The sequence below is a fragment of the Hemitrygon akajei genome, chromosome 25, assembly GCF_048418815.1.
Source record: "Hemitrygon akajei chromosome 25, sHemAka1.3, whole genome shotgun sequence".
In the NCBI taxonomy this organism is placed as follows: domain Eukaryota; kingdom Metazoa; phylum Chordata; class Chondrichthyes; order Myliobatiformes; family Dasyatidae; genus Hemitrygon; species Hemitrygon akajei.
The window spans coordinates 54,349,755-54,421,843 of record NC_133148.1 but is presented as its reverse complement, the minus strand read 5'-3'; the positions used below and the strand labels follow the sequence as shown (position 1 = coordinate 54,421,843).

General features: G+C 44.1%; 2 gene segments (V, D, J or C); both read left to right on the top strand.

Moving 5' to 3' along the window:
• The first annotated feature begins 40,883 nt into the window (after nt 1–40,883).
• LOC140716308 (immunoglobulin heavy variable 3-33-like) lies at nt 40,884–41,883 on the top strand. The segment is given in 2 exon segments: nt 40,884–40,944; nt 41,600–41,883. Coding segments are annotated over 2 exon segments (345 nt in total).
• A 10,457-nt stretch (nt 41,884–52,340) lies between these two features.
• LOC140716307 (igW heavy chain V region W26-like) lies at nt 52,341–55,485 on the top strand. The segment is given in 2 exon segments: nt 52,341–52,365; nt 55,157–55,485. Coding segments are annotated over 2 exon segments (354 nt in total).
• The last annotated feature ends 16,604 nt before the right edge of the window (nt 55,486–72,089 follow it).

Sequence of the window (72,089 nt, the reverse complement as noted above, 5' to 3'; positions counted from 1 at the left end):
CACAGGCGTAGCTGATTTTCTTTATAATTCACATAATTAGTTAAATGAGGATCTGTTTTTGGAGTCCTGTGTGCAGTCAAGGTGTTTCAATTGATTGTGTTAAAAATACACCTGCATTTGGAAGGTCCAACTGCTGGTGAGATAGAATCCTGACACAAACTACACCATGTAGACAAATAAAAAACGCTAAGTAACTTCACGTAAAGGTTAGTGAAAAGCACAAGTTATGAGATGGTTAGAAAAAGATTTCCAAGTCATTGAATTAAGTCAATCATCAGAAAATATGTCATAGCTGTAAATGTGCCTTGACCGGGCCATTCTCAAAAACTGAGCAACCGCATAGGAAGCGAAACTAGAGAGGCTGGCACCAATAGACCGATGCCAGCTCTGGAGGAGTTACAAGATTCAGTGGCTAAGACGAAGCAGACTGCGCATACAACAAATGTTGCTCGGATGTTTCACCAGTCCCAGCTTTATGAGAGAATGCAAAGAGAGAGCCACTGTTGAATAGAAACTCACATGCAATCTCGGCTAAAGTTTACCACTGCGATTGTGAGAAACCATGAAGTCAGCTGGAAAAAAATTCTATGGTCTAATGAATCCAAATTTGAGTTTTATGGCCATCAGACGAAAGGATATGTTTGGCGTAAGCCAATCACCACACATCACCCCTACCGTGAAGCATAGTGGGGACTCACCATGCTGTGAGGAAACTTCACTTCAGAAGGCTGTGGAAGTTTGTGAAGGTAGAAGGTAAAATTTATGGAACATAATAGAACGAAATAGTTGATACTGTGTGGAAGAGAACTATGCCTTGGAGATTTCTTTTCCAGCAAGACAATGACCAAAATCATAAAGGCAAAGCTACACAGAATTGCATAAAAACAACATATTAATGTCCCGGATAGGACCGGTAAGAGCCCAGACCTCAATCCAATTGAGAACTTATGGCTGGTCTTCATAATGACTGTATACTCACAATCCCCATAGAGTCTGACAGAGTTTAAACAATTTTGTAAAGAAAAATGGGGAAAAATTGCATTGTCCCGATGTCCAAAGCTGTATTTGCCGCCAAATATGCATGCATTAAACACTGACCTGAAGGAGGTAAATACGTATGCAGACAGTTATTTTGTGTTTTATATCTGTATTTACATTACATCACTTTGTAGAGATCTGTTTATAATTTGAGACAAAGAGACATTTTTGTTCATCAGTCTCAAAAAAGCTAAACTCACTCCATTGTGATTCAGTGCTCTAAAACTCTGAAAGACGAGTGGTTCCAAGGAGTATGTATTCGTTTTATTGGCACTGTATATAAGAACCTTTGCATGAAAATATACGGTAGACGATTTGGAGTGCAGCTGGCACACAAATTGCAGAGCTGTGATTAACGATGAAGGTGCTCAAATGGACTCCACTGAACATGGATAACATGGGTGGAGATATTGGAGATGACATTTAATCCGATTAAGAGTGAGGCATCGACTTCTGACAGCAAATGTGAAAGGGAAATCTACGATAAATGGTAGACACATCGGCACCATTGAGGCATTTACGTTTGTCAATAGCGGATGTCGTCTGCTAAAGTTAGTTAATTGCTGTCTGTTACGCTGATGTAGTTTAGGACAACATTGAAGATCCCCTGCATCTGTCTGTCTTTGGTCATCTTATCTATTGTGCCCCAAATGAGTTTCAGTATTCTCATTTCTCTCTCTACTGTACGGCGATCATCCTGAGCCTCCTGGTCTATAAACTCTAAAAGAAAAACATTTCTGTTCCTGATTTTGGAGGTGTTCAAGGCTTCCTTCTTCGCATCATTTACTTCCCCTCGGGTTTCACTCCAGTCAGTAATGCAAATCCCAACAGGAGACGAAGGAATACAATCTGTACGATCCAGTTATAGAAATAAACCTTTTCTATTTCGGAAAAAAAAATAATTTTCACCGTTCAGGGTTCTTAGTCTTGGGCAGAACCCCGTAATCTAGACGGTCAGGGGACCACTCTTAATATGCTTTCTCCCCTTTGACCTGTTTGGCTTAGGTGTCCCGCCATGAGACAAAGCATTATGTCCTGATTCCAGTCAACACACAAGCCTTCAAAGACTACGGAAAATGTATCGTCCTGTTGGAGGAAAGCATAATATTCAGCATTTTGATTCCTGTCATGATGGGGTTGTCATGTGAGCGTTAAAGGTTTGCAAAGTTTTCCACTATCTGTCCGAACATGGGTAACTCAATAAGCATCGCAGTGTGTTTAATCGCTTTATATTTCACTGCTGTTTAAGATAATTTACTTTGTGTAATGTGGATCCCAGCTTCCACCCGTGACAACAGTGATTCTGCTTCAATAAGTAATTAATTGTCTGCAGAAACAGCTCTAATTTTTAAGGTAGTCATGAAACCTGTTCAGTCACTGCAAATCACCTTCGTAGGTCTGAGCGTTGGATCGATTAGCAAGTCCATCAGCGCTGTATATATTTGAGTGACAATGCAAGATTTTGTTCAAGCAGTACTGCCCTCAGCAGGCTTGAACAGCAGGCCGTGCCCAGTGCTTGGTGCTGAATTTCATGCAGTCAGGTCTCTGAATAGGAGACATCTCTTATTAGTCTGCTTTCAACAAAGGACCTGTGCTTCTTGTGCTATAAGTCCGGTCAGAAGATTGTGCGGTAATTCTTTTTGTTGTTTTTTTCTTCCTGCGCAGACAGCACTCTCGTAAACTGTGTTCTTAAGGAGGATATCTCCTCTTTGACTCGTCTGTGTTAGTCCCTATCAATCAGAGGGATATCTGTCCTCTGACTGCTGTCTCCACCCCTTTATATCACAGAGATATCTGTCCAATGATTGCTTTCTTGGTCCCTGTCTCTCAGGTGGACGTTCGACTAACGATTTGTTTCTCGCAGTCCCGTCCCTTCGGGTGATATTTAACTGCTGATCATAAGATAGAGTAGCAGAATTAACTCTTTTAACTCATTGAGTCTGCTGCGCCATTTCATTATGGACTATCTATTTTTCCTCTCTGCCTCATCCACTGCCTTCCTCTGGTATCTCTTCACCTCCTTCCCAATCCCGAATCGATGTACCTCTTCTTTAAACATACATAAAAGACGTCACCTCAACAGTTGCCTAGGGTAACGTATTCCACAGATTCCCAACTCTTCAGCTAAAGTAAATCCTTATCATTTCCGTTCTGAAATGACGCTAATCTGAGGCTGTCTCCGCTGGTGTCAGACATTGCCATAAAAAAAAAACATCCTACGTTGTCATAACTAATCTCCATTCCATAGGTTTCAGTGAGGTTAACCATCAATTTTCTAAATTCCAGTGAATAGAGACCGACAGCCAACCATATTACAAGCCGTTGATTCCTGGTATCATTTACATGAATCTTCTCTGAACCCCCTCCAGTTTAAGCACACACAATCAAAAATAAGGGGGATCACATTACTCCAGGTAGAGCCTTAGCAATGCTTCATAAAGCTTCAGGATAAAATCCGTACTTTTACATCCTAGTCCCCTTGAAAAGAATGCAAAAATCGCATTTTGCTTCCTCACCAAAGACTCAACCAGCAAAGTAACTTTTAGAGAATCGCGTACAAGTCTCCAAATCCCTTTGCGCCTCAGATCTTTGTATTTGCTCTCTATTCAGAAAATAGTCAAGCCTTTCATTTCTTCTTCCCATGTGCTTGTCCATGCACTTCCTGACTCTGTATTCCACCTGCCACTTCTTTGCCCATCCTCATAATCTCTCCAAATCCTTCTGTAGGCTCTCTAATTCCTCAGAATTCCCTGCCCCTCCTTTTACCTTCGTATCATCTACAAACTTTGCGATAAGGCCATCCATGTCATTCGCATTTTACCTGAAAAGTATCGGTCCCAACGCAGACCCCTGTGAAACACTACTAATCACCACAGCGAACCAGAAAAGGCTCCCTTTCTTCCTACTCGTTGCCTCCTGCGAACATGATACTGTTTTGTCCATGCTTGAGCCTTTCCTGTAATAGCATGTGTTTGTACGTTGATAAGCAGCTTATCTGTAGCTCTTTGTCATAGTCCTTCTAAAAGTCTACGTACACAATATCAAAAGGTGTTCCTTTGTCTATCGTGCGTGTTATTTCTTCAGGAATTCCAACAGATTTATCAGGCAAGGATTCCTCTTAAAGAAACGCTACCAACGACCTATTTTAGCATGTGCTTCCAAGTACCCTCAAATCACACCCTGATCATTGGGCTCCAACATTATGGCTTAAATAACCTATAATCTACTTTCTTTTGTCTCTCTCCGCTCTCGGAGAGTGGAGTGACATTTTGAATTTCGTATTCCATCTTTACCTTCTTAATGACTAATTATTTCCCTCTGTTGATGTTTAAAAGCTTCCAAATCTGCAAACTTCCCAAAAGAGATTGCTCGATGATATGCTCTCATTTTGACTTTTATGCCGGCTTTGAAGACTTGCTATTCACGGATGCGTCATCCTGCCTTTGGTAAGCTTCTTCCTGTTTGTGGTGTGCACTTTCTGTGCCGTCCGAATTGCTACCAGTAATTTTTGCCATTGCAGCCCTGCCGTCATCCCTGTTCTTGTTATCTTCCAATCAATTCTCGCCAACTCCTCTCTCACCCCTCTGTATTTTCCTGACTAGTGTTTCTATCCCTGTCTCAGGTGATATCTGTCCATTTACTGGTGCCTGTCATTTGGTTTCCGCAAATACTTTCTGTGTTTCAGTTTAAATAATTTTTTCAACGCTGAAGTTGATATTTGAACAGAGATCGATAGATCTTCAATCCGGTTCTGGTCACTGCCGCAGATCTGTCTCCCATACAGAGGCAAACATTTTAGGGGAATAGATATCTCTGCTGTGGGAGGAGACAGGAAGCTGCCTCTTTGGTTTCAGCTGGTAAGAGCCTGTTCAGCAGCGACACCCTCTCTCACTCGCAGTCAATATCTCTATTTAATCAGCGCTCACTTCGATTCGGGTTACATACAGCCTGAGGCATGCACCGATCTCAAAAGTGTTAAAGTCCGACTCAGGGCTCAGAACGATGGGTGTCGTTCTTTATATCTGTCTCCTCTTGTCCTGTCTTGCAGGTATGTTATCCGCGGCCTGTGGCACACCGGGGCAGACGGCTTTTCAGATCCTTTGGAGCCTATGTCGCTGGAACATTTTATTAATTTCTGCTCTTTATTTCTTGCCAGACGTGCAGTCCGACATCCAGCTGAAACAACCCGACTCAGCCGTGGTACAGCCCGGAGAGTCGCAAACACTGACATGTGATGTCCGTGGTGCCGCTATCAGCAGCTACAACATGTACTGGGTGAAAAAGGTTTCTGGGAAAGGGCTGAAAACGGTGGTATATTATTATAGTGAAGATACTAAGTATTACGCACCTGAAATCGAGAAACGGTTCACCGCTTCCAAGAGCAGCAGCAAATTTTATCTGCAAATGAACAACCTGATACTGGACGACACGGGCACATATTACTGTGCGATAGACACAGTGAGAGAGACTGGGACTGGATCGGGACAAAAACCCACCAAGAACACCTGCCCTTAGATCGCTGAGGAAAAGGCCAAGAAAGATCGCCACAGCTCGATGACTATCCTTCTGGACAGTTTCGGGCGTCCACGCAAGGGAAAGTATGTTGTGAGAGAGGAGGTGCTGAATGGTTCGACAGAGGCTTTCTGAGAATGACGTCACACGGCTGCTCGGAGAGAAGTGTCGATGGGGATGGGATCACCTATATACCCGGTCAGGTCCCGGGCCTTCACCCAAATGCTACGTCACAACAACAATCTTTAAATTGGGCTTTCGAGCGCGTACGCCAGCCTTTAAGCTAGGACACATCAATCAGATTCTGAGTGGGTAATCTGGGACTACGTAAAGGTTGCACTGGAGATCTGTTTGGAAGCGAACCGAACAACCAAAGAACAGTGACTCCCAGTGAGAATCAATGGATGCCCATTGGAAGACCCGGTTTCATTATATCCTCTCCATGTGAGGACTGGGGTGGCCGATATTTATGACTCATTGTGTGAAATACCGGGGCACAGATGTGAGGATTAGGAGAGTTCCTGAGTCCACTGGCTTAATCGAGCATTCAACTGGTTTCCGACTGTATGGGATAAAGCCGGTTTGTGAGCTGTGGTAAAGCACTAGGATATGGACGACGACGTTGGGTGTGGGGTGGTCTGAGCAGAAAGTGATCCCGACAAACCAGTAGTCAATCTATTTGACTTCCGCACTGTTGCTTACCAGAGTCAAATCACAGAAGCCTGACTGGACTGCTATGCTAAGCGATTAAAACTGCATAAGTCTTACTCTCTGTTTCTGTGGTTGGCGGAAACCGGTGTAGTCCGACAGGAAAACTCTGGATATGCCTCTTTAATTCACACGCCAGGAAGAGCCGAACTCAGGTTTTGAGATTAAAATCTAGGAATCGGCTGTTCCCGGTCCGGACAGGAATCATGTTTACAGGTTTTCTGATTACTGGATGTGACTGTGACAACCACGGATTCGGCAATTGCGCACGTGAATATGCATGCGTCAGCAGATTATTTTATTGCAATACTATTTATCTCCATTCATTCCGTCATAGTATTTGTAAAGGCTTGGACACAGGAACGCTTCGGTTCCGGTTTTGCATTCTGCCTTGCCTGAGAAATTGGACTGTCGAGTCAACTGACTCCGAAGACTAACTCTATTTGTTTATTCTCAGTTGTTCTTTTCAGCCACACAGTAAGCTTTGTTTTTCATTTGAGAGTTTTAGTTAACGGCCCTGTTTGGCCGAGCGTGTATTGTTTTAGGGTTATAGGTTAGGGTGCGAGTATGCGGGCAGTGGGCAAAATAACCCTCTAGTGTTTTTTGGATCTCGTACTGGAGATGCTTTTCACTTTACCCTGCCACTTTGTTTTGGCCCACGTTGTCATCATCCCAACCCAACAAGTACTTCAGCAGCACATCACTTCATAGTGGGGACAATTTATTTTTTTAACTCGGTCTGATTGTTTGCACTGATCAGAACCAGTGAACCTCGAGTACCGGTAGATTACTGTCAGCGTTTAGTTTCTGGGAAGGAATGTACCAACAGGCGCCACCAATATATAGCCGTTAATCGTACATATAATTGTGAATAGACTTTGACAAGTAATGTTGATGATGTTTGATTGGAAAATATCACTGGAAGGAATGACAGCAGAGCAGCAGTGGCTGGAATTTCTAAAAGCAATTTGGAATGCAGACGATATTTACCTCCCAAAGAGGAAGTTGTGTTCTAAAGGAAAGACGACACAACTGTAACTAACAAGAGAATTCAATTTCAAAATAAAACCAGGTGAAAGCATTTAAGAACAAAAGTTATTGGGAAGCTACAGGATTTCAAAGCTTTCATATACCAGCAGAAAGCAACTTAAAAGTCATTAAGCAAGTAAAAAATGGAATACGAATGTAAGTAGCCAATAATATGAAAAAGGATACGTTTCTGTAAATATGTAATATGTAATAGAGAGGCAAGAGTGTATATCGGACCGAAGAAATTCTGGAAATAGTAATGGTAAACAACGAAATAACGGAAGAACTGAATAAGCAAGTTGCATCAGTCTTCGCCGTGGAAGATACTAGCAATATGGTGGAAGTTGCAGGAGTCAGCGAGCATGAAGTGTGTTAAATTAACTAGAGAGAATGCCCTAGAGAAGCTGAAAAGTCTGGAGGTAGATATATAATTTGGACCGTATGGCTTACATCCCAGAGTTCTTGAGCAGGTTTCTGAAGAGGTTGTGGAGACATTAGGAAAGATCTTTCAGGAATCATTAGATTCCGAAATTATACCGGGAGACTGGAAAATTGGAACTGGCTTCGAAAAGGGAGAGAGGCAGAAGAAGGAAACTATAGTCTGACCACAGTGGTTCGGAAGAAGCTGGATTCGATTACTATGGATGAATTCTCAGGATTCTTGGAGGCACATGATAAAATAGGTCTTTGTCAGCATGGTTTTCCGAAAGGCAAATCATGCGTGACAAATCTTCTGGAAGTATTTGAAGAATTATCAAGCGGGAGAGAAAAAAGAGAATCATTTGATGTTGTGAACTTGAATTTTCAGAAGTCCTTTGACAAGATGCTACACATGAGGCTGCTACACAAGCGATGGGACTATGATATTACCTGAAGGATTCTTGCATAGATAAAGGGGTGGCTAATTGGCAGGAGGCAAAGTGTGGAAATAAAGTCAGCCTTTTCTTGCTACTTGCCGGTGACTAATGACGTTCTACGGACATCTGAGTTGGAACCGAATCCTTTTACGTTATATACAATGATTTGCAGAAGCAAATAGTTTGAGAAAGTAGCAGGGCTACAGAAGCACTTAGACAGATTAGGATAATTTGCAATGAAATGGCAGATGGAACGTAGTTTTGGGAACTGTATGTTCATGCACTTCGGTAGAAGAAATAAAATGATTGATTATTTTCTAAATGAAAAGAAAAAACAAAACAATGAGTTGCAAAGGGACTTGAGATTCCCTGTGCAGGATTCCTTAACATTTAATTTGTAGGTTGAGTCTGTTCTGAGGAAAACAAATATAATATGGGCATGCATTTCGAGAGCATCAGAATACAAAAGCGAAGATGTAATATTGAAAATTTATATAGCACTGGTGAGGCCACACGTAGAGCATTGTGAGTAGGCTTGCCCTCCTTATCTTCGAAAGGATGTTGCGAAACTGTCGAGGAGTCAAAGGCAACTGAGGAAAATTATTCCGAAATGGAATCGCTTTCCATGTGAAGACAGTTTAATGGCTCTGGAACTGGATTCACTAGAATTCAGAGAATGAAGGGTGATCTTATATCTTATTGAAACCTATAGAATGGTGAGGGTCTTGATAAACTCGTGAAAACGATGCTTCCTCCAGTGGGCAAGTCTAAAACCAGAGTACACAACATCAGAACAGAGGGCCGTCATTTTAAAATGCAGTCGGGGAGGAGTTTCTTCAGCCCTACAGTGATTAGTCTGTGGAAATATTTGTCAGAGGCAGTTGCGGAAGCCGCGTCATTTTTAACTAAATTTAAAGCAAAGGTTGATGGGTTCTTGATTGGTCAGGGCATGAAGTGATACAGGTGATAAGTGATAAAAGCAGCAGATTGGGGCTAAGAGGAAAATAGGATCAGCCATGATGAAACACCGGAACAGATTATTTGCGCCAAATAGCCTAATTCTGCTCTTTTATCTTATGGTCTTATATATAAAATTGTGGCTTGATCGCATTTTGAGAATTGCGTGTCGTTCCCGTCTCATCGTCACATTGTAGGCAGGATGACAGACTTTCGATATGGCCCAGAAAATGTCATTGGTATGTTATCTGGATTGGAATGTATGGTGGGAGTTTAGTCAAACTAAGATTTCTTTATCTTGCGCACTGCAGGCTATTGGCCGACCTGGTAGAAAACATTAAATGAGAGGTAATGATAGGGAAGATATTCAGCGTTTTCTAGCCAAGGCAGAACCGTGAAATCGAAGTTCACATAGACTTATAATGACAGAAAGGATACCAAGGATGTTCCATGGGACAGTAAAAACGCAGAGAAAGCAAAGTGACTGGAAATTTAAGAAAAGTTGTTGAAGTGAATACGATGGCAAGATGTAAAAGACGATCAGAAGTAGGGAGTGGGGGGCAAACACGATTGACCGTAGAAAAAAATGGTTCTCTTGTCACAGAGTAAATATGTACAGTTAAAGTGTAAGAACACAAAAGGCCACAAACAAAGAAAACTTCTTTAAAATAATCTACCGATAACTAAACGCAAAGATGGAAACATGCCAGGTAAGCCAGGGTTGCTATGTTTTCAACTTTCCGAATGGGTGAATAGGGGAAAAAACGCAGGAAAATATCAGAGAGAGAACCTTGTAGAATAGATCGTGCATTCCAGCAAAGAAAACTTTGAATTCCGTATAGCGCTGTGTTTGATCATGATAGTATGATCTGTTAATCGGAATTATTGTGAGTAGTTGTTTTGTTTAGTTCATGATGAATAATCACTAATGAATGGATGTTGTCTATGAATGGCCGAGCGTCACTGGAGATCAGAACAGTAATATTTTAAGGTAGACAATATTCTGCATAGGACAGCATTCTCCTCTGGCTGGGTAATCTCGAAACCGAGCCAGAGTTCGGCCTCCTATTTGCAGGGTTAGAATTGTCAGAAATTCCATTACTGGAAACATTGTTGATTTTGCAAATTCTACCCTCCCATTTGATTACAAGGGTTTTGTAGGTAATTAGATATCCAGGACTCAATTTGTTAACTCTCCGGACATTTAATAAATCGAAAATGTTTCAGAAATGGGGTTTGAATTGACCATGTGTATTGGAGCATTCATGAAGCGCTGTAATGCCTACAGCCATCCGATGCCCGAGCCTCTTAAAGGCCCTGTCACTGACTCTAATTCTGGTCGTGCACTGGTACTGTTCCTTATATGGTTCTCATTTCATTCAGTAACACTCACATAAAGCTCTTCGGGATGTTGTCACTGCCTTGAATGCTTTATGTGTATGGTCATGTGACTGAGAGAAAGATTTTTGTATTGACTTATTTCACTGTGGGAGTACGATATGCACAGTAATTGAAATGCCGTCAGCTGCCGTACATAAAACTCCTGGTTGCAATACATTGACATCCCCACTGCTTAGCTTCAAATGCCGCTCAGATGCGGAAATCTTGTGGTTTTCCCTGTAATCTTGAGCTCATTCTGCACTGTTCTGTGATATCTGCATTTAGCCTGTTCTGTGACCACTGAAAATTGTTCCGTTGAAGCGACGCGGCTCCTATCACTGGTCAAATGCCTTCACAGTTCATGTGATAAGCTTGGTGGAGTTTTTATGAACTCTCTTTTGAATCCGCTGTGCAGTGGAGCATCTCGTCACGAGTCCCTGCGGGTAACATCGAGGAGAGAGTTCTTGTTTTGCCGTATAACACAGTGTGTGGTAGACACTATATATGAAATGCCATCCGCAACCAAACATTAACTTCTCAGCCGCAGGACCTCGTCCTGGCAGCAGATCGGTTAGTATCAAGCGGAAGTGGCAACCAGAACATCTCCGCTGCATTTAATGACCATTTTCTGTTCTTTATTAACCACTGAATGTCCACGCCTTGATCCTATTACTTGGGTCGCTGATTGGTAGAGGCAATCGTGCTTTCCTGACCGCCTTTATCCTTGGAAGACAAGACAGCCAGTTATCGGGGAATGTGGAGGAAATCCCGAAAGATTTTGTAACAAGATATAACTGTAACCCGATTATCCTTGGTATCCTTGGAAATGAGGCTACTCTGATCGTTGAACCAATTAAGTGCCCAAACTTTAACACGCTGCTCTTCGTTTATTTTCCTATCAGAAGAATAACTGATTGGATAATTGACATATATTCAATTGGTTGGGAAAGAGGTAAGAACTGTGATGGTCAGTCGAAAACTGCACTTCAGTCTCCAGTTTTTCAAGTGATGATGGTTCGAGGAATCATATAGAATGTGTTTTACAATTCTACATATATGGAACGGACACTTCTGTATGTTGATGAGCAATGTTCCACTGACCTGTAAGCAGAACCATTCGGAGCAATTTAGCAAAACTTCAACAATTTAACAACGCGTCTGTGAAACATGTTTGTGCCCCTCCAGGCTTCATTGAAATTGGATTCTAGTCACATTGTCATAATGGGGGGTAATGGGAGCGAACCCAGAAACAAGGCACAGACATTGAACTCCCAGGATCAGGGTTAGGTGTGAGAAAGAAGCAAGGGATGTGAGGAAGAAAGGATGCTGGACTTGACACAGGCCCCGGACGAGACAAGGAATCCGGGCCTGGGCTAGGACTTGACAAGGCCAGCGGAACCAGGACATGGAACTGGGAACTTGGAGCCTGGGCTTCGACTCCCAGCCGGAGCCTGGACAAGGACCAAGAACCTGGGTCTTGACTCAGGCTTGGACTCCAGACCCAGGCGAGGACAAGATGTGCCTATAGGACAATGGCAGGCAACAGGACTGGACGTGAGACTCATGGAAAGGACAAGGGAACCCCAGCACCGGGCTGGCCAAGGTAGTCCTGGGCTGGGCGAGGTAAATGAAAAGACAAGAACACAAAACCGTGGCTTGGACAGGACAAGGACCTTGGACGTGACTAGGACAGGACGAGGCCCTGAAGCCTTGGCTAGGTCGAGGAAGAGACAGGAACGCAGAACACTGATCCTAGGACGAGATAGAGCAGGAACGCAGAACACAGAGCCTGGGTCGAGGGAAAGACAGGAACATAGAGCCTCCTTGGGTACATGACGGAGGGCCAGGATTCATAAAACAAACACAGAGCCGGGACCATTTCTTGGGTACAGTACTTTGGGCCGAGACTCATCACACAGAACACTTAACAGCACGAGACAGATCCGAACGTTAGATAGCGGCTAAGCAGCCAGACCTACCTAGCGAAGGCGTGGATAAGTGCAGACAGTTCCCAACGCTAGGCAACAGCAAAACGGCCGGACCTACCTAGCGAAGGCATGGTGAAAGACAGACAGTTCCAAACAGGGCGACGCTCCATACACAGGCAAGGAGCGGCAAGGCTCCAGTCAGAGGCAAGGCGAGGCGAGGCAAAGTTCCAGGCAGAGGCAAGGAGAGGCGAGGCAAGTCTCCAGGCAGAGGCACGGTGAGGCAAGGTTCCAGGCAGAGGCGAGGCGAGGCTAGGCAAGACTTCAGACACAGGTTGCAGGGCAGGGCTTCAGGCGTACGTAGCCGGCTGGGCTTCAAACCTGGGCAGAGAGCAGGACTTCAGAGGGACGGAAGTGAACAGTCCAGCCTCAGGGTAACTGCAATGACAGCCTGACTTACCCCAGGGAGGCGAGGACAAGTTACTAACGGGGCGAACTCACACAGCGACAAGGACAGGATACTGACAAGACAAACCAGCGCCTACACTCGAACCCAGGGCCAATTATATTCCCGGCAGCAAGACGAGAATCAGATGCCGACGATTAAGCCCCAGATGGGTCAAGGGACAGCCGGAAGACCTGAAGTCTTGAGTCCACGGACCGGAGCGTGTGCCAGAACGCGGACTTCACGGCCCGGACCATGACACACATGAACTCTCAAATCTTCATTGCTAAGACTGTTTTTGCTTTCTCTACTTTTCGGCCCTTTGATGGGCTTGGCAAAAGTAAGCTATACCTTATAAGTACAACCCGTGTGCTATTTATGATCATCCTTTGTCATGCATACCTTTGATTACAGTGATACAAAGTTGCTACAATGGCATCCAGCCAATTCATATGAATACAAACCAATGCTTAGAGCATTATTCTAGCTATAAAGTCATACATTTCCGTAATTTACTGGAGAATTTGGAAGAATGATTCCTTGGAAGAGTTTTCAAAATGACTTTCATTCTGCAAACAATGTTTCATTTCTTATTTCAGGCTGGTAAAACCACAGTACGGGCATAGCAGCACGCTAATTTATCAGTTGCTTGAAAGTTTCGGAATATTCCGGTGGCTATTATAATTATTACTGCTGTTACTACTACTGCTACTACTACTGCAAATTTGATGTGGCTCCATTGAAGACTACATTCCAAATTACGCGGATTAGGGTGGGACGGATCTACCAGTAGCGGTTTACCCCCTTTGGGTCAAATTTGCCACTCTGGTTCTCTCTTGAATTAGGATGAAGTGTATTAAAACAATTGTTCACATTGAGGAACTTCTTACGATGTAAAACAGGTATTTGTAAGTTATATTTCATCAAAGATTGAAGGAACCTGTGGGGTGGTATTGGAGGAACTACTTGGGGTATACTAATAAGGAGAGAGTGCTGTAATGTGGCCCTTGGGTATTTTGGTGTAGGTTTTTAAGTGTGGGTTAATGTGGTGTATACACAGAAAATACTGTGTGATTGGACTCAAATGACCGTACAACCGAGTGAGTAAAACAATATAATGTTCAAAGGGGTTATTTTGCATGCACCTGCTGACTTGGTCAAGGTGGATGGGATTGGCAGTGTGAATGCAGCATCATGAATGTTAAAATCCATAATTACAAGAAATTTTGCGCTGAAGGACACTGTCAACAACAATGCAGAGCAATTCATTATAAATCAGTAGTCTAAAATTCATTGCCGAATTTCACAATTGAGGTAATTTGAGTTTTCCTCCAATATTCCTACAATACTACAGAAATCTATTCGGCCAACCAGCTCTAGTGAAATGCAACAGCAGTTCCAGCAATATCAAATGCCCACTCCGTTTCGCACTCAGGTGCCTTTCAAAGCGTGGCTCATGCACTATTTGCCGACACTAGGAGTGATTGACTATGAACAGAGGTATCAAGTCATAGTCGTGTATAGCCTTCGATTGCCGATGTGCATTCCAACACGCTGACCCATCTGCACGAATACTATTTGCCGCAGTAAGGACAGCGTTTTCGCGATGGCTTGCCTAAAGTCCTTGACTGAATGTCCCTGTAAAGAATTTGTTATATCTGACTCCACCACCTGGACTGGGTTCAAGTTCTAAATGACAAACATGCTATTTATATAGTATGTGGTATTTCGGCTAGAAGACATTGCACTTAAGAAGAAGAAGAAGAAGCACATAGTTGCAATACTGAGCAAATAGAACGTAGGTGGCTGAAATTGAGGGATGTCTCAATATCGAATATCTGGCGGGCTGCTAATGTGTTTTTAATTCAAAAAACACAGTAAGCTTCAAATGGTGCTGCTAATACGTGTGGGGAAAGGTTGTGTTTATTGTTGGATGGCTGATATTGTGACTGATCACAGTCACTTTCCCCCCGGGCAGAGTTATCTAAATAGTAAGCATGACATTTTTGTCGGAGGTCATGTCTGAAAAATCATTTTATGTTTTTGAGGATGTGACCAAGTGGAGTAGGAGGACATCGTGAGGCACGGTGCCCACATCCCTATAGTCAGAGCGAAGAATCCAAAGTGAAATAGTAAACTGATAAAATATTTCCTCGTTGGAAGGAAGCAATGGTTGTGATTGGATTTTACATATATTGGGAGTCATATAATCAGTTCTGTTCTGCGCAGTTCAGTATTCGGTTCTCCAATATACCTGTTTGGAAGGAAGTTTGGCACCGTTACGGTTGATGCCCTACATAGTGCGGTAATGAGAAGTGAAGTTTCGCTAAGTTTACCTTAGAGCGGTCCATTGAGAAATTGAGCAAGGAAATGGCAGTTAGTATTTTTTTCAATAAATTGTGAAATGGCGCATTTTTGGAAACTAACAGATATACGAAACGAATATCAGTGCCCTGGAAGGTAATTAGATAACTATATATTGGATGCATAATTCCATAAAAGAGGCGACTCAGGCAAACATTTGGACAGGTACATGAAGTGAAAATGTTTGGAGGGAAATGGGACAAACACAGACAAATTGAATTGGTTTAAAGTACATATGGATCTGTATAAACGAGACGGGCCGAAGAGCCTGTTTCCGCCCTAAACAACCGTGAATTCGTAAGTGTAAAGTTAAAAGGACAAATGGGCTTTTGCGGCAGAATCATATTTCTCTGATTCAATAAGAGTATTATTTATATTGCATTATATTACTAGATAACTATGCCTTGAATGTGCAGGTTTATCTTGAGATGCAAATTATACAGATTTATCATTGTTTTCCTTGAAACTCCTTTGCATAGAGCAATATTTGAGACTCTGAGCCCGAGCATTAACTGTAAGTGCTCCTTAGCTACAGATAGAGAATGCTGGAGGATCTCAGTAGGCCAGGCAGCAGCGATGGTAAAGAGTACAGTCAACGTTGCTGCTGAAGAGAATCGGTGCGTAACCACGACTGCACACTGCTGCCTGGCCTCCGAAGATCCTCGAGCATTTTGTGTGCTCCTTCGATTTCTAGCACATGCAGATCTTCTCTTATTTTTTAATTTTCCTTTGCTTCACTGCGGTGTTCTGGAAGGATGGTTATTCTATGAATTACTTTGACACAACTGTTAAGACCTCATTTGGCACTGATACTACGCTGGCGGACTTGTTTGTAAGTTTCAATTCCGTATGTTTATGTTTGAAGTAATTTTCTGCCACCATCAGAATACAACCGTCCCTCTGGAACAAAATTACAGCATTTCAGCTGACACTTGCTTTATCAGTAAGTGCAAAGATTTAAAATTCACTGACAGATCGCGATGAGAAAATAGAGTAAGAGTCAATTCGCAACTTTTTTACTAATTCATTCTTACTCCACAGGAGGAAGCTGATATTTGGAGACAGCACGCAGCTGTCAGTTGTGCCAAGTGAGTTTTCTTTAAATCGGATGTGTGCCATCTACTGTTGAAAAGTGTTTTATTATGTCGTTAGGTTGTAAAAGGATCCCCTCGAATCCTCACATTAACTTACTTAAAACATAGGTTAGATTCTGTTTTTTGTAGTTCCATGATTTTCCTTTGCAAACCATAGTAAATAAAGCACAGAGTTTGCCATCCGTCACTGTACCCGCTGATATTGGTGATGCAAGTGTCTCACGTCGGGCTCCAGCAATTTCTTCTCCAGACTCCAGTGATACGCTTAGATATGAGTTCCTTATCAAGCCCTGGCGTTCTATATACCTGCATAGATGTTGAGACCTAGAGATCCTCTTCTATTGTAATACAGACTGTCATCATGAACTTCCACCTTACATTAACTGGGTCTGAAGCCAAGTCTTTCTGTGCGGTAAAATTCGGAAAAAAAAAAACACTTATTTAGGTCCTTGTATATTTACAATAGGACCATGTAAATATACCTCTAATCGTCTTCGAGGAGCCCTACTCTCCCATTTGTTTTGTCTTGATATGCCTTCAAAAGACTTAAATTTGCTTTGAGATCTCCTTAAGTTACTCTACCAAGGCTGGCTCATTTCGCAATGATTATTGCTACCTCCCTACATTGTGGCGTCCCCAATATTGTTCCAGCTAATCAATCTAACCCAGCTACATCTAACTGACCGATATTTCCTCCTTTTTCCACGCCAGAGCATCAATATCCACATCATATGGTGTATCCTCCCCCTACCATTCTTGCCCGTCACTACTACAGGAACATGAATACCTTGAATATCTCACTTTTAAGGCCTTCTACTTTCTGTGGTCCTTTTAGACACCACCAGACTGCTTCAAGCATTACTCCAATCAATCTTTGCAAGCATCTTTCTCTGGCGTCTAAATTCGCCTTACTCCAATTTAAAACTTGAAAGTGTGGATTGGTTCTGAGACCTTCCAGCGTTATGTTAAAACTAATAGACCTATGGTCAGTGGTCCCAAAGTGCTTCCGCAATAATACATCAGTCATCATCCGGGCACCACTACCTCAGAGCGAGTCAAGGTTTGCCCTCCTCCTCGTAAAGTACTCTGTACTTTTCCCAAATATATAATGCCTCAACGTACTTAACAACTTATATCCAGTCAGAAACGCTCAATGGATAATAGATAATACACCATTTGTATTGAACTAAATACAATCCATTCCAATAGGCCTTTTATTTCTCCATTTCATTATTCTTTCTGACGTTCCTATTGAACTTGTTGTCACTGACATTCAGCACATCCAGCCTCACATTTCCCTGTCTGGTGCTTGATGATGACCACATATAAATCTTGGTTTAAAATAGCAGTAGAAAATCTGTCTGTCGGGAGGTTGCAGGTGTAAACTGACATTCATGTACAAGTCCACACACGCTCCACACTTCATACGGGGTCCCAAAAGATTCAAACTATTAGTGCTTCCAACGCTCTTTCTTCTTCAGACATGTATTTATCTGCCATATACTCTTACGTCGCTTCATATCCCGTAACTGTAGAAGTAATCCTGAGATTACTACCCTCGAGGTCTTTCCCAACGATTGAGCGTTATCATTTTTTTTTATGAATTCTCTTCTTGTTTTATCAGAATATGCCTTGTAGAAAGTGCAGAGGAGATGCGTTTGGACGTTGCTTGGATCAAACTATGTTACTGATAAGCAGGGACCAGATGTGCGGGGTTTTTTTCATTGGTGTAAACAAAGCTAAGTGTCAATGTAAGTATCTGATGTTGAAAGACATTTGTGTGATGCATATTTTGCTTCTCATAGTAATATTATCAAAGGCATGAGGCAAAGGCTTCGGGAAGAATTCGTAAGGAGATCTAAATGTGAAGATTGAGAAAAAGTTGCACGTTTAAAGCATAGTGAAAGATTAATTAGTTTAATAAAATGCCATAAAGGCTCTACAATGCATTTGAACATGTAGTTCAATAAGAACTGCACAGACTAATACAAACAAAAGCCTCCAAGTAAGTTTTGTGTGTCAAAAGCAAAAGGTTTGCATGGTCAAATCGGGCCAAGGAAGAATCGGCATGACAATTCGAGGGAAGAAATTACCGTGTCACAAATACAAAGGATTCTGCAGACGCTACAAATCCAGAATAAAACGGTCAAAATTCTGGTGATCTCAGCAGGTCAGGTAACATTTGTGGAGATGAATAAACCATCAAGATTTCGGGCCTATATCATCTTACGTGTGCTGCCTAACCCTATAAAACCCTCTTAAAAGTCACTTAGAATGGAAATATCTGTATATATGCATTGAGCTTTGGAAGTTGTGAATCTTACTGAAGAGTTCTTTTGAGTTGTTGTGTTTTTTTGGGGGTTTTTTCTCCTATTCGTGATCAATACGCTGTATCAGGGGAAGTCTTTGGCTTGTGTATTTTTTTTTTCGTTTCCTGCATTCAATTGACAACTGGAGGTTTAATCCCAGAAATGTATTGGTTGCACACAACGGAAGATCTCTGGCCCATTGTTTCAATGTATGATTAATAAAGTCAACGCGATATGGGATGTCATTCTCTGTCCTGCTCCCAGCTGTATCGGTGAAGGTTACTATGCTTCACGTGCACTTCAAGTTACTTCGTCTGAAGAGCTGGATTCTGTGAGAGGCTGCGGATTCCAGCCTGAAATACAAAGTCTACCTTCCAGGCCTACCCGAAATTTCACAGATTACCTCTAAAGCAAGAACTCTTTAAAAGGCTCAGAAGTTCAATATCACGCCATTAGATTCCATCATCTTAAATATTTTTTTTCAATCTTACAAATCTGCATTGTTTAATTCCGAAACAATCACATATAAGAAATTATTGGGCTGCTTTACGACACAGCCATGGTCTCGAATGCATTGAAGTACTTTTTATTTCAGCCTCAGTTAGTCCAGAGCAAATAAACTGAAATTGCCATTTGAATCTGGCTTAATAGTTGAACTGATATAATATCAAAAATTATGCACAAACATTAGAAGTAGCAAGGGAAGATTTAAAGTAAAACCAAACTTCCTACCTCTCCTTTTCTCAGCTGTACAGCCCAACTATTGCTTTTAGCAAGACATTTTAGGTGGCCTGAAACGTACCTGTTTCTTTAAATGTGTCTTTGAAATACCCATTTGTAATTGCAACGAAAATTTAAAAATCGCATGCATTTTAGTTCTGTATTAATTAAAGGATACAATGAAATACAGTAAAGCAAAAAAAAAAATATTTCAAGCTTCGTACAAGTTTTCAAGTTAAAGATGAATGCCTGACATAATTTTTCTGAGCTCCATGTACCTACCCAGGAGTCTCTTAAAAGACCCTATATTTTTCCGCCTCCACAATTGTCGCCGCAGCCCATTCCACCCTCTCGCCACACTCTGTGTAAAAGTCTTACCCATGACATCTCCTCAGTAACTACTTCAAAGCACCGTAAAACTGTGCCCTCTCGTGATAGCCATTTCAGCCCTGGGAAAATGTCTCCGGCTATCCACACGATCAATGGATATCAGCATCTTGTAGACCTCTATCAGGTCATCTCCCATTGTGTAGAAGGTTGGTGTGGAATGCAACAGTATATTAGCAAGATGCAAATCTGGGCTCTGAAATGGCACAGAACAGTAGCAGAGTTTTGGACCCCAAGATCCCTGTAATCCTCCACATTACTATGTATACTTCCATTATTCTTGTACTCTTATGTCAAGTTCGATATTACTTCACACGTTTGTACTTACCTGTTCTCTATACTCCATCTCTATCCTTATACTCGCTTGATTGTGAACTTCGTATTGTAACGATAGAAGACTATCATTGAAAAGACATTGTAGACTGTGTACTGGTCATCTCAAGTACTAACATACCATTTGCATTCACATAAATTCTTGACACCACCCCCGCCTTCATAAACTTTTAACGATTATTGATGGCAACTGAGTGCCTTGCTCGTGGTCAATTCAAGAGCAAAGCACATATGAAATGCAGCTTATCCCTCATTACACGATTACACCTGTTGGTCCACCACACACATTCCAAAACTCAACGCATTCCATAAATCACGCATGTCATTCATTTCCCTATAACCTATTCCGTCCAATAGGCAATAACATGTTGGTGGAAACCAGATCACCCTGCTCAAAACCAGGAAGTCACAAAGAGAACAGGGAACCTGTACACACAGACAGCACCGGAGGTCATGAACGAAAGCCGGCAGTTGGAGGTCTGGGATAACCACGTTACAGACTGCACTACTCTGCCGTCCAAGGAACTTTATTCTCAACAAGAGTAAGCATAGGATCGGCGAACGATTACAGCACAGGTAGATGGCAGTTGGCTCAATAGATACCTGCTGGAATTATACATGAAAGATACATCTTGGCTTATTGTTTGACACAGTCGGTATGCCCTATTAATGTTGAGCAGAAAAGTTTTATGCACGGAAGACCATGTCTTTGAAAAGAAAAACTTTTTTTTAAAGATGAGGACGATGTGTGGTGTGGGTGGAGCTCTGAATTCTGTCTCATCATCATCATCATCATCATCTTCATCATCATCAGGTGCCATGCCCTGTTTGACCGTTGATTGCCATGGCCCACCTACACCTGTTTCGTGTCAAGTGGTTCAATTCATTGGTATTCATTTCCAGCTTTCTGTCTGCTGACTCCATAATCATTTGTCTTTGCCTTCCTCTTGCTTTTATCCCTTCAATCTTTCCCACAATTACCGTGCATTCTAACTCCTTTTTCCTAACCACATGTCCAATTAAGTCGCGTTGCCTTTTCATAATCTCATACATTATTTCTGTTGTGCTTGCTCTGATCATGACATCCTCACTAGATATTCGTTTCCTCCATGATATTCTTTGCATCCTTCTCAAAAACCACATCTATGCTACTTCAATTCGTTTCATCATGTTACTAGATATTGTCCAACATTCTGAGATATGTAACATAACTGGATAAACGTAGTATATCAGTGTTCTAGGTCATGCCTTGTTTATTGTTGGTCAGTATACTCTTCATTCTCGTAAAGTTGTCTTTTGCCATCCCTATTCTTCATTGAATGTCCATGTCGCATCTGCCATCTAATATCACGCAGATTCCTATGTAGCAAAAGTTCTCTACTTTGTTTATGCCTTCCCCGTTTATTCTCAACCTGCAGTTAGGATTCTCCTTGTTTTTGGATATGACCATACATTCTGTATTTCTGCAGTTGATAGATAGACCCATTTTTGCACTTTCTTCAACAACTATATCAATTATGTTTTGAAGTTCTTCTTCCGTACTTGCAATGATCACAGTGTCATCCGCATATCTAAAAGTATTGATGTTTTCCCCGCCAACATTGATCCCCACGATGTCTCTTATTTTTGTGATATCGTTCCTCTGTACACATTAAACAAATCAGGGGAGAAAACGCACTCCTTTTCCAACGCTTCTCTTGATTTTCGTAAACTGACTCATCTTTCCATTTTGTTCGGTATCTTGATTCCTGCCATAGTCCACACAAAACGATAGGAAAGGTTTCCTCTATCCGTCCCAACATTGACCCTTCAACCAACACGACAGAATGCCAGATATGTTTATACGTCATTACTGCTTCAGAGAGGTTACATTGTGTAACACCTTCCCTTCATTACAACAGTGACACCACTTCAATTTTTTTTCTACATTGTCTGGGGAACTTGCTCTGATTTGTGCTAAAGTCATGAAAGATGCTGAGCGACTGTAAATCACCTTGGCAGGGGTGATCTTTGGTTTCTTTAGTAATTCTATCACATCAGTTTATATTTGAAAGAGGATGCAAGATTTACTACACGCAGAACCGCCGTCATGGTTGTGTAAACAACCTTACCCAGTGTGCTGGTCTCCGCCATGGAGGCTCACTCCTGTGAGTTTTCTTTCACTATCGAACCGTTCTGCAGCCCTTGTCTCCTAACCTACTGAGGAGTATGTTGTGACCAACAACAATTGTTTCTCCGCTTCCCCTGATCTTCATGCATCAAAACATATTTTCCTCTCACCGGGTAAGGCAAGTCAATAAGCTTCCTAACACTGGTGAAGAGTGATGTGCCCAGGACTTAGCAGTCAAATTAATTTGTTAGGCCTCTTTACAAGAACATTTCTCATCAGTATACATTACACGTATTTGCACCCAGGGATTTGCGTTTAATATTGATTATCCTTTTATGGGTGCAGACAGATAATAGTGTGATTATTCGTTTTGCTCCTTAATGCATTTTCTTACTCTGGGCAATGCCTCTCCGATCGCGTCCCTCAGGAAATCATCTGTCAATTGACTTGTGTGTCTTAGCCCATGACTCTCAGCGGGATATTTATCCATGTATTGGTGTCTCTCTGTTCCCGTCTCCCAGGACATGATACAGACAAAACGTACTTACCACCTGTTGATCCCGGGATGTATGAGATCTTCGGCTGCAAATCTGCGCGACTGGAGTTGTTCTATCTCCTGCACTGCCAACACTGAGCAGCTCAGGGAACATATGTGGTTTGAGAAACAGAGTTACTGTTTCACATCAATGACCTTTAACCAATTCCTGTCAGTCTGATTCGTGGCAACTACGCTGTTCCATTTTTTTTTTAATTTACTGAATTTATTCTGATGAAATCAACTTGTCTTTCATTGACTTCTGTAAGCCCAAAATATCCCAGGGCCTTTCTCAAGTCATTAATTGCTTCTGCACTGTGTCACTTCATATGGGGATCACTTTTGTCTATTTTATCACTTGTGAGGGCTGCTGGCCCTGAGCTAAACCCACGTTCCCGGAACTGGAGGACCTGTTTTTTTTCGCTCTTAGCGTAGCCTCTACACTTTGATCGGTATGTCATAAGTGATCCTACCACACGCCAGAGCGAAGACGCTCAGGGTCATTGAGGCTCGCAAGCCTCCAAACCTCTAGGAGGAATGTGCTAAATGAAGCCTACCACATATATCCCACTATTGTTCATGTCATTGAGCATATATATTTGCATGTAATATTGCAGCTATATAAAATTTTGGCTCGACTATTTTTTGAGTATTCCGAGCAGTTCTCATCTCACATTTTAGGAGTGATGCGATGCTTTGGATATGGCTCAGATGTGGGTCAATGAATGTTCTCTGTATTGCCTTGTATGATATATGAGGGATATTTAGACAAACTAGGACTGCATTGTCTTGAGCACTAAAGCCTGTCGACCAAGCTGGTAAAATATCTAATAACTTTAATGCCAAGTTTGAACCGTGAGATCGTCAGCCACATCGATTTAAGATGAAAGAGAGTACTAAAGAGGAGACACAAGATATTTTTTTTAAAATGCGGATTGAAAGCATCTGGAACTTCAGCAGAAGTTTTGGAGGGGGATTAGATTGCTAAGTGCTTCTTCAGTGTGTCACTTCATATGAGGAATACTTCGTCCTTTTTTTTCACTTGTCATGGTTGTTGGCCCTGAGCTGAACCCCAGCCCACGTACCTAGAGTACCGGTCTATCACTTTTAGCGCAGCCACCACAATTTAATCTGTATGGCATAAGCGATCCTACGAAGTGTCAGAGCTCAAGGCCGTCAGAGGCCTTGAGGCAAGCAAGCCTTCAAACCCTACAAGTCTTTGCGCCTCTGGGAGGAGTGTGCAGAATGAAGCTACAGTATATATCCCGTTATCGTTCGTGTAAATGAGTATAAATGTAAGCAAGTAATATTATAGTTCTATAAATGTTTTGCTCGACTTCATTTTTAGTATTGCGAGCAGTTTTCGTTGTCATATTTGAGGAAGGATGTGAGGTTTTGGAAGTGGCACAGAGGTGGGTCACTTGTATGTTATCTGGATTGGCTTGTATGCCATATAAGTGAGTTTAAACAAAATAGGATTGCATTATCTTGAGCATTAAAGCCTGTCCACAACCTGGTGAAATATATAATTTCACAACATGATAGGGAAGATAATCACTGTTTTTATGCCAAGGTGGAACCGTGAAATGGTACACGAGAATTTTTTTTTTTTTTAATGCGAAGACTGAAAGTATCTGGAACTTCGGCAGAACATATGGAAGCGGATCCTCTTGCAACATCTAAGAGGCAATGCCATAGACGATGCATCATGTAGGGAATAGGCGGAAATGCAGCTTAAAAATAGCATCATGATTGCCACAGACAGGCGTGAGCTAAACAGGCATTTCCTTTACAGTTCTATCTTTAAGTGCTGAACTACACTAATGTATTATAGTCTTAGATTATTAAACTCATAACGGGCAGTCTGTGAAATTTAATGCTTGTGTCATTACGTCCCCGGAAACAGATTTTTGCCATAATAAATTCAAAATAAAACAGACGTTGGGATTTCAAAAATAAATCTGTAAATGATCACGAGGTCAGGTCGTATCCACGACGAGTAAGAAACGCCAGTTAACGTTTCAGTTCAAAACAAACCTCCGTCAGAAGTTGGAACGAGAAAGAGGAAGCATTGTGGAGCAAGCGTTTGGGCGGTGATGTGATATACACGTTGACATAGAAATGGCCCTTATAAAGCAGTTGTCTAATCATAGTTTGAGAATAAATACACGAACAAATTAACATATAAAATAATCTACTGAAGTCCAAATACAGAGAAGGAAGATATGCCCAGTAGGCCAGGATTGCCAACATTATTACCCTTAAAAGTACTGACAGAGGTGGAAGTAACATAATACCTCAGTGTGAAACATTTCACCGTAAAGAATGACGTGGAAGAGAATCAGAGTGTTTTACATCACATGAACGGGATTTTTCAGCCGCCCGAGATGTCTATATAAGATCATTTCATTTGTAGTTATTTCATCCTATCAATTTTCTGCCTTTCTTATTCATTCACATTCACAATTGCCTTTAAAAATTGCCTATTGTATGAGCTGCACAAGCTTATCTAGAAATTATTTGGAAATAACCATAGCCCCCTGTATGGGGTAATATCGCTAAGATATTCTTTACTTTCCGGCCCTCTCACCATAAACCTGTGCCCTCTGGTTGTAACCTCTTGTGCCCTGGGAAACGAACTCTGACTGCATCTGTCCTGCTCACGATTTTCTTTCCAATATGTTTTATAAAGTTACGTATAAGAATACAGAGTACAAGAAAAAATATATATGTATCAATATACTATACTAAATCGCATATAAAGACTCTTTTCCCTGTATTCATACAGATTAATTCATGCATTACATTGAAGTATAGTAATTTTATTATATAAAAAATCTAACCCACGATCATGACCGAAGCTGATTAGTAATGAAAAACAGGAAATTAAATTATTAGTCATCATCTGTACTTTAACAGCAAATCAAAGCATTTGAATATAATTTAGAAAAGATCCCCAAAATGTTTGAAGCTGTTGACTAGATACAAAGATTGAACGTTCGATCTTCTCTAAATTTAACCATGACATCATATCCATTGGGCGTGAAAAGGAGGGACCGCATCTTTCAATTTAAGCAAGCGCGTTCTTCTGGCCAAAAGAGACATAAGCAAAAATGTGCAAGTCAGATGACTGCAAAATAATATCCTTTCCTGCAACAATACTAAATAAAGTGGTGAAAGGATTAGGCTTAAAGTTTATCTTGAATATATCGAGAAAGCTTCAAATACTTCATTCCAATATTTTCCCTGACTCGGACATGTGCAAAACATATGAATGCGTGAAGCTTCTCCAGTATTGCATTTATCACAATACGGGGATATATCTAAATAAAACGGAGACAACTTATCCTTATTCATATTGGCCCGATGGACCACATTAAATTGTAGAAGAGAATGGCGGGTATATAAAGATGAAGTGATAACCAATTCAGCAATTTGATTCCAAGTTTCCTCAGACATTGAAGTCTGTAAATCTTGTTCCCAAACATTTTTAATTGTATCTAAAGGAACGCTTCTTATTCCCAAAAGCATATTATAAACATTAGATATAGATCCATTATAAAAATGTTCCAAATTATAAATTACATCCAGTAGATTCTTATAAGGACTTTTAGGAAATGTACTTATTTGAGACCGAAAAGAATCCCTTATTTGTAGGTATCGAAAGAAATGAGTTTTGAGTTTACTATATATTTGACGGTTGACAATTGTTCAAACGAAAAGAGACTTCCCTCTACAAACAAGACCTGAAAGCTTTAATACCTAACCTATCCCTTTCTTTAACAGCCACGTCAATCATATACGGTTTAAAAAAATTATCAGAAAAAAAATGGGACTCGAAAGGGAAAATTTCAATAGTCAAAGTATTTTCGGAATTGTAAACAAATTCTCATAGTGTGTTTAACTACCAGAATATCAGTTAACTTACTCAAATACAAAGCAAGTGAGGATCCAATAAGAGAAATAATAGAAAATTTATTAACAGAGTTAGCTTCTAAATAAACCCACATCTGTGAATCCTCAGGATTAATGTAATATAACCAAAATATAAGATTTCTTATATTAACTGCCCAATAGTAAAATCTAAAATTTGGTAAAGCTAATCCTTCATTCGTTTTATCTTTCTGAAGATGAATGTTATTTAATCTGGAACGCTTGTTCTTCCATATATAAGAATATAACAGAGTTCAGAGACTCAAAAAAAGATTTAGGAATAAAAACAGTCAATGCCTGAAAAAGATATATAAATTTCGATCATATATTTATTTTGATAGAGTTAATTCGACCAATCAGCAGTAAAGAAAGAAGGGACCAATTTGATAGTATCCTTTTTACGTGGTTCAATAGGGTAAGAATTTTTTCTTTAAATAGACACTTGTAGTTTTTAGTAATTGATACACCTAAGTAGGTAAATTGGTTTCTTAAATTTTTAAAAGGAAGGTTAGAGTTTGTTGGCATCAAATTATTCAAAGGGAAAAGTTCACTTTTATTTAAGATCAAACAGGAGAGTAAACAAAGCGCATGGGATAACAAAGTCTCAACGTTAGAAATAAATAGCAGTCGATTATCACGGTACAGCGAGATTATGTGAATATTGTCTATCCTTAACACTCCAGTGATATTATTAGATCCTCCAAAGGCAGTGGCTATGGGTTCGAAGGCCAGATCAAAAAGCAAAGGTTTCAACGGACAGCCCTGTCTAGTGCCACGTTGAAGCTTAAATGGTTTGGAATTATGAGAATTGGTGATAACCCTAGTGAAAGGAACTATATAATGTAATTTAATCCATGGAATGAAAACGTGTCCAAAATTGCATTTTTTTTTAAAGATTTAGATAAATCATTCCATTCAAATCGGTAGAAAGCTTTCTCAGCATCTAGGGATACTACACATTCCGATATCATGTCAGAAGGAGAATTTTTTTAAAAAAAACATTTAATAACCGACGAATATCAACGTGAGTCTATCGATTTTTTATGTAAAGTTTGGTTATCGGAAATGACAGATGGTAAAATATTTTCAATCCTATGGGCCAAAACGTTAGATAGGATCTTAGTATCAATATTAAGTAAAGAAAGTGTCCTATAAGAAGAGCATTCAGTTGGATCATCATTCTTTTTTAAGAATAAGCAAAATGGAAGCCTCATAAAATGATTAATGAAGTCTGCACGACTTGAATGAATCCGAAAAAACTGAACATAAATGAGATATAAGCAGTGAGGAAAAGATCTTGTAAAACTCTCCAGAAAATCTATCTGGACCCGAAGATTTATTTAAACGTAATGAGTGGACAGACTCAACAATTTCCTCAAACTTTATAAGAATGGTTTCAGTAGCAATCCGAAAATATATATTAAACCCAAATAACAAACCTTGAGATATATTATCTAAGCAACAGAACAGACTAGAGAAGATTCCCAAATCAGCTTCAAGATAAAAGAACTCCCCATCCCCCTTCCTCGTCCCAAAGAGAGAAAATCGATAAAAGAACCACCGCTATCTGGCGCCACTGAAAACATCCCCACAGAAATCCTATTCGAACCGCTCCAAAGAATTCAAGGATAACTACTGTTCCAACCAGGACAAAATAATATACAGTGAAAAGCAAGCTTAGACAGGTTTATCAAACAGAAAGAACAATTATTCACACTGAAAAATATTAATCTGTATTTTTTAAATTTATAGTACTTTTGTTTTTGCAATACTTTTAATCTTTTCAATTTCTGTATACAGTCAATTTTTTAATCTAAAGATTCTTGCGCCTGCCCTTCGATAAAGCCATCTAAATGATCCACCTGCCATTGTGATTCATAGTCGAGCCGGACAACGAAGAGAGGCTTAAAATTTTGGCTGTTTGCTCCGCCATAACTTTTTAAAACTTAACACGTTCTGCCATAACTTCTGATGAAGAATCTTCAACAATACGAATCGTTTGATCTTGGTAGTCAGTCATACCTTTTCTACGGTCAACTCGAATCATACGATTCTTTATTTGAAATTCATGGAAACATATAATGTCTGATCTTGGTTTTGATCTTGAAGTCGATCTGTAGACAGGCGATCTGTGATCACAATCAATCAAAGTCAGAGACTTTATAGTATTGGCGAATAATTCCATCGAAAGGTTTGCAAATAATTTTTTAGGATTATCTCCTTCAGTTTGCTGTTTAAGTACCAAGATTCGTATGTTGTTTCTCCTACCTCTGTTTTCCAAATGAATAATCTTTTGTCTCAGTATTTCGTTTGATAAGAGCATACGGCTTTTGCAAATCATCCATTCTCTCGAGCAGTATAGTAATATCCTTATCATGTTCCTTTATCTTCTTATCACTCTCGGTTAGAATTGCTTTAATATCTTCTAGTTTCATACCTAATTGTTTAACTTCAGAGCTGATTTATTGCGAATCAGCCGACGCTTCTTTTCTGAACTGTTGAGACTCCTCAGTAAGCTTTTGAATTTAGCCCGTAATAGCTTCCAAAGCTGCTCTGGTAGTCATAGTAATATAATAACCCGCCTAACAGTAGTATTTCAAAAGTTTGGAGACAAAAGTAAGTAAGTTAGGAGCACTAGCAGAGAGCTGTTACTCCATCAGCAGCCACAAAGTAAAAGGGTGCCGTGGAAAAGAATCAGAGTGTTTTACAGCACAGGAACTGGATTCTTCGGCCGCCCCAGATGTCTATATACAATTATCTCATTTGTAGGTATTTCGCCCTATAACCTTTCTGCCATTTCTATTCACTGACCTTCGCAATTGTCTTTAAAACAACGTATTACATCAGCTGCAGCACCTTATCTAGAAAGTCTTTGGAAATAACCATAGTCCCGTGTATGGGGTAATATTGCTAAGATATTCTTTATTTTCTGGCCCTCACACCATAAACTTGTGTCCTCCAGTTGAAACATCGTGTGCCCTGGGAAACGGACTTTAGCTGCATCTGTACTGCTCACAATTCTATAAACTTCTACAAAGTTAGATTTAGCCTTCCAGAGAAAATAAATCCAATTTAGTAAACATCTCCATGTAGTTAAAGCCCTCCATCACAGGCAGCAGGTGAAATCTATTCTCCGTTCCTTGAAAACCCTCAACCACTCACCCATTCAGTTAATATCTTAGCTTCACTTATGACTACACACTCACCATCGATGGCCCATATTCTGAATTCTAAATGACCCTCCGTGAACATGTACGCATTCAAATATTAGCTGTCGGTGTCATTCTTTCGTGACCCTACGCGTGCTTGCCGACATTGGTCCAATTATAACGACAAATGGATGATATAATATACACCATGATCTTTTGCAATTTTGACTTGTCTAACCACAAGAACATAACCTTTGATTCCACCCATCTTGATCTGTTGTATGCTCCGCTTGACTTTCCTGCGTGACTGAACATATCGATTTCAGCCGAAAAAGAAAGGAAAATTATCGCTTTTTTCTTGCTAGACACTTAATTTTCCTTATACATCGATAATTGCTGGCACGTTAGGAAAAGTGCTAACTGACTTAGTGCAACATAAGAAAACATTCGATGCCCGGGGAAATATAGATTCTGCGAACTCACTCCATTTTCCACAAAGTCCCTGCAAATTATCATAAATTCTAACTCCCACATTGGTAATTTACGGCGATTAATTAAACCTCTAACCTGAAAGAAAACTCCGGCATATTGGTAGAAACCAGATCAACTTGCGGAACGCCAGGAGGGATCAAAGTGAACGGAATAATTACCACATATACTGTACCCGAGGTTATGAACGAAAACCGGTTGTTGGAGCTCTAAGTTAAAGATATCACGAGGGCGAACGTTCATAGAAACATAGAAAATAGGTGCAGGAGTAGGCCATTCGGCCCTTCGAGCCTGCACCGCCATTCAGTATGATCATGGCTGATCATCCAATTCAGAACCCTGCAACTGCTTTCTCTCCATACCCCTGATCCCTTTTAGCCACAAGGGCCATATCTAACTCCCTCTTAAGTATAGCCAATGAACTGACCTCAACTATTTCCTGTGGCAGAGAATTCCACAGATTCACCACTCTCTGTGTGAAGAAGTTTTTCTTCATCTCGGTCCTAAAGGCTTCCCTTTTATCCTTAAACTGTGACCCCTCGTTCTGGACTTCTCCAACATCGGAAACAATCTCCCTGCATCTAGCCTGTCCAATCCCTTTAGAATTTTATATTTTTCAATAAGATCTCCTCTCAATCTTCCACATTTTAGCGAGTATAAGACTAGTCGATCCAATGTTTCTTCACATAAAAGTCCTGCCATCCCAGGAATCAATCTGGTGAACCTCCTTTGTACTCCCTCTATTGCAAGAATGTCTTTCCTCAGATTAGGGGACCAAAACTGCACACAATACTCCAGGTGTGGTCTCACCAAGGCCTTGTACAACTGCAGTAGAACCTCCCTGCTCCTGTACTTGAACCCTCTTGCTATGAATGCCAACATACCATTCGCCTGTTTCACCTCCTGCTGTAACTGCATGCCCACTTTCAATGACTGGTGCACAATGACACTTAGGTCTCGTTGCACCTTACATTTATCCACATTAAATTGCATCTGCCATGGATTTGCCCACTCACCTAACCTATCCAAGTCACACTGCACCCTCATATTATCCTCCTCACTGCTAACACTGCCGCCCAGCTTCGTGTCATCCGCAAACTTGGAGATGCTGCATTTAATTCCTTCGTCTAAATCATTAATATATATTGTAAACAACTGGGGTCAAGCACTGAGCCTTGTGGTACCCCACTAGTCACTGCCTGCCATTCTGAAAAGGTCCTGTTTATTCCTACTCTTTGCTTCCGGTCTGCCAACCAATTCTCTATCCACATCAATACCCTACCCCCAATACCGTGTGCTTTGTTTGCATACTAATCTCCTGTGCGAGACCTTGTCAAAAGCCTTTTGAAAATCCAAATATACCACATCCACTGGTTTGCCCCTATCTACTCTACTAGTTAGATCATTAAAAAAATTCTATCAGATTCGTCAGACATGATATTCCTTTCACAAATCCATGGACTTTGACCGATGATTTCACTGCTTTCCAAAATGTGCTGTTATCACATCTCTGATAACCAACTCCAGCATTTTCCCCACCACCGATGTTAGGCTAACCGGTCTGTAATTCCTAGGTTTCTCTCTCCCTCCCTTTTTAAAAAGTGGAGTTACATTAGCCACCCTCCAATCCTCAGGAACTAATCCAGAATCCAAGGAGTTTTGAAAAATTATCACTGATGCATCCACTATTTCTTGGGCTACTTCCTTAAGCACCCTGGGATGCAGACCATCTGGCCTTGGGGATTTATCTACCTTTAATCCCTTCAATTTACCTAACACCACTTCCCTACTAACATGTATTTCCCTCAGGTCCTCCGTCTCACTAGACACTCGGTCCACTATTATTACCGGAAGATTATTTGTGTCCTCCTTAGTGATGACAGTACCAACTTCGTTATTCAGTTGGTCTGTCATGTCCTGGTTCCCCATGATCAATTCACCTGTTTCTGACTGTAAGGGACCTACATTGGTCTTAACCAATCTTTTTCTTTTCATATATCTATAAATGCTTTTATAGTCAATTTTTATGTTCCGTACCAGCTTTCTCTCATAATCTTTTATCCCTTTCCTTATTAAGCCCCATGTCCTCCTCTGCTGGACTCTGAATTCCCCTCAGTCTTCAGTTGTGCCGCTTTTTCTGGCTAATTTTTATGTTTGCTTTTTAGAATTGATTCTATCCCTAATTTTCCTTGTCAGCCACGGTTGTACTACCTTCCCTGGTTTATTGTTTTGCCAACGAACAAATGTTGTAGTTACTCTTACCCAAGGGGCCTCGCACGACAAGATACCTAAATAACACTTCCTGATTGCTCAATACGCAGTCTAGAATGGCCTGTTCTCCAGTTGGTTCCTCGACATGTTGGTTCAGAAAACCATCCCGCCTACATTCCAAGAAATCCTCTTCCTCAGCACCCTTACCAATTTGGTTCACCCAATCTATATGTAGATTGAAGTCACCCATTATAACTGCTGTTCCTTTCTTGCACGCATTTCTAATTTCCTGTTTAATGCCATCCCCAACCTTACTACTACTGTTACGTGGCCTGCACACAACTCCCACCAGGGTTTTCTGCCCCTTAGTGTTATGCAGCTCTACCCATGTCGATTCCACATCCTCTATGCTAATGTCCTTCCTTTCTATTGCGTTAATCTCCTCTCTAACCAGCAACGCTACCCTACCCCATTTTCTTTCCTCTCTATCCCTCCTGAATATTGAATATCCCTGGATGTTGGGCTCCCATCCTTGGTCACCCTGGAGCCATGTCTCTGTGATCCCAACTATATCATATTCATTAATAACTATCTTCACATTCAATTTATCCACCTTGTTACGAATGCTCCTAGAATTGACACACAACGCCTTAAAGTTTGCTTTTACAACACTCTTACCCTTATACAATTATGTTGAAAAGTGGCCCTTTTTGATTTGGGCCCTGCCACTTTTACTTTTCACCTTACTACTTTTTGTTTCTACCCTTATTTACACCCGGCTGTTTCTCTGCACTTGTTCCCATCCCGCGGCCACATTAGTTTAAATCCTCCTGAACAGCAGTAGCAAGCGCTCCCCCTAGAACATTGGTTCCAGTCCAGCCCACGTGCAGACCGTCCTGTTTGTACCGGTCCCACTTCACCCAGAACTGGTACCAATGCCCCAGAAATTTGAATCCCTCCCCTTTGTACCATTTCTCAAGCCTCGTTTTCATCTGAAATATTCTCCTATTTCTACTCTGACTAGCACATAGCACTGGTAGTAATCCAGAGATTATTACCTTTGTGGTCCTACTTTTTAGTTTATCTCCTAACTCCTTAAATTCACCTCGCAGTACCTCATCGCGTTTTTTAACTATATCTTTGGTACCTATGTGCACCACGACTACTGGCTGTTCACCCTCCCACTCCAGAATGTACTGCAGTGGCTCAGAGACATCCTTGCCCTTTGCACCAGGGAGGCAACATACCATCCTGAAGTCTCATTTGCGGCCGCAGAAACGCCTATCTATTCCCCTTCCAATCGAATCCCCTATCACTATAGCTCTCCCATTCCTTTTCCTTCCCTCCTGTGCCGCAGAACCACCCATGGTGCCATGAACTCGGCTGCTGCTGCCTTCCCCTGATGAGACATTTCCCCAACTGTATCCAAAACAGTATATCTATTTAGGAGAGAGATTACCTCAGGGGACTCCTGCACTACCTGCCTACTGCTACGCTGTCTAGTTGCATTCCCTTTCTGGCTGTGTAGCCTTTACCTGCGGTGTGGCCAACTTACTGAACGTACGATTCACGACTTTCTCAGCATCGCGGATGCCCCAGTTGAATTCAATCGCAGCTCCAGCCGCTCAATATATCAAGCGGCTTGATCGCATCAAGCTGCTTCCACTAGTGCTTGCTGGCATTATGTAAGAATGATACAGTCTACCATACTATTGGACTTAGTCAGTAAAGCATGTGCCCTATTAAGGTTGGTCAGAAATGTTTTCAATCCTTAACTCATGCCCTCTCGTACTAGATTCCCCCACAATGGGAAACAACTTTGCCACATCCACTCTGTCCATGCTTTTCAACATTCGAAATGTTTCTATGAGGTCCCCACTCATTCTTCTAAACTCCAAGGAGTACAGTCCAAGAGCAGTCATGCGTCCCGCATATTATGGCGCATGGCACGCATAGAGAATGATAGGTTGGATGTAAAATTGAATTGGCTATGCAAGACAGACTGTAGTGATGTAGAAGAAGTACCGCGGGTGCTGATTTGCCAGGAACGGCACTGGGACCTCAAACTGTTTCTGCTATGCATTTATCATTAGAGAAGGATGTAAAGTGGCTGATCAGGATTGCCGTCAACGGGCTCTACCCTTTGAGCTCTTTGTCACGGGTAACACTGCCAAGAAGCAAAGCACAATGTTCTGACGCCAGCCCACATGGAAATTCGAGTCACTGAAGCGGTCAAGCCTCCAAGCCCTATGAAAATTTTGTGGTCCTTTTGGAGAAAAAAATAACGTTCACCTTTTTCATTACTGCCATGATGGGAATGTTGTGTCAGGTGGACATAAAAGGTGTGGAACGTTCTGCACTGTCTGTCCTAACATTGATCCCTCAACCAGCATCACAGAGTGCCTAATCTCTTTATACGCAACTGATTTTGCCAGAGAGGATGCTATATGTAACTTGGAATCAATCTTCCTTCAGTGACAACAATGGTTCCACTTCAAAAAGTACTTCATTGTCTGCGGAAACTGCTCTGATTTCTCCAGAAGTCATGAAGCCTGCTGAATGACTGAAAATTACCTCGGTAGGAGTGAGCCTTTTCTTGATTAGTAATTCTATCAGCGCCGTTTCTATTTGAGTGAGGATGCACGATTTGGGACACGCAGTGTTGCCAACACCAGTTTCGGTAAACAAATAACCCACCCTGATGATCTCCAGTTTGGATGCCCTCCCCCGTGAATTTCCTTTCAATGTCGACCGATTCAGCAATGCTTGCCTGCTAACCTACTGGGGGGGGGGAGGGGAGATCGGGTGTGTAATGTTACCAGCAGCAACTATTTCTCCTGCTGTTTGACACGCCACCGCAGCTCCCTGCATCAATGGTTCTGTTCCTCCCAACGGGTAAAAAAGGTCAAAGAGATTCCCAACACCAGTGTTGGGAGATGGGAGACGTGCCAATGTATCGGGGCTGAAATACACGTTGTCAAGTGACTGATAATGTCATTCTTATTAGAAAGTATTAACTCCATTTCCACGTTTTATATTGATTCTTGTGCTATAGGTGCAGATAGAAAACTGTACAGCAATTTATTTATTTTTTGCTTAACACATTTCCGTGCACAATCCGTTGTCTCTCGAATGGTGTCCCAAAGGAGGACATGTGCCAATTTACTAGTGTGCTCAGTTCCTGTCACTCAGAGCGATATCTGTCCACTAAATAGTGTCTCTCAGACTTTGTCTCTCGGGGCCTGTCCGTCGCTGTCTCTAGGGGGCCACCTATCCATTGACTAGAATCTCTCGGTTCCTATCTCTCCGGAGAATCTCTGTCCACTGACTGGTGTCAGAAACTTCCTGTCTTAGCAGGGTGATGTTTATCCACTGTCTGTTGTCTCTCAGCCCCTCTCTCAGGGAGAAACCATTTCCACTGCCTTGTGTTTATCATTCATTCCCGCCGAGGTCCTCTGCGTTTCAGTTTACACAAAATGTTTATCGCCGAAAATGTTGAGTGTGACAGATGTTCAATCCGGAATTGGTCACTGCCGCTTGCCTGTCTCCTATACAGAGACGAATATATTTTGAAAAATTGAATTCTCTGCTGGGGGTGGGGACAGCAATCTGTCTCTGGTATCATTGTGTGGGAGTGTTTACAAGCCGAGGCTCCTCCTCTCGCTGGCAGTTTCCGTCAGTCTTTGAACAGCGCTCTCGTCATCTCGTAATAAATCCGGTCTCAACTAATGCCGCTGACCTCAAAAATGTCCACGTCGGATTCAGTGCTCAGCGCGACACGGGGCATTCCTTATTTCTGTCTCCTCCTGCTTTGCCTTCCAGGTGTCTGTCCCTCAATTTATCATCTACCGGAGGCGGGCTGTTTCTCCGAGGCTTTGTGAATCAATGCTCGTGGAACATTTTCATTAATTCTGCTCTTCTTTTGCTGACAGGCGTGCAGTCCGATATCCTGCTGAAACAACCCGTGTCAGCTGTGTTAAAGCCCGGACAATCTCACAGATTGACCTGTGCAGTCAGGGGGTTCAGTCTCAGCAACTATAACATGTACTGGCTGAAACAGGTCTCCGGGAAAGGGCTGGAGTGGCTGGCCACTGTATCGGCTGGCGGAAGCAAGAATTACGCGCCTGGAGTCGAAGGCCGTTTCGAGGTATCCAAGGACAGCAGCACCGTTTATCTGCAAATGAACAAACTGAGACTGGACGACACGGCCACCTATTACTGTGCGAGAGACACAGTGAGACAGATCGGTGGTGGACCATGACAAAAACCCAACGAAAGCGCCGACCGGTAGGACGCAGAGAGGAAGGTCATAATTTACTCTCTCCCGGTCGTTCTGAGCCACATCCGTTCGTTCACGCAATGGAAGGCGGATCATCAGCGGGGATTAACGAAAAGAGATGCTGGATGGATGGGCCGAGGGTCTCAGAGTATCCGAAATACCAAGGAGGAGCTATCAGTTGAAGCTCAGAGAAAGACCCCGGTATCATATCCATTCAGGACTGGGATGGCCGAAATTTAAACCCGTTGTGTGGGACGCCCGTACCCAAAGGGAGGATTCAAAATCTCCGCTGGCTGGCTCGACGATACACTGGATTTCGAGCTAGATACGATGAAGTCGGATTGTAACCTGCAGTGAAGCACCGTGATATCCATCACTGCGATACGGAGCTGAGCTGAAACTGATCTTGAGGTCTGGGCGTCTGCATCGCGGTCTGTCTCCACAAGTTCCGCATGGCTGCCTGCAAATGTCAAATTTTCTTTAAATAGACACTTACAGCTTTTTAGTAATTGTTACAGCTAAGTAGGTAAATTGGTTTCTTACAATTTTAAAAGGAGGGTAGGAATTTGTTGGTATCAAATTATTCAAAGGGAAAAGTTCACGTTAATGTAGGTTTAATTTATAACTTGAGAACTGGCTAAAACAGGAGAATAAAAAAAGTGCATGGGGTAACGAAGTCTTAGTATTAGAAATAAATAGCAGCAGACCATCAGCCTACAGCGAGTCTTTGTCAATAGTGTCTTTTCTTAAAATACCGGTGATATTATAAGATTCTCAGAACGCAATGGCTAAGGGTTCTAATGCCAAATCAGAGGACAAAGGGTTTACGGACAGCCTTGTCTAGTGCCACGTTGAAGCTTAAATGGTTTGGAATTATGAGAGTTAGTGATAACCCTAGTGAAAGGATCAAAATAATGTAATTGAATACATTGAATAAAAACGGGTCCAAAATTGAAATTTTTCTGAAGTATTAAATGAATAATTCCATTCACCTCTGCCGAAAGCTTTCTCGGGATCTTGGGATATCACACATTCAGATATCATGTTAGAAGGAGAATAAATAACATTTAATAACTGACGAATATCAAAGTGAAAATATCGATTTTTGTTAAGTCCAGTTTGTTTATCGGAAAAGACGGATGGTAAGATATTTTCAATCCTATGGGCCAAAACTTTAGATAGGGTCTTAGTATCAACCTTAAGTAAATAAATTGTTCTATAAGAAGAGCATTCAGTTGGATCCTCATTCCTTTTAAGAATAAGCGAAATGGAAGTCTCAAAAAAAGTTTGAGGGAGTCTGGCCGATTTGAATTAATCGGGAAAAAAGGCTGAACATAATTGAGGTATAAGCAGTGAGGAAAAGAGCTTGTAAAACTCTTAAGAAAATTTATCTGGACCCAGAGCTTTACTCAAACGTAACGAGCTCAAATCCTCAACAAGTTCCTCAAAATTTATGTGAAAGGTTTAAGTAGCAATCAGAGAAATGCATAGTAAACCCAAACAATAAACCTTGAGATATATTAGCTAAGCAACAGAATAAACTAGATTCCCAAATGAGCTTCTAGAAAAAAGAACTCCCCATCCACCTCCATCCGCGCAAAGACAGAAAATCGTTAAAAGAACAACCGCTATCTACCCCCACTGGAAACAGCCCTTTAGAAAACCTGTGGGAACCGCTCCAAAGAATTCAAGGTTAGTTACTGTTCCAACCAGGACTAAGTAGGATACAGTGAAAAACAGGCTTAGACAGGTTTATCAAAAAGAAAGAGCAATTATTCATACTGAAAAAAATTAAACCGTCATTTCTTAATATATAATATTTCTGTTTTTGCGAGATTTTTAATCTATTCAACATATGTATACAGTCATTTTTATTAGTCTAAAAATTCTTGCGACTGCTCCTTCGTATAAAACCATGTAAATGATCCATCTTCAAGTGTTATTGAAAGAAGCAGTCAAAGTTTCGGGTCGAGACCCTTCGTCAGGACTAAAGAAGGTGGGGGAGGGTGGAAAACCAATCATAGGAAAGATCAAGGGGTGGGAAAGGGTAAGCAGGGAGCGGGTAGGCAGGAGAGGTGAAGAAGGAATCTAGGAGAAAAGTACTATGGGTAGTAGTAGAAGTCAGAATCATGAGAGGTGATAGGCAGCTAGAAGAGGAGATAGAATGAAGGTGGGATGGGGGAAGGGAGAGGGAGGGAATTACCGGAAGTTGGAGAATTCGATGTTCATACCAAGGGGCTGGAGACTACCCAGACGGTATATGAGATGTTGTTCCTCCAACCGAAGTTTGGCCTCATCGTGGCAGTAGAGGAGGCCATGTATGGACATACCCGAATGGGAATGTGAAGGAGAGTTGAAGTGAGTGGCAACTGGGAGATCCTGTCTGTTGTGGCGGACTGAGCGTAGGTGCTCAACGAAACGGTCCCCCAATGTGCGTCGGGTCTCGCCGATGTAGAAGAGGCCACACCGGGGGCACCGGATACAATAAATTTTGTCTGTATAGCTCCGCCATAACATTTTTTTTAAACTTAACACTTTCTTCCATAAATCCTGATGAAAAATCTTCAACATACGAATCTTTTGATCTTGGTAGTCAATCATAGCTTTTCTAAGGGCAACACGAATCAGATGATCCTTTATTTGAAAATTTGAAATTCATGTAAACATAGAAGGACTGATCTCTCTTTGGATTTTGAAGTCAATGCGCAGATACGCGATATTTGAGCACGATCAATCAAAGCCAGAGACTTTATAATATCAGGGAATTATTCCATCAAACGATTTGCAAAGAATTCTTTAGGATTATCTCCTTCCGTTTGCTCATTAAGTCCCAATATCCGTAAGTTGTTTCTCCTACCTCTGGTTTCCAAATAAATAATCTTCTGTCTCAGTATTTCCTTGTATTTGGATTGTGTTTCATATAGCTTTTGCAAATCATCCATTCGCTCGTCCAGTATATTAATAACCTTATCATGTTCTTTTAACTTCATATCATGCTCGGTTAAAGTTGCTTGAATATCTACTAATTCCGTACCTAATCGTTTAATTTCAGCGCTGATCTGTTGCGAATCAGCCGACGCTTCTTTTATGAACTGTTGAAACTCCTCAGTAAGCATTGTAATTGAGCCCGTAATAGCTTCCAAACCTGAATTGATAGTCATAGTACTATAATAACTCATCTAACAGTAGTATTTCAAAAGGTTGGAGGCAAAAGTAATGAAGTTAGGAGCACGAGCAGAGAGCTGCTACTCCATCAGCGACGACCAGATAAAAGGATACTCTGGAAAAGAATCAGAGTGCTTTACAGCACAGGAACTGGATTTTTTCGTCCGCCCGATGTCTATAAACAATCATTTCATTTGCAGCTATTTTACCCTTTCACTGTTCTGCCTTTCTTCTTCACTCACCTTCACGATTGTCTTTAAAGCAATGTCAGGTCACTTATAAAGATCATTTCTTGTCAGAAAATATTACGTCCATTTGCTCGCATGGATCCATGTTTAATATTGCCTTTCGTTGTTATGGTCCGGTCCAGAACCCGCATTCAGTGACTTGATCCGGTCCGCGGACACCGGACTCCTGGTCTTGTAGCCGTCCCTCCTTTCACCCTTAAGCCCAAATAGGATCATCTTGGCTTAAGGAGTTGCACCTGAGACCTATCGACTGGCAGGTGTGTATAAGGGGCTCTGGGACTGAGTCTAGTTGGGGGGTAGTCCTGTTTTATCCTGTTCCTCTGTTTGTCTTGTACCTGCTATTCCGTCCGGTTTGCCTTGTTCACGCCGTTGCGCTGTTCGCCTGGTTATCCCGTTTTGACCCCGGCTTGGAGTACCCACCGTGAATCATCTAGTTCTGTAAGTCCGTTCCTGTAGTCACCCTGGACCGAGCTCCCTTCCGATCAATTGCCTCCGTCGGGTGCGCAGGCCGGACTGCCGTTGCCTGGCGGGGGACTCTGACATTTTCCTACCCCTCTCTTCCGACGGGTTGTGCCCCGCAACCTGCCCAGGTGCGCCGCGTCTTGCCCAGGCCCCCGTTTTCATGCCTGGGAGGCGGCCCTGCCCAGCAGCTATGTGGCCCGCCTGAGGACTCCGAACCTTTCCTACCCATCGCTTTCGACGGGTGATGCCCCGCGACCTGCCCAGTCCCCTGTGTTCCTGCCTGGAAGACCGGGCCCTGCCCAGAAGTATTGCGGCCCGACCAGGGGGCTATCCTCCCAGCATTCCTTGTCCCTTAGGCCTATCCCTTAGCCTAGCCAAGGTCCTGCCTTCGCCATGAACTCTCTGCACCCCAGGATCACCGTAGCATGCCACGGTCTCCCCATCTTGTTCTGTCCTTTAGTTGTTCCTGTCCTGCCCCCTAATACTTCGGTGCCTGCGTCCTGCTTTTGGGTCCAGTGTCCACGTCCCCCTTGTGACATTCGTGCACCAGATCTTCAATCCAGAACTGGTCACTGCCGCTGCCTGTCCCCTCTGCAGAGATGGACATCTTTTGGAAAATTGAAATATCTGCTGGGAGCGGGGACAGGAAACTGTGCCTCTGATTTTCGACGGTCGGAGCCTGTTCAAGCCGCGGCTCCTTCTTTCACTCACAGAGAGCGCTCTCAGCGGCTCGCGATAATTCCGGTCTCCGCTGAAGTCGCCGATCTCAAAATGTCCAAGCCGGATTCAGTGCTCAGCACGATAGGGGACATTCCTTATCCCCCTCTCCTCCTGCTTTGCTTAGCAGGTGTCTGTACTGCAATTTATCATCTACCCATAGTCGGGTGGTTCTCCAAGGCTTTGTGATTCTATGCTCGTAGTTCGTTTTATCAGTGCCTGTTTTTTTTTTATTACTGACAGGCGTGCAGTCCGATATTCTGCTGACACAGCCCGTGCCAGCGTTGGCAAAGGCCGGACAATCCCACAGGCGGTCCTGTGCCATCAGTGGGTTCAACCTCAGCAATGCCGACAGACACTGGATGAAACAGGCCTCCGGGAAAGGGCTGAAATTGTTGTGGTATTCTAGTGAAAGTCACAAGACTTACGTGCCTGGAGTCCAGAGCCGGTTCACCGCTTCCAAGGAAAGCAGCAATTTTTATCTGCAAATGAACAACCTGAGACTGGACGACACGGCCACCTATTAATGTGCGAGTGACACAGTGAGAGATCAACACGAACAAACAAGCTGGAAGATCTCAGCAGGTCGGACAGCATCCATTGACTGCTCGCTTCCACGGATGCTGCCCGACTTGCTGAATTCCTCCAGCCTGTTTGCACGTGTTGATTTGACCACAGCATCTGCAGTTCACTACTGTGAGTTGACACAGTGAGAGAGACCGGGACTGGACCGGGACAAAACCCAGCGAGAGTGCCTACCCTTCGGGCGCTGAGGGAATGGGCAGCAGTGATCGCCACAGCTGTATCCCGGTCGTTAGGGGTCACATCCGCCCGTCCACGCAACCGAAGGCTGTTTGTTAGTGCGGATTCCCGAAAGAGATGCTGGATGGATGGACCGAGGGCCTCAGCGGGTCACTTCAGAGGGCAGTCGAAGCCAAGCGCAGTGAGTGGGTATGGGGTCACCGATCGACCTGGTCAGGTGTCAGTCCTTCGTATACACGTGATAGTAAATTGTCAGGCTATTAGGAACATTAATGATCAGAGACAATACTGGTTTTCTGGTGCAGTTTGAAGGGGGAGTGGCTATGCTGGGAGGTAGTGAGAGGGGTGGAGGTTATCTTACGTCGGTGTAACATATCAGCTATATCCTAGTGTGACTCAATGTGATAGGTGGCGGTCCTGCATATCTGTTGCAATAAAACACTTTTAATTACGCTCTTCGTTCGCTTCTGCCAGCCTTTACCCTGGCATCCACGGATATAAATCAGATCACGTGAGCATAATCTGGGAATGGGTACATTTTCCACTAGAAATGAGTCTCAATGCTAACGGAACTACGGAGGAGGAGCTGAGAGTTGAATCCCAGAGAAAGGTCCCGTGTTGATTATAACATCTCCACCTCAGGACTGGCATGGCTGAGATTGAGACCCGCTGTGTGGGACGGCCAGACCCCAAGGGTGGGTTTATTAAATCCGCTGCGAGGCTTAACGATCCTCTAGATTTCGGGCATGATATATCGAAGTCGGATTATGATCAGCAGTGAAGTACCGTGATATGCACCATGGTGATGGGGAGCTGGAGTAAAACTGGTCCCGACAAATAGACGTCTGCACCGCAGTCTGTCTCCATAAATTCCGGTTGCTGTCTCCCAGAGTCAAATCCCTCTAGGCTAACTCTAACTATTATGGCAAATGTTCAGTTCCGGGCAAGTAAAAGACCAAATGGCTTCAACTCTAATTCTGTGAAATAGAAGGAAACGGAGTCCACAGAGAAAAAAACTGTAAAAATGCCCCTTTATTCACAGGCCAGAAAGAGCCAAGTTCGGAATTTCAGATCGAAATCCAGGAAGTAGCTGCTTCTGGTCTGGGATCATGTTGACACCTTTCTGAGATTAGTGGATGTGGCAGACAAGTGAAGTTACTGCATTGGGTGAATGGGGAGACGGAGCAGTGTGAATAAATTGCTTTTACTAGGAGGGACCACGCTGACTGTATTGTGAATTGAAATGAATTGATTTACTCTTACATCCTTCATATACATGAGGGGTAAACGTTTATGTTACATCTCCGTCGAAATGTGCAATGTGCAATTATTGTTTTTTATAATTAATACTATGTACAACAGGATAGTCAATTTATGATAGAAATACTTTTGCGTTAGCATGAATTAAGCAGTTTGATGCCTTGGAGGAAGAAGTTGTCCCGTGGCCTGTTTGTCCTGGCTTATATGCACTGTTTCCATTTGACCTCAGTCAATGTCTTGGCCTTCGTTACGTTCATGTTACAGCCAACATCATCTTCCACTTGCTTGTACATGCTGGCCAATCCTTAGCTTTATTATGCTGTCTCCCATATCCGCAAGGTACAGGTGTGTGTCAGCTCCGCATTGTAATGTTCAGCATGTGGTCTGTCCCAGGCTGCACATTCCTCTGCATTGCCCATCTCAGCCACGACAGAGCCATTAGAGCGTTAAAAAAGAGTGAAACTTCCACTAACCTGTCCCATCATAGACTCACGAGAAATTAATTCAACTTTGCTTTTCAAATAAAAACGTTTTACTCTGGGTTCACAGACAGCGCAGCCTCTCTAATTCCTTCATCCTGAGTGGGTTTGTTTAACAATTGCGTTTCACATCAACCAGCGCAACTCTCAGATTCGGCCAGTCGCGTTAGACTGGGGGACCACAGCCACCGGCACGGCCAACTTGAGACATCTTGCTTGTGTGAAGGCTGCGTAATGCGTTCTCCTGTTGCAAATCAGTACCTCGAAATAACAAGCATTACACAATATGCAATTAAACGATTGAGCTTTATGATTCTTAATTTGTCTATAGGGTTGGTAAAGAAAAGAAAACAAAAAGAAAAAGGGCCCATTTTAATGAAATATTCTAATGCGCACGATGGAGTTCACTGTTTTCCCGTCTGTTCGTTCTCCATCGATTTCACCCGGGCTTTGTCGTCTCCCAACTACATTCTAATTCCACTGATTCAGCAGTCTACGACTTCCTCATTCTAGCATCTTCTCCCGATCAAACGCCCACGAATCCCTCGCTCTCGGGCAAACGAGAACGAAAACCATCCCCTTCATTGGACGCCACACATTGCAAAGCCCCGTTTATCTCCAGTCATAGCCCAAACACACTGCTGCTACAGAAAAACCATTACATCAACAGTGAATCTTTTCCCAGGGTATGAAACCAGTTTTATTGGTGATTCAGTAAGAGTACTTGTGAGGTACAGTCTTGACATTTATAGAGCATCTTACATCGTACCCGAACACTTCACGGCCAATGACGTAGTTGCAAAGTACGGTCCTGTTGCAGGAACGTGGAACCATTCTCCACAAAACAGAATCAATAAACTTTAATGTGATAACAAACAGACAGCCTATTCTTGTGATGTTTTCAAAGGGGAACCATTGTCGAGGACACAATCTACAGAGCGGTCCAAAGGGGAAGCAGGAGGTTGGATTCCGGATGCTGGAGAAAAGGACTGCAAATCAAATCAGATGACTAGCGCAGGGGGGTGGAAGAACAACCCACGAATACCACCACAACAAATCTGTCAAATTGAAACTCAGGTCAAAATGATCTGCAACAGATTTGGATTGGTGGTCAGGTTTCCAACATCTAAACAATTTGTATTTGGGTTTGTTTGTTTTTTTGAAATCTCGTCATTAGTAAGGATTTCCATTCAGAATTACTGATATCCTGAAAAAAAGATATCTCTCATCCTTACCCTACGAGCCTCTTTATGACTCCTGGCCCATCAATGTGTTTGCATCCAAAGGCTTTCTGAATGGCGACCCAGATGTGTACCAGCAAAGCCCAGAGAATGCTGATGAATCACTAACATTGCCCGCCTGTTGTTCATGTTAACTACTCTATCACATTAATACAGTGCAGACAACAATCAGACCGAATTTCACCCGATCCGATTCACCCTCGATTATGTTGTACAAGTACCCAAATGTTATTTCGTTACAATTTTTTCTTGAGCCAACACAAGCATCTCCTTTCAGCCCAGCTCCCTGCTGTCAGTTTGATCGATGTTTTTGTAAAGTACACAAGGAACACAGATTCAGACAAAACGTACTTACCTCCTGTTGGTCCCGGGATGTGTGAGATCTTCGGCTGCATATGTGTCCGGCTGGAGTTATTCTACCTCCTGCACTGCCAACACTGAGCAGCTCAGGGAAAATCTGTGGTTTGAGAAACAGAGTTGCTCTTTCACATCAATCACCTTTCACCAAATCCTGTCAGTCCCATGGCAATTACGTTGTTTTTCTTGTATTGAATTTATTCTGATGAAACCAACTAATTTTTCAATGATTTCTGCAAACCGAAAATATCCCAGGCCTTCCGCAAATCAACAATTGCTTCTTCAGTGTGTTTATTCATATGGGGTTCACTTTCGTCTATTTTTCCACCTGTCGGGGCTGTTGGCACTCAGCTAATTTCCCGCCCCCGGACCTAGAGGACTGATGTATAGCAGCCTCTACACTTTGATCTGTATTGCATGATTGATCCTACAGATCAGAAGACCCTCAGGGTCATTGAGGCACGCAGGCTTCCACATCTTTGGAAGGATTGTGCTAAATGAAGCTTACAACATATATCCCTACCTGGACTATTCCTCCTCCCACCCTGTCTCCTGCAAAAATTCTATCCCTTTCTCTCAATTCCTCCGACTCCGCCGCATCTGCTCTCAGGATTGGGCCTTTCATTCTAGGACAAAGGAGGTGTCTTCCTTTTTTAAAGAAAGGGGCTTCCCTTCGTCCACTATCAACTCTGCCCTCCAACACATCTCCCGTATTTCAAGCACCTCTACCCTCACCCCATTCCCCCGCCAGCCCACCAGGGATAGAGTTCCCCTGGTCCTCACCAATCACCCTATCAGCCTACAGATCCGACGTATAATCCTCCGTAACTTCCGTCACACCCTACGGGATCCAACCACCAGACAGATCTTCCCCCCCCCCACTCTCGGCTTTCCGCAGGGATCGCTAACTACGCGACTCCCTTGTCTATTCATTCCCCCATCCCTCCCCACCGATCTCTCACCAAGCACTTATCGCTGCAAATGGAAGAAATGCTTCACCTGCCCACACAATTCTTCGCTCACCACCATCCTAGGCCCCAGACAGTCCTTTCAGGTGAGGCACCACTTCACCTGCCAGTCAACTGGGGTGATATACTGTATTCGGTGCTCCCGATGTGGCCATTTATACATTGGGGAGACCCGCCGCAGACTGGGAGTCCGTTTCGCCGAACACCGGCGCTCAGTCCTCCAGCAGTGGCGGAATCTCCCTGTGGCCACACACTTCAATTCCACAGACCACTCCCACTCCGACATGTCTGTCCATGGCCTCCTCTACCGTCAAGATGAGGCCACACGCAGGTTGATGGAGCAATACCTTATCTCCCGCCTAGGTAGCATCCTACCTGCCGGCATGAACATTCAACTCACAGACCTCCGTTGATACCCCTGCCCCCCCCCTTACCCCACCCCTGTCTCTAATTTTTGTCTGGTTCTCTTTCTCTCTCTCAGCCCCCCCCGCCCTCAGTATATCTCCCCCCAGCCCTACCTTTCTTTCTCTTTTATTTCCCATAAATCTCCACTGTCCCCCTCGCCCATTTCCCTTCAGCCTATCACTTCCCAGATCTCTACTTCACCCCCCCCCCCCACGTCTTATCTCCCCTCGTCCATCCCATGTTACTTCACTCCTGATGAAGGGTTTCGGCCCAAAACGTCGTCACTACCTCCTCCCTTAGATGCTGTTTGTCCTGCTGAGTTCTGCCAGCATTTTGTGTTTTTCACATATATCCCATTATCATTCATGTCATTTAGTATAAATATTTGCAAGAAATATTGCAGCTATATAAAATTTTGGCTCGACCACATTTTGAGTATTGCTAGCAGTTCCCGTCGTCACGATTTACGAACGATATCGATATGGCACCGAAGTGGGTCAATGCATGTTTTTTGCATTGCCTTGTATTATATATGAGAGGCGTTTAGACAAAGAGCCCTAAAGCCTGTCGACCAAGCTTGTGAAATACATAATATCTTTAATTCCAAGGTGGAACCGTGAAATCGTCGGCCACATCGATTTAAGATGAAAGAGAGGATACTACAGAGGATACACAAAGAATTTTTTTTTTAAATGCGAAGACTGAATCCATCTAGAACTTCAACAGAAGTTTTGGAGGGTGATTTTATTCCAAAGTGCTTCTTCAGTGTGCTATTGCAAATAAGGAACACTTCATCCTTTTTTCAGTTGTCACGGCTGTTGGCCCTGAGCCGAACCTCAGCCGACGTACCTAGAGGACCGGTCTATCACCGGACTATCAGAGGCTATGTGCCTCTGGTGAAGAATAAACCTGCATCCTCGAGGTCAGTGAGGAAATGGTCGGGGGAGACTTATGAGGCACTCCAGGATTGTTTTGAGGCGACAGACTGGCAGGAACTCTGTGAGCCACATGGAGAGGACATTGATGGGGTCACTGAGTGCATCACTGGTTACATCAACTTCTGTGTGGACTGCAAAGTTCCGGCAATAACTGTCCTTTGGGTATCAAAGGACATTAAGGACATCCTGAACGCTAAAAAGAGGACGTTTAGAGATGGAAATAGGGAGGAGCTGAGGACAATACATAGGGACCTGAAAGCCAAGATCAGGGAGGCTAAAGAGAGGTGTAGGAGGAATCTTGAGTGGAAGCTCCAGCAGAACAACATGAGAGAGGTCTGGAGTGGAATGAGGATCATCACTGCGTTCCGGCAAACTAACAACAGAGGAGCTTAAGGCAGTGTGGACAGGGCCAACGAACTTAACCTGTTCTTCAACAGATTTGACACTGTGGCCCCTGCCCATCCCCCACATGATTCATCTGTTGTCGGCCCCCAACCGACACATACTCCACTCTCCCCTCCTACCCTTCCTCACAGCCCCCTACCCTTCTCTCGTGACTACATCCCTCCCAGACCTGAAGCCACCACGGTGGGCTTCACAGCTGAACAGGTGAGAAGACAACTGAAACGTCTCCATCCAAGCAAGGCTGCAGGCCCAGATGGTGTCAGCCCCAGGGTGATCAAAACCTGTGCCCCCCAGCTATACGGAGTACTACACCATGTCCTCAACCTGAGACTGAGTCTCAAGAGGGTTCCTGTTCTGTGGAAGACGTCCTGTCTCGTTCCTGTACCGAAGACGCCGCGCCCCAGTGGCTCCAATGACTACAGACCGGTGGCATTGACCTCCCACATCATGAAGACTCTGGAGCGACTTGTTCTAGAGCAGCTTCGGCCTATGGTTAGGCCAAACTTAGACCCCCTCCAGTTCGCCTATCAGCCAAAATAGGAGTTGAGTATGCCATCGTCTACCTGCTGAACCGTGTCTATGCCCACCTGGACAAGCCGGCGAGCACTGTGAGGGTCATGTTTTTTAACTTCATCAGTGCGTTCAACACCATCCGCCCTGCTCTACTGGTGAGAAGCTGACGTTGATGCAGGTAGATTCTTCTCTGGTGTCATGGATTATTGATTACCTGACTGGCAGACCACAGTACGTGCGCTTGCAACACTGTGTGTCAGACAGAGTGATCAGCAGCACTGGGGCTCAAGAGGGGACTGTCCTGTTTCCCTTTCTCTTCACCATCTACACCTCGGACTTCAACTACTGCACAGAGTCTTGCCATCTTCAGAAGTTTTCTGATGACTCTGCCATAGCTGGATGCATCAGCAGGGGAGATGAGGCTGAGTACAGGGCTACGGTGGGAAACTTCGTCACATGGTGCGAGCAGAATCATCTGCAGCTTAATGTGAAAAAGATTAAGGAGCTGGTGGTGGAACTGAGGAGGGCTAAGGCACCGGTGACCCCTGTTTCCATACAAGGGGTCAGTGTTAACATCGTGGAGGATTCCAAATACCTGGGGATACGAATTAACAATAAACTGGACTGGTCTAAGAACACTGAGGCTGTCTACAAGAAGGGGCAGAACCGTCTCTATTTCCTGAGGTGACTGAGGTCCTTTAACATCTGCCAGACGATGCTGAGGATGTTCTACGAGGCTCTGGTGGCCAGTGCTGTCATGTTTGATGTTGTGTGCTGGGGCAGCAGGCTGAGGATAGCAGACACCAACAGAATCAATAAACTCATTCGTAAGGCCAGTGATGTTGTAGGGGTAGATCTGGACTCTCTGACAGTGGTGTCTGAAAAGAGGATGCTGTCCAAGTTGCATGCCGTCTTGGACAATGACTCCCATCCACTCCATAATGCACTGGTTAGGCGCAGGAGTACATTCAGCCAGAGACTCATTCCACCGAGATGTAACACTGAGCGTCATAGGAAGTCATTCCTGCCTGTGGCCATCAAACTTTACAACTCCTCCGTCGGAGGGTCAGATACCCTGAGCCAATAGGCTTGACCTGGACTTATTTCCACTTGGCATGATTAACTTATTATTATTTAATTATTTATCGTTTTATATTGCTATATTTCTATACTATTCCTGGTTGGCGCGGCTGTAAAGAAACCCAGTTTTCCTCGGGATCAATAAAGTATCTCTGTCTGTCTGTCTGTCTGTCTGTATCGTTCTTAGCACAGCCTCTGCAGATTGATCTGTATGGCATAAGTAATCCGAGGAAGCGCCAGAGCACAAGGCCCTCAGGGTCGTTGAGACACGCAAGCGTCCAAACCCTGCAAGACTTTGCGCTTCTGGAAGGAGTGTTCTGAATGAAACCACAATATATATCCCGTTATTTTTCGTGTCAATAAGTATAAATGTTAGCAAGTAATATTGCAGCTATATATTTTTTTGCACTACCGCATTTTTAGTATTACGAGCACTTCTCGTCGTCATATTTTAGGAATTATGTGAGGTTTTAGAAATGGCAGAGAGGTGGGTGACTTGTATGTTATCTGGATTGGTTTGTGTGACGTATGAGTGAATTTAAACACAAATACGATTGCATTATCTTGAGGATTAAATGCTGTCGACGACCTGGTGAAATATATGATCTCAGTAGATGATAGGGAAAATATTCAGCGACTTTATGCCAAGGTCGAACGGTGAAATCGTTGGCCACATTCATTTAAAATGAAAGAGAGAATACCAAAGATGATATACGAGAAATTAAAAAAAAACTACGAGGAATGTATGTACCTGGAACTTCAGAAGAGCATATGGAAATGGATACGATTGCAACATCTAAGAGACAATTTCATAGACAATGCTTCATGCAGGTAATAGGCGGATATGCTTCTTAAAAATAGCATCATGATTGGCACAGAGAAGGGTGAGCTAAACGGGCATTGCATGTACAGCTCTATATTCCATGTACTGAACTACACTAATGTGTTACAGTCTTGAATTATTAATCTCAAGAGGGGCTTTCTGCAGAATGTAATGCTTGAGCCATTACCTCTCCCTGGAAACACATTTTTGTCAGAATAAATTTTTAAAAAACAGACATTCGGATTTGAAAAATAAATTTAGACATGCTCACGAGGTCAAAGCGCATCCACGGCAAGCAAGAAACGTGAGTTAATGTTTCACTTCCACGAGCCTCCGTCAGAAGTTGGAACGAGAAAGAGGAAGCATTGTGGAGCAAATGGTTGGACAGGTAAGGGATAAAAAAGGTCGAGCATAGAAACAGGCTTATAAAGTGATTCTCTCATCATAGTTAGAGTGTAAATACACGAACAAATTAATTTAAATAAAATAATCTACCAAAGTCCAAATACAGAGAATATGCCCGGTAGGCTATGTTTGCCAACAGTCTCACCACCTTAAAAGTTGCTGATATAGGGGGAAGTAACATAATACCTCAGGATGAAACATTTCAGCGTGAAAGGATGCTGTGGAAGAGTATCAGAGTATCTTACAGCACACGAACGAGATTTTTCGGCTGGTCGAGATGTCTATATACAATCATTTCATATGTAGGTATTCCATCGCATTAATTCGCTGCCTTTGCAATTCACTCACCTTCACAACTGTCTTCAAAACTACGTATTGAATTAGCTGCACCACCTTATCTAGAAAGTCTTCGGAAATAACAATAGTCCTGTGAATAGGGCAATATCACTAAGATTTTCTTTACATTCTCACTATAAACTTGTGCGGTCGTGTGCCCTGTGAAACGGACTCTGGCTGCATCTGTACTGCTGACAAATTTATAAATTTCTCCAAAGTTAGATTTCGCCTTCCAGCGAAAATAAATCCATCGTATTCAACCTTTTCATTTGATTAAAGACCTCCATCTCAGGCAACAGGTGAAATCTATTCTCCATTCCTGCAAACACCTGCACCACTCACCCGTGCAGTTAATAACTTGACTTCAATTATGACTACACACTTATGGTCGATGGCCCATATTCTAACTTCTAAATGACCCTCTGTAAACAAGAACACATTCAAATGACTGCTGCCGGTATCATCCTTTCCTGACCCTGCGAGTGCAAGTCAAAATTGGTCCGAATAAGACGACAACTGGATAATGGCATATACACCTTGATCTATTGCAATTTTGACTAGTCTGACCACAAGACCATAACCTTTGATTCTTGACTTGTCGTATCCCCAGCTTCAATTTACTGCGATATTGAACGTACTGATTCCGTCCTGTAAAGAAAGGAAAATAATCTCTCTTGAACAAGCCTGTTTCCCTCGGGGGCACTTAATTTTTCTTATGCCTAGATAATTGACGGTATGTTAGGAAAAGTGCTAATTGGCGAAGTGCATCATGAGAACACCTTAGATGCCCTGGGAAATATAAGTCACCATCTTCTGCAAACTCACTCATTTTCCACAAAGTCCCTGTAAATGATCATAATTTCTAACACCCATATTGGTAATTTACAGCGATTAGTTAAATGTCTAACAAGGAAAAAATATTTGGCTCATTGGTGGAAACCGCATCACACAGCGGAACCCAGGAGGGGTCAAAGTGAACTGAAAAATGGCCACATATACTGTACCCGAGGACATGAACGAAAACCGATTGTTGGAATGTAAGTTAAACATATCACAAGCGCGACAATTCATAGCACTGATTGGTTGGTTCCGCTAGTGCTTGTTGGTCTTATATAAGAATGATAAATCTTACCACACTATTTGATGTAGTCATTAAGTCGTGTGCACTATTAATGTTAGTCAGGAATTTTTTATGCAGTCGGAGACTATGTCTTAGAAAAGAAAATACAATTTTGAAGCGTGACGAAGATGTGTGGTGTAGGGGGAGTAGTGGATGTTGTCTACATGTACAATAATAAAATCGACAAGATCCCTGGTGGTAAACTGAGCCAGAAGATTAAGGCACATGGGGTCTATAGACACCTGATGGATTGGTTATAAAATTGCCTTTGCTATGGAAGACTGACTGTAGTGATACAGAAGAAGTCCAGCGGATGCTAATTTGCCAGGTCCGAAACTGGGATCTCAACTGTTTCGGCTGCGCATAACTCTTTAGAGCAAAATGTAAAGTGGAGCTGTGAGTACCGCAGACGTCTGTCAAATTGACGCAGCAGGATATCGATTATTTCGCCGGAGAAATTGGAGATTAGGTTTTAATCGGTACAAGCGTGAGACATTGCTCTTCTGAAGAAAAATGCAAAAGGGAATGCCACGATAAATTGCAGAAACAGTGCCAGCGTTGCGGTGCAGTGTATCTGTTTTTGGCCACCTTTCTATATTGCGCGACTGGTGTGGTTCATGGTCCTCATTTCTGCCGTTACGGAGCCTCATAGCTGGAATGATGACAGCTTGGCTAGATGTAGTTCATATATTCGAAAACCAAATTCTGTCTTGATCATGACAGTGTTCAGGGTTTCATTAATAGTTATTATAACTTCCTCTCAGTTTTCACTCGTGTCAATCATGCAAATCCGGGCTGGAGAATGAGGAACACCATCGCACACAAGTATTGACTTCTTATTCATATTTCAAGAACAATTTATTGAACAGTCAGCGTTCATAACCCTGTACAGAGAACCAGATCCTTGAGGATTATCGGGCTCTACGCTTTGAGCTCTTTGTCATGGGTAACCCTGCCAAGAACTAAAGCACAATGTTCTGAATACAGCCAACATAGATCTTCGAGTCACTGAAGTTGACAAGCCTCCAAGCCCTACGTCAAGATTGTGGACTTTTTGGAGGAAAATATAACGTTCATCTTTTTCATTACTGCCATGATAGGAATGTTGTGTCAGGTGGACATAAAAAGTTTGGAACGTTCCGCCCGCTCGATCCCAACATTGAACCGTCAACCAGTATCACAGAATGCATAATCTCTTTATACGCAGCTGCTTTTACCAGACAAGTTGCTATTTGTAATTTAGGACCAACCTTCCTTCAGTGACAACACTGCTTCCACTTCAAAAAGGACTTCATGGTCTGCAGAAATAGCACTGATTTCTCTAGAAGTCATAAAATCTGCTGAAAGACTGAAAATTAATTCGGTCGGGGTGAGCTTTTTTTTATTAGTAATTCTATCAGCGCGGTTTATATTTGAGTGGGGCTGCAAAATTTGGGACACACAGTGCTGCCATCACCAGGGTCGGTAAACAAAATAACCCACCCTGATGATCTCCAGTTTGGATGCCGTCCCCTGTGAGTTTCCTTTCAATGTCGACCGATTCAGCAGGGCTTGTCTGCTAACCTACTGGGGGTGGGGGGGGGTGGGGGGAAGGCGGGTGCATAATGTTACCAGCAACAAATATTTCTCCTACTGGTTGGTTTCGCCAGATGAGCTCCCTGTATCAATGGTCCTGTTCGTCCCAACGGCTAAAACGGGTCAAAGAGTTTTCAAACACCGCTGATGGAAGACCTGCCAATGTATTGGGGCTGAAATTCATGTTGTCAAGTCACTGATAGAATCTTTTCTTATCAGAAAATATTTCCTCCATTTCCACGTTTTATATTGATTCTCGTGCTATGGGTGTAGATAGAAAACTGTTTTTGCTTATTACATTTCCGTGCACTATCCGGAGTCTCTCAAATAGTGTTCCAAAGTAGAACATCTGCCAGTTGACTAGTGTACTCAGTCCCTGTCACTCAGAGCGATATCTGTCCACTAAATAGTGTCTCTCAGACTTTCTCTCTCGGGAGCTGCCACTCGCTGTCTCTCGTGGGGCGCCAGTCCTTTGACTAGAATTTTTTCAGTTCCTGTCTCTCAGCAGAATCTCTGTCCATTGACTGGTTTCTCGAACTTCCTGCCTCACAGGGTTGTGTCAATCCACTGGCTGCTGTCTGTCAGCCCCTGTTTTTAGAGGGAAACCTGTCCACTGACATGTGTTTATTATTTGTTCTCTCCGGGGTCCGCTGCATTTCAGTTTACACAAACTATTTATCGCCGAAAACGATGAGTGTGACAGACTTTCAATCCAGACCTGGCTACTGCCGCTGGCCTGTCTCCTGTACAGAGACAAATACATTTTTGGAAATTGAAATCTCTGCTGGGGGCAGGGACAGCAATTTCTGTCTCTGGTATCATTGTGTGGGAGTCTTTACAAGCCGAGGCTCCTCCTCTCAGACAGTCTCCGTGTGTATTTGAACAGCGCTCACGGCCTCTCGCCATAAATCCGGTCTCAGCCAAAGCCGCTGATCTTAAAAATGTCCAAGCCGAATTCAGTGCTCAGCGCGACAGGGGGCATTCCTTATTTCTGTCTCCTCTTGTTTTTCCTTCCAGGTGTCTGTGTTCTGCAATTTATCATCTACCCGAGGCTGGCTGCTTCTCCGAGGCTTTGTGAATCTATGCTCGTGGAACATTGTTATTAATTCTGCTCTTTCTTCTTTTGTTGACAGGCGTGCAATCCGATATCATGCTGAAACAACCCGTGTCAGCTGTGGTAAAGCTTGGACAACATCACAAATTGACCTGTGCAGTCAGTGGGTTCAACCTCAGAAGCTATCACATGCACTGGCTGAAACGGGTCTCCGGGAAAGGGCTGGAATGGCTGGCCGCTGTATGGACTAGAGGTGACACGAAGTACGCGCCTGGAGTCGAAGGACGATTCGAGGCATCCAAGGACAGCAGCACCGTTTCTCTGCAAATGAACAAACTGAGACTGGACGACACGGCCACCTATTACTGTGTGAGATACACAGTAAGACAGATCGGGGGTAGACCGTGACAAAAACCCAGCGACAGCGCCGACCGGTAGGGCACAGACAGAAAGGTCAGTAGTGTGCTGTCTCCCGGTCGTACTGCGCTACATCCGCTGGTCCACGCAATGGAAAGCGGATTTTCAGCTGGCATTCCCGAAAAGAGATGCTGGATGGATGGGCCAAGACTCCCAGAAGATCCGAACTACCGAGGAGGAACTGTCAGTTGAAGCCCAGAGAAAGGTCCAGGTTGGTTATATCATATCCCCTTCAGGAATGGGATCACCGAAATTGAGACCCGCTGTGTGGGACGCCCGTACCCAGAGGGAGAGTTCAATAGACCGGCTGGCTGGCTCGACGATCCACTTAATTTCGGGCTAGATACGATGAAATTGGATTGTAACCTGCAGTGCAACACTTTGATATCCACCACGGTGATGGGGTGCTGAAATTAAACTGATTCCGAGATCTGGGCGTCTGCATCGCAGCCTGACTCCACCAATTCCGCATTGCTGACTGGAAGTGTCAAATTTTCTTTAAATGAACACATAGTTTTTAGGGATTGTTACACCTAAGTAGGTAAATTGGTTTCTTACAGTTTTAAAAGGAAGGTTTGAATTTGTTGGTATCAAATTATTCAAAGGGAAAAGATCACTTTCATGTAGGTTTAACTTATAACCTGAGAACTGGCTAAATAGGAGAGTAAAGAAAACTCACGGAGTAACGAAGTCTCAACATTAAAAATGAATAGCAGCAGATTATCGGCGTACAGCAAGACCTTGTGAATAGTGTCTCTCCTTAAAATACTGGTGATACAATTAGATTCTCAAAAAGCAACGGCTAAGGATTCTAAGGTCAGATCAAAAATCAAAGGGCTCAGCGGACATCCTTGACTAGTGCCGCGTTGAAGCTTAAATGGTTTGGAATTATGAGAATTAGTGATAACCCTAGTGAAAGGATCTAAATCAAGTAATTTAATCCATTGAATGAAAACGGGTCCAAAGTGGATTTTTTTCTAAAGTTGTAAATAATCATTTCCATTCAACTGTGTCGAAAGCTTTCTCAACATCTAAGGATACAACACATTCCGATATCACGTTAGAAGGAGAATAAATATCATTTAATAACCGACGAATATTAACGTGAGAAGATCGATTTTTGATAATTCCGTTTTGGTTATCGGAAATGCCAGATGGTAAAATATCTTCAATCCTATGGGCCAAAACTTTAGGTAGGATCTTAGTATCAACATTAAGTAAAGAAACTGTTCTGTAAGAAGAGCATTCAGTTGGATTCTCATTCTTTTTAAGAATGAGTGAAATGGAAGTCTCAGAAAATACTGAGGGAATCTGCCCGACTTGAGTGAATCCAAAAAAATACTGAACATAATTGACGTAAAAGCAGTGAGGAAAAGATCTTGTAAAACTCTCCAGAAAATGTATCTGGACCCGGAGCATTACTCAAACGTAACGAGCGGAAAGCCTCAACAAGTTCCTCAAAATGTATAAGAAAGATTTAAGTAGCAATCAGAGAAATGTATAGTAAACCCAAATAATAAACCTTGCGATATATTAGCTAAGCAACAGAATAGACTAAATTCCGAAATCAGCTTCAAGAAAAAAGATCTCCCCAACCCCTCCCTCCTCCCAAAGTGAGAAAATCGGTCAAACAACAACCCCCACTGCAAACATCCTCTTAGAAAGCCTGTTGGAACCGCTTTAAATAATTCAATATTATTTACTTTTCCAACCAGGACTAAATAATATACAGTGAAAAACAAGCTTAGACTGGTTTATCAAACAGAGAGAGCAATTATTCATACTGAAAATTATTAAACTGTCATTTTTTTATTATATAGTATTTCTATTTTTGCAATTTTTTAATCTATTCAATACACGTATACAGTCATTTTTAAGTTTAAAAATTCTTGCGCCTGCTCCTTCGAATAAAACCATTTAAATTATCCACCTTCCATTGTGATTCTCAGTCGAGCCCAAGAACAAAGGCAAGGCTTAAATTTTTGGCTGTTTGCTCCGCCATAACTTTTTTAAACTTAACACATTATGCCGTAACTTCTTATGAAAAACCTTCAGCAATACGAATCTTCTGATCTTGGTAGTCAATCATACCTTTTATACGGGCAACACGAATCAGGCGATCGTTTATTTGAAATTCGTGGAAACATATAGCAATGACTGATCTTGGTTTTGATTTTAAAGTTGATCCATAGATAGGCGATCTGTAAGAACGATCAATCGGAGACTTGATACTATCAGGGAATAATTCTATCAAAAGGTTTGCAAAGAATTCATTGGCATTACCTCCTTCCGTTTGCTCTTTGAGTCCTAAGATTCGTAAGTTGTTTCTCCTACCTCTGATTTCCAAATGAATAATCTTCAGTCTCAGTATTTTGTTGGATTTGGACGGTTTTTCATACAGCTTTTGCAAATCATCCATTCTCTCGTCCAGTATAGTAATAACCTTATCATGTTCCTTCATGCTCGGTTAGAATTGCTTGAATTGCTTCTAATTTCGTACCTAATTGTTTAAATTCAGCGCTGATTTATTGCGAATCAGCCGACGCTTTTTGTCTGAACTGTTGAAACTCCTCAATAAGCTTTTGAATTGATTCCGTAATAGCTTCCAAATCTGCTGTGGTAGTCATGGTAATATAATAACCCATCTGACAGTAGTTTTTCAAAAGGTTGGAGACAAAAGTAAGTAGGGGGGGTAGAAACAGCAGAGAGCTGTTATTCGATCAGCGCCCACCAGATAAAAGGATGACGTGGAAAAGAATCAGAGTGTTTACAGCACAGGAATGGAATTTTTCGGCCACGCGAGATGTCTATATACAATCAACTCATTTGTAGGTATTTCACCCTATCATTTTAATGCCTTTTCTATTCACTCACCCGCACAATTGTCTTTAAAACAACGTATTGTATCACCTACACCACCTTATCTAGAAAGTCTTTGGAAATGTGCATGGGGTAATATCGCTAAGATATTCTTTACTTTCTGTCCTCTCACCATAAACTTGTGCCCTCCGTTTCAACATCGTGTGCGCTGTGAAACGGACACTCGCTGCATCGGTGCTGCTCACAATTTTATAAACTTCTTTAAAGTTAGATTTAGCCTTCCAGAGAAAATAAATCCAGCTTATTCAACCTCTCCATGTAGTTAAAGCCCTCCATCTCAGGCAATGGGTGAAATATATTCTCCATTCCTAAAAACTCCTCAACCACTCACCCATGCAGTTAATATCTTGGCTTCACTTATGACTACTCACTCATGGTCGATGGTCCATGTTCTAACTTCTAAATGACCCTCTGTAAACATGAACACCTTCAAATATCAGCTGCCGGTGTCATCCATTAGTAACCCTACACGTGCTTGTCAACATTATTCCGAATATAACAAGAACTGGATAATCGCAAATAGTCTATGATTTTTTTGCAATTTCCGCTAGTCTGACCAAAAGACCATAACCTTGATTCCACCCATCTTTACCTGCCGTATGCCCCGCTTAACTTTGCTGCGCTATTGAACATATTGATTGCAGCCGATAAAATAAAGGAAAATAATCGCACTTGAAAGAGCCTGCTTTCTTATTAGACACTTAAATTTCCTTATTCATCGATAAATGGCGATATGTTAGGAAAAGTACTAACTGACGTCGTGCAACATGAGAAAACCTACGATGCCCGGGGAAATGTAAGTTACCATGTTCTGCGAACTCAGTCCATTTTCCACAAAGTCCCTGCAAATTATCTCAAATTCTAACACCCACATTGGTAATTTACAACGATTAGTTAAACGTCAAGCATGAAAAAAAAAGTTTGGCATATTGGTGAAAACCGGATCACACGGCGGAACACAGGAGGGCTCAAAGTGAACTGAAAAATGGCCACATATACTGTACCCGAGGTCATGAACAAAAACCGGTTGTTCCAGTTGTAATTTAAAAATTTCACCAGCGCGAATGTTCACAGCACTGATCAAAGCAAGTTGATTCTGTTAGTGCTTGCTGGACTTCTATAAGAATGATAGATCTTACTACACTATTTAATGTATTCCTTGAGCCGTGTGCACTATTAATATTAGTCAGGAATGTTTTATGCTGTAGGAGAATATGTTTTAGAAAAGAAAATACGGTTTTAAAGAGTAACGGAGATGTATGGTGTGGGTGGAGTAGCGGATGCTGTCTACATGTGCAATAATAATACCGAGAAGATACTTGTTGGCAAACTGACTGCAGAAGATTAAGGCACATGGGATCCATAGACACTTGATAGATTAGGTGTAAAATTGCTTTGGCGATGCAAAACAAACTGTAGTGATGTAGAAGAAGTCCGGCGGATGCTGATTTGCCAGGAACGGCGCGGGGATCTCAACTGTTTCTGTTATGTCTTAGAGAAAAATGTAAAGTGGCTGATTAGGGTTTGCCAGCAACGGGCATCTGTGAATAACGCAGCGATCTGTCAAATTGACACAGCGGGACATCGATTATGTAGGCCGAGATATTAGAGATCAGATTTTAATCGGTACAAGCATGAGGCATTGAACTTCTGCCGAAAAATGCAAGAGGGAATTCTACAATAAATACCAGAAGCAGTGGCACCGTCGCGGTGCTGTGCGTCTGCTTTTGGCCACTTTCTCTATTGTTCGCCAGGTGTGGTTCAGGATCCTCATTTCTGCCGCTACGGAGCCTCAAAGGTGGAATGATGACAGCTTGCCTAGATATAGTTCGTACATTCCAAAAATCAACACGTACAAACATGCTGGAGGAACTCAGCGGGTCGGGCAGCTCCGTGAAAACGAACAGTCAACGTTTCGGGACGAAACCCTTCGTCAGGACTGAAGAAGGAGGGGGCAGGGGCCCTATAAAGAAGGAGGAGGAGGGTGGAAGGTGCCAGGTGAAAACCCAATTAGAGGAAAAATCAAGGGGTTGGGGAGGGGAAGCAGGGAGGGGATAGGCAGGAAAGGTGAAGAAAGAATGTAAGGGGAAAGCACTATGAGTAGTAGAAGAAGGCAGAAATATGAGAGAGGTGATAGGCAGCTGGAAGAGGAGGGAGAGTGAAAGTGGGTTGGGGGTAGGGGACCTTCCATCTCAGTGAAAAAACTCATAATTCCCACAGCCTGCACTGTTCGGTTTTACCTCCCCCACTCCCCAAGATCCACAAGCCTGACTGTCCTGGTAGGCCTATAGTATCGACCTGCTTCTGGCCCACCGAACTTGTATCTGCCTAGCTGGACTACATTTTGTCACCCGTAGTTCAGTCCCTCCCCACCTACATCCGGGATACATCCCATGCCCTCCAACTCTTCAATAACTTCCAGTTCCCCCTTCCCGACTGCTTCATTCTCACCATCGATGTCCAATCCTTATACACTTCAATTCCCCATCAAGAAGGCCTCAAAATCCTCCGCTACTTTTTTGACAATAGACCTCACGAGATACCCAACACCACCACACTCCTCTGGTTGGCGGAACTGGTACTCACACTTAATAACCTCTCTTTTGGCTCTTCCCACTTTCTTCAGACCAAGGGTGTAGCTATGGGCACTCGCATGGGCCCCAGCTATGTCTGCCTCTTCGTGGGTTAAATGGAACAGTCTATGCTCTAAATATGTACTGGTACTGCTCCCCAACTTTTCCATCGATACATTGACGACTACATTGGTGCTGCTTCCTGCACCCATGCTGAGCTCGTCAATTTCATCGACTTTGCATCTAACTTTCACCCAGTCCTCAGATTCACTTGGTCCTCGGACACTTCTCTCCCCTTTCTCGATCACTCGGTCTCCATCTCTGGAGACAGACTGTCCACTGACATCTTCTATAAACCCACTGACTCTCATACCTACCTCGACTATACCTCTTCCATCCCTGCCAAATATAAAAATGTTATTCCCTATTCCCAGTTCCTCCGTCTCCGCCGCATCCGCTCCAATGATGAGGCTTTCCGTTCCAGGACATCTCAAATTTCCTCTTTGTTTAAGAATCGGGGTTTCCCTTCTGCCGTCATCAATGATGCCTGCACCCGCACATCCTCCATTTCCCGCACCTCGACCCTCACCCCTTCTTCCCTTCACCACAACAGGGACTGTGTTCCCCTTGTCCTCACCTACAACACCACCAGCCTCCGGATCCAGCATATTATCCTCCGCAACTTTCGCCACCTTAATCAGGACCCCACCACTAAACACATATTTCCCTCTCTACCCCTCTTCACTTTTCGCAGGGATCGTTACCTCCGCGACTACAAGCGCAAGTGCTACACCTGTCCCTACACCTCCTCTCTTACCATCATTCAGGGCCCCAAAAAGTCCTTCCAGGTGAGACAACACTTCACTTGGAAGTCTGTTGGGGTCATCTATTCCATCCGGAGCTCCCGGCACGGCCTCCTCAACATCGGCGAGACCCGACGCAGATTAGGGGACCGCTTCGTCGAACACCTCCTCCCCGTCCGCCACAACAGACGGGATCACTTGGTTGATACCCACTTCAACTCTGCTTCACCTTCCCTTTCGGATATGTCCATGCATGGCCTCCTTTACTGCCATGATGAGGCCAAACTTCGGTTGGAGGAACAACATCTCATATACCGTCTGGGTAGTCTCGAGCCCCTTGGTATCAACATAGAATTCTCCAACTTCTGGTAATTCCCTCCTTCTCCCTTCCCCCATACCACTTTCACTCTGCCTCCTCTTCCAGCTGCCTATCACCTCTCTCACGATTCTGCCTTCTTCTACTACCCATAGTGCTTTCCCCTTATATTCCATCTTCACCTTTCCTGGCTATCCCCTCCCTGCTTCCCCTCCCCCACCCCCGATCTTTCCTCAGATTGCTTTTTCACCTGGCACCTTCCACCCTCTCCCCACTTTCTTTATAGGGCCCCTGCCCCCTCCTGACGAAGTGTCTAGGCCCGAATCGTTGACTGTTCGTTTCCACGGATGCTGCCCGACCTGCTGAGTTCCTCCAAGGTGTTTATAAGTTACTGAATGCCTAATCAGTTTATACGCAACTGATTTCGCCAGAAATGTTGCTATATTTTGATTTGAGACCAACATTCATTCAGTGACAACACTGGTTCCACTTCATTGTCTGCAGAAATTGCTCTGATCTCTGTCCACTGACTGGTGGCTCAAACATCCTGTCTCACATTGTGATGATTGCCCCTGTCGGTTGTCTCTCAGCCCCTGTCTTTCTGGGGGAAGCCTGTGCACTGACTCGTGTTTCCCATTCGTTCTGGCCGGGGTCCTCTGCGTCTCTGTTTACACAAACTCTTTATCGCCGAAAATAATGAGTGTGACAGACCACCAATTCGGATCTGGTCACTGCCGCTGGACTGTCTTCTGAGGAACATAAAGTTGTTAACCCTCTCAATCCCATCCATTGATATCAATAGTGGTTACCCCGCCTCCATTCCTCCTGTAATCCACAACCAGTAGGGGGCAGGGTTTCAGGTTCTCGGATCATTGGGAGCTCTTCTGGGGTATGTCTGACCTGATAAATAGTGACGGGTTGCATCTGAGTCCGAAGGCGACCAATATTCTTGCAGGCAGGTTTCTTAGAGCTGTTGGGGAGGGTGGGAACCAGAGTGAAGGGACTCAGGATAGGACAGATGGTAAAAAAGTAAAGATAGCGTGCAGTCAGACTGTCAGGAAAGGCAGGAAGGTGATGGGATGTAGTTGCAGCAAACAGTCTGAGTATCAACTCATTAGGGGTGCAGAATCAGAAAGGGGAGCAAATACGGTACTCAGGGTGTTGTATCTCAATATGCATAGTATAAGAAATAAGGTGGATGATCTTGTTGCAATATTACAGATGGCCAGATATGATGTTGTGGCCATTACTGAATCAGGGCTGAAGGTTGGTTGTAGTTGGGAGTTGAATGTCCAAGGTTACATGTTATATCGGAGGGATAAGAAGGTAGGCAGAAGGAGTGGTGTGGCTCTACTGGTAAAGAATGGCATCAGATCAATTTAAAGATGTGACATAGGATCGGAATCCTTGTGGGTTGAGTTAAGAAACTGCAAGGGTAAAGGGACATTGATGGCAGTTTCATACAGGCCTCCCAACAGTGGCTGAGAGGTGGACCACAGGTTACAACAGGAACAAGAAAAGGCAAGTCAAAGGGGCAATGTTATGGTAGTCATGAGTGAGTTTGACATGCAGATCGATTGGGAAAATCAGGTTGGTAATGGATCTCAAGAGAGTGAGTTTGTTGAAAGCCTAAGAGATAGCTTTTTAGAGCAGCTGAGCCTACTAGGGGATCAGCTATACTGGATTGGGTGTTATGTAATGAACCGGAGGCAATTAGGGAGCTTAAGGTAAAAGAACCTTTAGGAACCAGAGAGCACAACATGATTGAGTTCAACTTGAAATTTGATAGGGATAAAGTGAAGACTGATGTAGAGTTATTTCAGTGGAGTAAAGGAAATTACTGTGGTATGAGAGAGGAGTTGGCCAAAGAAAATTGGAGCTGCAGGCAGGGATTTCAGCAGAGTGGCAATGGCGTGCATTTCTGGGGGAAATGAGGAAGCTGCAGGACAGAGGAATTCCAAAAATGAAGAAATAATCAAATGGTACAATCCTACAACCATGGCTGAGAAGGGAAGTCAAAGCCATTGTGAAAGCAAAAGAAAGGTCATACAACACAGCAAAAATTAGTGGGAAGATAGGGGAATGGGAAGTTTTTTAAAAACCTACAGAGAGCACCTAAAAAATCATTAGAAGGAAAAGATGAAATATGAAATCCAGCTAGCAAATAATATCAAAGAGGACAGGAAAAAGTTTTTCAAGTATGTTAAAAATAACAGAGAAATGAGAGTGGATTTAGGACCGTAAGAAAATGAGGTACGTGAAATAATTATGCGGGACAAGGAGATGGCTGAATAAGTAGATACTTTGCATCAGTGTTCACTGTAGAGGAAACTAGCCATATGCTTGATGTTGTAGTGTGTTAAGGAAGAGAAGTGTGTGCAGCTAGAACAGAGAAGGTGCTCAAAAAGCTGAAAGACCTAAAGGTTCATAAGTCACCCAGACCGGATGAACTGCATCCTATGGTTCTGAAAGAGGTAGTGGTAGAGATTGTGGTGGCATTAGGAATAATCTTCCAGAAATCTTTTGACTCCGGCATGGTGCCAGAGGACTGGAAAATTGCAAGAGTCACTCCACTCTTCGAGAAAGGAGGAAGGCAGCAGAAAGGAAATTAGAGACCTTAGTGGTTGGGAAAATGTTAGAGTCAATTGTTAAGGATGAAGTGATGGAGTACTTGTCGACACGAACAAGATAGTACAAAGTCAGCATCGGTTCCTTCAGGGAAAATCCTGCTTTTACATTCCTGTTGGAATTCTTTGAGCAGATTAGAAGTAGTATAGATAAAGGGAATTGTACAATGTCCTGTGTATGTTACTAAAAAGGGCTTCTTTGGTTTGTTACGAGTAGGAATGCTTCTTTGTCTGTTAAAAGTTTCTCTCGCCGTTGTTTCACTTTAGAATGGCTGATATGGTAATTGTATTCACTTGTTAATCAATGGGGAATGTTATTGTGTTTTGTGAGGCTGGGACCTTGGGGGAGGGGTTGCGCGGGCTTGAGAGTCCGGAGGGAGACGCCGAGGAAGCAGGACGTGCGCTCGGGAGACCACCGGGGAGTCCGAAGTGGGAGTTTCGGGAGGACGACCACCTAGGAGTCGAATGGTTCGCTGGATGAGCTCCACCGATGTGCACTAAACTGACTGAACTTTGATAAGTTGGCGCCTTTTGTTTTTTTCTTGTATATATATATATTGTACTGCCTAATACTCTTTTAATTTTAGTAAACTCTTTAAAGTGTATGTCATACTGGTATTTGTTGTGAGTTTGATACTGCCGGCGGGGGCGCGAGGCATAAACTCGATTCTCACAGCACCTGCGTGTACGGGAGGTGGGGTTGGATCTCTTTTTCCCCTAGACATATACCAGCCTGTTGGGTAAGTGTTACATTTGTGGGGGTGCTCGTCCCGGATTGGATTGTCAGGGGGCTGTGGAATCGCGCAGGTAGTGAGGGAAATGGAGAGAGAGAAAATTGTTCGCTGGTGCCGATTTGAAGGTGTACCGGTACAGTACGCATGCGTAGTGAGCGGAGTGGATTTTCGAGTTTCGGGAGACGCGGTAGTGCGGGGGTTAAGTTTGGTGAAGGGTATGGGGCAGGTAGAATTGGTAGCTAGACGGTGTGGTAAAGTGATGGAGTCTAGCTGGGTGTTGGTTCGTACGGGTGCTGACATCAGGACGTTGGAACTGCCGGCGACGGTCAGTGTACCGGGGGAGGAGGGGCCGTGGGGGCTCCACACCCTCTCCGAGGATGAGGATGAGGAGACATTGGAGGAGGAGCTAGAGCTAGAGGAAAACCCCGGAGAGGTGGCAGGCACTAGCAAAGGGAGAAGGGAGGAGGGGGTCGTGACTAGGCCCCGCTCCCCAGGTAGGGTGGAAGCCTCCGAGCTGGCAGCTGCACTTAACTCCCTGGTGGGAGTGGCCGAGAGGCCACGGCTGAAGCTAGGGGTGTTCTCCGGAGCCAAGCCTACTCCGGACGGGGAGGTGGACTATGAGACCTGGATCGAGCATACGTCCTTGATGTTAGAGGAGTGGCCAGGCTCGGAGGAGGAGAAGAGGCAGCGATTGGTGGGAAGTTTGAGGGGTTTAGCAGCCAAAACAGTTCGTGAGTTGAAAGCGGAGAAGCCTGGGGCCTCAGTGGAGGAATGTATAGAAGTTTTGGAGGGAGCGTTTGGGTTGTCAGGGGAACCCTGGCTGCTTTTAGCAGAGTTCCAACGCCTGGAACAATGGAGAGGGGAAAAGCTCTCCGAGTACATATTTAGGATGGAGGGGATGCTCTCGGGGCTGCGGCGCCGGGGGGTAGTGAAGGCGCCTGACGTGGCTAGCGTGAGGATGAGTCAGTTATTCAGTGGCTCTCTGGAGGAGGACAAGGTGGCGTGGACTATCCGGCAGGCTTATAGGAAAGGCCCCCCTCCATCGTTCGGGCAACTGGTTAGAGAGGTGCGGGAGGAGGAGAGAGCGTTGGGGCGGAAAAGGGGCGCGGGCCTACGGGAGCGACCCTCAGTGATACAGGAAGTGGTGGCTGGGTGGAGGAATGACAACCCACTGCGGGGTAGAGAATCCCCTCTGGAGGGGAGGGACAGGGGAGGTATCCACTCTCAGGGGCGACCAGTGCCGTGGGTTGGGAGTGGGAGTCGTCCTGGGAGAGGAGGGGCGGCAGGCAGCGTGTGCTTTAACTGTGGGAAAGAGGGGCATTTCAGGCGGGACTGTGGGCGGCCGAGGGTGTGCTATAGTTGTGGAGAGGAGGGACACTTTAGGTGGGATTGTGAGAGACAAGGAGTTCCGCGGAGGACAAGCCCCCCTGCGACTAAGAAGGGGGAGGTGTCGGGAAACTTAGGAGAGGCTCAGTGAGGGAACGGACTGGAGCCTCTGGAGGAACACGTTCCCAGAGATCAGCCAGGGGACCACCGGGTGCCCACCCCTCTATTCCAGATGGGCTGGTAGGACCCCGTGCCAGTGTGGGTCTACGGATAGAGGGAGTTTACGCAAAAGCCGTTCTGGATACGGGATCGCAGGTGACCTTATTGTACCGGTCTTTCTACCACCAATATCTAAAGCATTTGCCCATAACCCCATTTGACGCCCTGCAGATTTGGGGTGTGAGCGAGGGTGACTACCCGTACGATGGGTACCTATCGGTGAGATTGGAGTTCTCGGAGGGCGATGTGGGAGTGTCCGAAGCTATTGAGACGTTGGTGTTGGTGTGTCCTGACCCGGTGGAAACTGGTGGTGCTGCCCTCCTGGTGGGGACTAATTCCCCCGTTGTGCGACGGCTCCTGGGAGCTTGTAAGGAGAAAGCGGGGGAAGACTTTCTGGGGACCCTCTCGGTGCATCCAGTGTTTCGAGCAGTGTTTGAAGAAGGGGTTGCCTCACTAGGACTGGACCCGGAGTGTAAACGCGGGACGGTGTGGTGTACGCAGGCGAGGCCCAAGGTGATCCGACCCGGGGAGGTAGCACTAGTGATGGGGACCCCCAGATTCCCAGGAGTGCCGACGGGCGAAGCCCTGTTAGTAGACGCCCCGGACGATCTTGAAGGGGAGACACGATTTCCGGCGGGGGCGCTGGTGAGGCCCGAAGTGCAGAGACCAGGGGTGGTACATGCGAGGCGTATAGCTATAAGTGTCAGGAACACCACGGCAAGAGAAATCACCTTTAAGAGGGGAATGCCGCTGGCACATCTGTTCCCGGTGACGGTAATGTCTAGCGCACCGGTGAGGACCCCTAACGTGGAGAGATCGGAGCATCGAAGGAAGCTGACCGCTGAAGACTTTAACTTCGGGGATTCCCCTGTGTCGCCGGAGTGGAAACACAGACTAGTGGAGAAGATGCTGAAGATGGAAGCTGTTTTTTCTCAGGGCGAGTTTGATGTTGGCTGCTCCAAAAGCACTCGCCACACCATCCGGGTGACAGAGGACACCCCGTTCAGAGAGAGATCCCGGCGGCTGGCTCCGGCAGATGTTGAGGACGTGCGGCAGCACTTGCGCAAGTTGAAGGAGGCCGGAATCATAGCTGAGTCCCGAAGTCCTTATGCGTCCCCAATAGTGGTGGCACGGAAGAAGAATGGGCGAGTGCGCATGTGTGTTGACTACAGGACGTTGAATCGGCGAACTGTCCCTGATCAATATACTGTCCCAAGAGTGGAGGATGCGCTGGCCTGCCTAAGTGGTGCGAAGTGGTTCAGTGTGCTGGATTTAAGAAGTGGGTATTACCAGATCCCAATGAGTGCGGCCGATAAAGAGAAGACCGCTTTTATCTGCCCGCTGGGGTTCTTTCAGTTCGAACGAATGCCCCAAGGCATATCGGGAGCCCCAGCCACCTTCCAGAGGCTCATGGAGAGAACTGTGGGGGATATGAATCTGTTAGAGGTGCTGGTGTACCTGGACGATTTGATAGTGTTTGGATCAACTCTGGAGGAACATGAGGAGAGGCTGTTGAAGGTGTTGGGCCGGCTTAATGAAGAAGGGTTGAAGCTTTCCCTGGACAAATGCCAGTTCTGCAAGTCGTCGGTTAGCTACGTTGGTCATATCATTTCGCGAGAGGGAGTGGCTACTGATCCAACCAAGATAGAGGCCGTGACCACCTGGCCGAGACCCCAGAAAGTGGGTGCTCTGCGCTCATTTTTGGGGTTCTGTGGGTATTACCGGCGATTTGTGAAAGGATACGCCAAAGTGTGTCATCCGTTGACTCAGCTGTTGTGTGGCTATCCCCCGGTGGGAAAGAAACGGACGGGGGACCAGAGGCAGGACGCTGGAGGATACTGGAACCCGGCGGAACCTTTTGGCTCGAGATGGGATGATCAATGTGAAGAGGCGTTCCAATCTTTGAAAAGGGCACTGACCCAGGCCCCGGTGTTGGCTTTTGCCGATCCCCAGAAGCCATATGTGCTGCACACGGATGCCAGTCGAGAGGGTCTCGGGGCTGTTCTGTACCAGGAGCATGGCAAAGCATTGAGGCCGGTAGCCTTTGTCAGCCGAAGCTTGTCGCCATCGGAGAGAAACTATCCCACTCACAAGTTGGAGTTCCTGGCGCTGAAGTGGGCGGTGGTGGACAAGTTGGGCGATTACCTGTACGGAGCCAAGTTTGAGGTGCGAACGGATAACAATCCGCTCACTTATATTTTGACTTCGGCAAAGCTGGATGCCACAGGACATCGGTGGTTGGCGGCCTTGTCAGTATATGATTTCAGCCTGAGGTACCGGCCCGGAAGCAAGAATGTCGATGCGGATGCTTTGTCTCGTCGGGAGCCGGGGGAACAGGAGAGGGATGAGGAGTGGGAGAGTGTCCCTGCCCCTGGAGTGAAGGCGATGTGCCAGTTTGCTATCACTGTGAAGGCCGAGGGAAGAGGGAGGCTGGAACGAGCCGTGGACCATTTGGGGGGTTTTGACGACGCCATACCCCTAGCTTACTGTGACCTGACCGCACTACGGACCAAACAGTTGCCGGAACTGAGTCCGGGGGAAGTGGCCGCTGCTCAGCAAGATGACCCGGGCATTGGCACAGTGTGGAGAGCGGTCGAGAGGGGGGATGGGGCGTTGGCTGAGAAGGCGAAACACCCATTCGTGCCCCTGTTGTTGAAGGAGTGGTCTCGGTTGAAGTTAAAGAATAAAATCTTGTACCGGGTAACGGCGCCTCCGGACCAACCCCACTGTTGGCAACTGGTTCTGCCGGAGGAGTATCGGCAGGCTGTACTCCAGGCCCTACATGATGATTCTGGACACTTGGGGGTGGAAAAGACTTATGGATTACTCAAAGCCCGGTTCTACTGGCCCCGGATGAGGGGGGAAGTCGAAGAATACTGTAGGGGCTGCAGTCGTTGCATCCGGAGGAAGACCCTGCCTGAGTTGGCGGCTCCACTGTCGCACTTGCAGAGTGCGGGACCTCTGGACCTGGTATGTATGGATTTTCTGTCGATTGAACCTGACACCAGCAACACCGCGAATGTCTTAGTCATCACCGATCATTACACTCGCTATGCTCAGGCATTTCCCACTAAGGATCAGAAGGCGACGACAGTGGCGAAGGTGTTATGGGAGAAGTATTTTGTTCATTACGGCCTTCCCAGGCGAATCCATAGCGATCAGGGGCGGGACTTTGAGAGCCGCCTTATCCATGAATTACTGACTATGCTTGGGGTTGAGAAATCCAGGACTACCCCGTATCACCCACAGGGAGATCCGCAGCCAGAGAGGTTCAACCGGACCCTGTTGGATATGCTCGGGACGCTGGAGATTGGGCAGAAAAGCAGGTGGAGTCGTCATATTGGACAATTGGTTCACTGTTACAATTGTACTCGCAATGATGCTACAGGATATTCGCCCTATTATCTGATGTTCGGGCGGGAAGCGAGGTTGCCCATTGACTTGTGTTTTGGGGGTGAAGTGGGTGAATTACCCGGGAAGTCCCATCTAAAGTATGTGTCTGACATGAAGAGGGAGTTACAGCGGGCGTACGAGTTGGCCGAGGCGGCGGCTACCAAACAAAACCAGAGGAATAAGATGCGGTATGATCGAAAGGTGAAGTTTGTTCAATTATTGCCGGGCGACCGGGTCCTTTTACGGAATTTGGGACTCCCTGGTAAGCACAAGTTGGCAGACCGATGGGCGGCCAGCCCCTATGTAATAGAAAGCCAGATGCCGAACCTGCCAGTTTACCGGGTGAAACCTGAGGATGGGAAAGGGCCTATCAAGGTACTACATCGGAATCACCTGCTGCCGCTGGGTCAAGCGGTGCAGGTGGATAGGGAGCAAGAGTGGGAGGTTACGCCCAGTACAAGGACTCTGCGCGGGTGCAGAGAAAGGGAAGAGACCGCTGCTGAAGAGCGGGGACGGGTCCCTCGCCCGGAAATGGCTACTGATTCGGAAGAGGACGACTCAGATGAGTGGCCCCTGTTCCCATTCGCTGGTGCTCCAGTACCCGGAGAGGAGGCTCCTGGCCCTTGCCATACTGAATTGGGTGAGAGGAGGGAAGGTCTTGAGGGTCAGATGGAGAGGCAGCCAACAGTGGTGGGAGAGAGGGTGGAGCCTGAGCGTGAGCCGGAGAGATCTCAGGTGAGGGAGGACCCCCGTGAGGAAGGGGGTGAGGGTCTGTCAGGAAGACCTGGGGTGTCCGAGACAGTGGGTTCGCAGGTGGAGAGGGAGCCCAGGGGGGCAGAAGGGGTATGGAGATCTCAGAGGATTAGGCGCCCCCCAGAGAGGTTGACATATGTGGTACCCGGAGAACCGAGTGTGATTTCTACTGCTCTGGGTAGTTATGTCACTGCTTTCTGCACCTGGGTTGGGTTTTGGGTGTTGCAAGAAACTTTGGGGAACTCTAGTAATGCCATGAGGGCATGACATTTGCTGGTGGGGAGAGAATGTACAATGTCCTGTGTATGTTACTAAAAAGGGCTTCTTTGGTTTGTTACGAGTAGGAATGCTTCTTTGTCTGTTAAAAGTTTCTCTCGCCGTTGTTTCACTTTAGAATGGCTGATATGGTAATTGTATTCACTTGTTAATCAATGGGGAATGTTATTGTGTTTTGTGAGGCTGGGACCTTGGGGGAGGGGTTGCGCGGGCTTGAGAGTCCGGAGGGAGACGCCGAGGAAGCAGGACGTGCGCTCGGGAGACCACCGGGGAGTACGAAGTGGGAGTTTCGGGAGGACGACCACCTAGGAGTCGAATGGTTCGCTGGATGAGCTCCACCGATGTGCACTAAACTGACTGAACTTTGATAAGTTGGCGCCTTTTGTTTTTTTCTTGTATATATATATATTGTACTGCCTAATACTCTTTTAATTTTAGTAAACTCTTTAAAGTGTATGTCATACTGGTATTTGTTGTGAGTTTGATACTGCCGGCGGGGGCGCGAGGCATAAACTCGATTCTCACAGCACCTGCGTGTACGGGAGGTGGGGTTGGATCTCTTTTTCCCCTAGACATATACCAGCCTGTTGGGTAAGTGTTACAGAATGATTCAGTGAACGTTGTATAATTGGACTTTCAGAAGGAGTTTGATAAGGTGTCACATATGAGGCTGCTTACCAAGTTAAAAGCCCATG